Source organism: Peromyscus leucopus, chromosome 7 (genome assembly GCF_004664715.2).
Source record: "Peromyscus leucopus breed LL Stock chromosome 7, UCI_PerLeu_2.1, whole genome shotgun sequence".
Lineage (NCBI taxonomy): Eukaryota > Metazoa > Chordata > Mammalia > Rodentia > Cricetidae > Peromyscus > Peromyscus leucopus.
Genome location: NC_051069.1, coordinates 38,335,540 through 38,407,628, shown reverse-complemented (window position 1 = coordinate 38,407,628; position 72,089 = coordinate 38,335,540).

Sequence of the window (72,089 nt, the reverse complement as noted above, 5' to 3'; positions counted from 1 at the left end):
TTGTTCCCCAGATCACTTGGATACTGTTCTAGGGCATTAAGTTTTCATTAATCAGAGCCCTTGGAAAAATTCCCATGATATATACCATCCCAGGCAACTCCACTTAACTCTCCGCCAGCCGATTACACTATTCTATCTAGCACCATACCTTAGAAGTTTCATTCTCCCCAGACCTACTCCTAGCCTTATCTGCATTTGAATCTTTCCACCGTCTAGAATTAGTAACCCAAACATAGTCTGGAAGCACAACATGCATTAAGTGAGCCATATCAAATCATATTAATCTAAAGACAGCCACCCACGGTTCTTTGTTCCTCTATTTAATTCCATTCTCTCCTGTGAGTCAAATTAGTGTCCCATGGCAATTTCCATGGAGAAGCCATTCACCTCAAGTGATTACTCCGAAATGAACTCAGTACTAGATACTAATCAATGACCTGATAGCTATCCGTACTATGGCAGCACACGTGCAAGATGGTCAATGACCTTGGAGACACCAGCAAAATCATCTCCAATCCTAAGAACTGAGTTCAGTCAATCGAGATCTAAACCTCACAACCTGGCACTGTCTGATGTTCGAATCAGTGAAACAACCATCACCCAAGGAACCAAGGATAAGATCAATTGACAGAAAGTGCCCCATACATTGGTGAAGTGTGTTACCTAGAAATAATGAATCAGAGTCGGTTCAACACAGGGCAGAGCAACGAAAGGAATCCCGAAACTAGCCCAAAATGACGTACTTTCTCCATGTTAGAGAATAGTTACGGACTGAAAGTCCTACTGGGTGTATGTTGCTTGTCCAACCAATCCTCCTCGCCGCATCAGACCATGCTACCCACATTGAGGAGGATAGAAGACAAAATAATCAGAGAGTGTCAAGCAAGGAAAAAGAAGAAAGAACCCCGCCAGCCAAACTCATCAGTCTGTCTTCAGGCTCCAAGAGTGTGAAATGGAAATGGACAGGATCCAGTGAACCTGCTCGGATCTTATTATTTCAAAGTGCTCTGGACACAGATGAACCCTCTCTGCCTGCTGTCTAGCTCCTTCTTTCCTCCTGACTCTTCCTTCTTCTAGGGAACAGGAGTAGGCTTCTCAGTGATGAATTCATCAGAAGGTGGTGTGTGTCCGCCAGCACTCCTCAACCTGCCTCTCCTGTCCCTTCAGGAGGGAAACATTGCATCTCTGAGCCTCGCCCCTCCCTGAATCAACCCAGACACACTCCCTCAATGCCTCCCCAAACAGCTCAGAACACTTGTCAGGAGCAGGGAGGAGAGAACGACAGCAGGGTGGCCATCCCTCTCTGTGCAGGGCTGGCTGCACACATCAGTCTCCAGCAGTCTGTCCCCCATCCTCTCAGCATTGCCATCCACATCCAAGTGACGCAGACGGTATGCCCCGGCCATGTTTGACTGCTTTGCATCCAGCACCTCGAGGAACCCTGGCAGGCGGTGGGACACCTACAATGAATGATGTTTTTGGCTTGTTCCAAACTGTAGCTAAGGGAAGCCACACTAAATACCCCAGACACCATCTGTGCAGGACACAGATAGCCAGAAAGCAGACAGATACCCCTGCAAAGCAGCCATAGTTTTTTTTTTTTTTTTTTTTTTTTAGTGCCAAGGGTTAATGAGGAGGCTTCAGTGACAGGCATCAATGTGCCGGAGTTCTCCTCTTTAAAAAACAAACCCCCTTGCAGTGTTGAAAACACCTCTGTTCTGGTCTCACCTTCTGTCAAATGAACTGACTCCAATCTGGAAAAACAATCATTTTTTCGTGTTTATCATGCACTATTTTGGCTCTTTTGTCTTTTCGGTGTGTGCACTCACTGTCTCTTGTCTAATGCTGCACTGTGTAAGGAAAAGGCAGCTAAGTTTAAAAAAAAAATGTACCAGGGTGCAGAGAGATGGCTCAATGGCTGAGAACTCCTGTGGCTCCAGAGGACTTCAGTTTGGTTTCCAGAACCCACATCAGACAACTCACAACTGCCTGTAACTCTAACTCCAGGGAATCCTATGTCTTCTTCTGAACTCCTCAGGTACCACCACACATGTACACACACACACACACACACACACACACACACACACACACACACACAGTGTTATACACACTTTATGAGAATGACTAATTCTCTCCCGCTTTGTTTCCTATTTTCTCTTTAGGAATTTGGGTTAACAACAGTCACACTTACCTATGTTGTCACCTTGACCTATCTGGGGAGAGGGAACCTTAACTGAGGAGTGGCCTCCATCAGATTGGCCCGTGGCCATGTCGGTGAAGCATTTTCTTGATGGCCGATTGATGCAAAAGTTCCCAACCCCCATGAGTGGCATCATCTCTAGGTAACTGGTCCTGAGTTGTACAAGAAATGTACTTGAACAAGCCAGAGATGGCAAGGCACCAGGCAGCATTCCTCCATGTTCTCTGCTTCAGGTCCTGCCTCTAGGTTCCTGCTTGCTTCAGTTCCTGCCCTCATGTCCCTCAATGACTGACTGTCGTCACATGGAAGTGTAAAGCAAACCCTTCCCTCCCAGGGCTGGTTTCGGTCAGTGGTTTATCACAGCAAGAGAAATCGCACTGTGACAGCAGCCTGGATCAAATGCAGGAAGGACTGAAGTATCCCAGCACAGTGTCCCATGCTGTGATTTTCACTAACGCCAACACACTTTACATGAGTTTCCACCATCCTTTCATGCCTGGCCCAATGTCGGGATATGGTGGACACTCAGTAAATATTTGCTAATTGATATATTTCACGTTTCAAGGCAGAGCAGAACTTGTTCGCTAATGGTGTCATCCTTACAAAATGATTTTATAACCCCATTAGTTTGAGAGAGCTAAAGGGAGCTAAAAATGTTCATGTCAAGAGCTGTAGCATCCAGGCCACTAAAGCATTTGATTTTTCTCCGTCTCTCCATCAAGTGGCAACATGTGAGTGAATGCCTCTCCACTCTCCATTTTGATGTCTGTCTCAATGTGAGGCTCGTTCAGGAAACAAGCCGATGACACCCAAACCGTATCCTATTAACACATCCTCCTTTCTGCGGGTGGCTGCTGTTATTTTACAAAATGCCTTTGGGTGTGTAGCAGAGAAAACACTGCTGAGAAAGGGATCTGGGCTTTGATCAGGATTGTTTTCCTTGGCGCTTCTCTTTCGGTCATCGTGGGAAGTTTTCTCTCACAACAGATTGACAGCTATCTGCCATTCTCATAAAAAATCATCACATGGAAAGACAACTTCTGTCACCCCTGTCCCTGCCTCACGTTGCTCCTGCAATGTGCACTGCTCAGCTTTGATCCCCTTGGCCCAGAGGCTCTGATTGTCTCATATTGGTTGGTTTATTTCCAAGACTCTGAGTGCCCAGACCTAAGAGGCCGGGGCCACTTGGTCACCACCTGCAGGTTCAGAGTTGACCCAGCCTATAAGACTGATCCTGACCCCAAATAGGAAAAGCATCACTGGCCTTGATCCAGCACCAAGCCAGAGTTCCTGTAAGGAATCCCCTCAGGTCACACCCACTGAATCAGTCTACCAATGAGCAGTCTGCTTGAGGTTCACAAACATGCCAGGTAGGTCAAGGTATGGTTCCGTTTTACCTATGGAAAGACTGAAGCTCAGAGAAGGAAGCATCCTGTCCAGATCCTATACTCAGAAGGTGCTGGAGCCTCCCTGTGAAAGGTGGAAGTCACTGTCTCTCAGCCCTTGCCAGCCATTTCTCCCTGGTCCTATCTGCTTGTTCTCAGCAGAACTGCCTGACACTACAGATTTCTTCCAGACTGCATGTCTCTGTTGTTAACTGGAAAGATCTTTTCAAAAGATGATATTAATTAATTAATGTGACATATAATAATTGTATACACTAAATGTAGGTGTAATTTACTACCTAAAGTAGTAAAACCTCCTACTGTGATACCTGTTCATCTTGTGCAATGATCAAATCGGAGTAATTATCATACCCATCACCTCAAACACGCCATCATTTCTTTGTGGTAAAAATATTTGAAATCCCTCTTCTGGCTATTCAGGAATGCAAGCTGCATTCTTGCTGATTGTTGCACCCTACTGCGTCGTAGAATGTGAAAACTTCTTCCTCCTGCCCAATTGCAATTTGCACCTGTCGACAAATCTTAATGTCCTCTTCTCCCCTCTAGCTCCACATCAACACTGAACTTCCTCAACTTAAAATCTAGGTAAGGCTTCTCAGATATTAGAGTATCCAGATGACATGGGAGGGACTTGAGGAAGGAAGAAAAGTGCAGGAGGGGGACAAGGCCACAGGAGGTGACAAGTGCAGCTAGTGGAACACAGTCCTTGGAACTTTAAGAAGCCAGGCAGGTCTTACAGAAGTCCAGATTTCAGTTTCCATCCTGAAAATATGGCCAGGACTAGAGAGGGTGAAGAGACAGCCCAAAGCCAGACACACGTGTGATGTGAGGGACAACCACACATAACAAGGACAAAATACAAAGGCCCAGCTGAAAGAGGGAAGATTTATCATCCAAATTTTCTAGGTGAATCTAGAATTCCACATGTCCTTCCCAGCCAGAGTGCACCTTATAGTTCTGAGGCACGCAGAGCTCCTGGCAGCAAGAGTACTTGGTTGAGACGCTAGTGGCCAGTATTGGTATACAGGCTTCATCCTTTAGACTCAAGACGTGGTCCGGGTCACAATACCACCTCTCTGATAGCCCTGCCAACAGTTCATACCTGAATCTAATTAATAGGAAACATCAGATCATCTCAAATAGAAGGACATTCTATATAATCACTGCACCATACTACTTAAAATGGTCAAGGTCAAGAAAAGCATAAACAGCCAAGCAACCTTTCCAAATTAAAGAAAACTCAGAGACACAAATGCAAATCTTGACCTTGGCCTGGATCCTAGACCAAGGAGTGGGGAAAGTGCTACAAAAGGCGTGACTGGAATGAAAATGTTTACATGTGGACTGCTCACTAGCTAAAGGTACTGTTTCAGTGCTGGTTTTTTGATCCTAACAAATGTGGTATCCTCTTCCCTGAAGACTTTAGGAGTGGCAGGATACAGATGAGATCAATTCTAAACAGTTTTCTTGGAAAATGCCCTCCATGGCTATGTAGAAAAGATGCAATGGGATGCAGACGGTGGAAGAGAAATAACAGGGGAATTTGAGTTTTCATGAAACATTTAACACAGAGCATTCAATGGTTCCTCATGTTATTCTTGCAATTTTTGTTTAGGTTGAGAATTAGTACTATTTCTAAAGATTGTTTTTATAAGGACACATATGAGTGTTTTATTTTTACTAAGAGACATAAAAGATAACAGAATGATTCTTTAACCAGAGATTTATTGAAAGGCTAGTCTCTCAAGCCTTGTCCCAGAACCAGATGAAAGAATCTACATTTGAATCTACATTTTAATACAAACCCCAAATTATTTAGCTATAAGTACATACAGGTTTAAGACTCTGATCTTTGCATTTCAATGCTGGGCACCCATTCCTACCTAGCTATTAGCTATTTGGCATACTGATGGCAAATCAACTAATTCCATGTTGCAAACTCCCATTCAGACCCAAAGTACAATTCATGTGTGGTGTCGTGGGGCAGGGGTGTGAATCATCCTATCTTCTCTGTGAAATATTTCTTGTCCCTGAGCCCATCTGTATTCCAGAACGTGCCCTGTATTCAATGCCTTTCACGGCCATTTTTTAAAAATAGTGTCCCTATTTTCACATTATATTAAAAATCTGTTTCCTTTTCCTATTAGGCCAGAAGGGGTTGCAGTGAGGCAGCAAACAGGGCTTCAGAAACATTTGAGTGAATGAATGAATGAATATTTGAATGAAGGAATTTAGCTCTGCTTCCAACCCCCTTGTCATATTCATAGCTCCAGAGAGATCTGCTGGAGCTTCAGAAGGAACAAGAGATCATTTCAAGTTGAGCAGATACCAGCAGGGACCAAAGTGTTGCCAGCAAGAGAAGCCTCAGCAACACAGACCTGCAGCCTCTAACCCGACTCTGCTCCAATGCACTGCAAGCCTAGCTCGTCTCCAATTTCTTCATAGTCTTAGCAGTTACATACATTTCCAGTGGCTTTATGACCTAGTAAAATAATGTTATAGCAGCAATCCATCGGTAATGTCTACACCACACTAGGTGTGTGTGTGTGTGTGTGTGTGTGTGTGTGTGTGTGTGTGTTACAAAAATGCAATCAATAACAAAAGATAACTTGGCCAATACTGTGGCTAGATCAAGGTTACTAGGTGGAAAAAGAATAAAGGTGAAAGTGGAAGGTATTAGGAGCTCCTTGTTGGAAAGCATTGTCATCCTGGACCAGGTCCTTTCTCTCCATCCTGGCAGGTGGAAGTAGAAATGCAAGACAGGACATCAGAAGCTCAAAGGGCTGAAAGGATGTAGCAGCTTTGGTTCAGGAAGCGTGGCCGGTCCCTCTTGCCTTCAAATGAAGGGCAAGGAATGGATTTATAATGAGCTGATTCTGTCCAAGAAGTGAAGCAAATTTAAAAGAACATACTAGTTAGAATCCAGCCTCCCTGGTGTTTTCAGTAAAAGATAATTTTGGGTATCAAACGGAAGCATCCATGGGCTAGGTAAGGCTGCGTGGACTCAGGGACTTTCAATACAGGGAAGGTCTGCTACTGCTGTAATTGTAAAAGACGGATTTTATTTTAACTCAATGTGGGACTTTTAAAGAATTCCCCCTAGGGACAGGGCTTTGCCAAAAATCGGAGCATAATTTAATGAGGGTGAAAAGTTTAAGAACGAAATATAAGCGGAAAGTCCTAAAAGGACAGAAGGGACTCAGAGTGGGAGTCTGTGCCCAAGCAACTAGTTGAAAAACGCCAATGATGGCAGCCAGCAGATTCATGCTATGAGGGGGTGCTGAGCCTCTCCTGGGACTTGCAGCAAGATTATCTCTAGCCCGGTACACATGCAGGAAACTTCTAGAATGAGCGAAGGAGAGTCCTGTAGAGTTGCTGGAGGGAATGTTTTTATTTGACCACTTCTGTTTGAGTTTATGAAATAAGGCAAAGAACCTTTGTTTCACACAAACAAAGGAGAAAAGACCAAAGCGACTGTTTTGAGAACACATGGACTTCAGAAACGCTCCAGACCAGCTCAAGGGAGGCCACAGCTGACCTTCACCATGATGTCTCTCTTTATAGGGATAGCAAGCCACATTTTCCTGGCCTCCGCTGACTTACCCTCTGACTGCTGGTCATGACTGATTTGCAAACACTAACTGAACGAGTCATTCTTGAACAAATTTGCCACGGTCTGGTCTCACATGGATTTATCCCTTCAACTCCTGTTTGCTCAAAGCCCACCACCATCCCTGATGAAGCCCCTTAGTCCATTCACATTGAGTCTTTGGTTCTGTATCACTTACATTTTTCATCACTGTAACCAAATACCTGACAAGAAGCAAGTAAAAGAAGGAGAAATTCAGCGAAAGGGGATAGAGTCCACCATGAGGCCGGAGGTACTGCAGCAGGATCAGAGTCTGGACTCACCTTCTAAAGGTTCTATAACCTCCCAAAATGTCGCCACCAGTTGAGAACTGATATTCAAGCACAGAACAAGTTTCCACAGCAGCGGCTGCCATGCCATACATCCAGATCGGCTGCCTAATCCTGGCACCCAGCCCTCACCCGACAAAGCAGAGACCCTTGATCTCCAGAGAGTTGGGATTTAAATCCAAAAGTGTCATTTCAGACCCAGGTTCAGCCTCTCCCGTGAAGAAGTTTTGGTACATGTGAGAATCTTGTTTCCAAACAGAGAACACTAAGCAGCTCGGAGGTGCTAAGCAAATCACAGGGGATACAGCTTCTAATGAAGCATCAAGACCTTCAATTTGGACTCCACTGATTAAGAACGTGTGATCATTCCAATGTTGGCAGGTCTGAGAATTACCTTGGTACCACCTAGGAAGAAAAAAAAAAAAACAGTTAGGCAAATGAATAATTTAAATGAATCTAAAGGGAAGAGAAAGGAGGGCTCAGCCTGCTTTTCTGAGCTACTGAAACCCAGAAGTGGCCAGAGAAGAATTGGATGAATGGAAGGATCCACCCTGGGGTCCGACATTATCATAGAAAGAGGAATTAGGAAGAGATCAGAAGAATCGTCTTAACTGGCTTCAGACAGAATGGGAACATTGTTTTGAAATATAGTACATTAGAGTTATTCAAATGATCTTTCTATTCATGTTTCATTCTAACAGATCACTAGAGGTTTGGTTTGCATGGTACCGAGGCCTGCTTGTTGACAACCCCTTCACATCCATTCATTTAAATCCCCATTCTTAAAGTGACGGTGTTTGGAGGCCATCAGATCATGAGAATAGGCACCTTGCAAAGGCAATCAGCACTCAAAGAAGCCAAAGAGAATGTTGTGTCCCGCCACCATGTGTGGGCGTGGCAAGAAGGCAACATCAACAAGCCAGGAAACAAGCCCTCCCAAAACATACTCTGCTTGTGCCCTATCTCGGACTGCCAGACTAAAGCCCCTTGGGAGAACTTCTGTGATTTATAAAGCTATGCAGCCTACAGCATTTTGTTATCGAAACCCAGGTGAACTGTGATGCAGTCATGGCCCAGTTCTGAAAAAGCTGTACACTTGCTAGATCTCTGTGTGCTTTCATCAGCTCACTAGGGTGACACACAAGAACCACCCATGAATGCATGGAATATTGAAGCATGGCAGTTCATGGTCGTGTCTGTTTGATTGCCTTCCTCTACACATACCTCGAGCTGTAGGCCTGCTTTCCCATGTTTAATCCCTCAGACATGAACAGTTAGTTGTGGTGTAGAGCAAAAGCTATTTTTCATACACTATAACCTCTAATGCCACACTCTGGCCCTCAAAACTCAATAAGCTGACCGAAACCAGCCTCACTAACACAAGTAAGTACCCAGTGAACTGTTAACCAAATACTACACTTGCTCCAACCAAATTAGTCTTATATCACCAAACATGTCATAGACAGACCCATGTCACAGACACATTAGTCTCAGTATAAAAAGCCATTTCCTCTCTATCAGTTTTTTTATGCTTTTACTGCAGTATAATCAACAAAAATTGTATATACCATGTATACACAATGTGTATAGCTTAATATTTTGATATATGTATGTAGACTCACATTGTGAGGTGATTACCACCATCAAGCTAATTAACACATCTGGCACCTCATCCTGTTATTTTTATGTGTGATAAGCATACTAAATTTATTCTTAACCTAAATTTCAAGGATACATTTTTATTAGCTACAGTTACGTGCTAGTCACTAGATTCCCCTGGATTCATTCATTTCACAGTTGACAGTTTGTGCCCATCTACCAGCATCGCCCATCATTCTCATCTCCCACCCCTGAGCCTTGGCAAGTACTAGACTACTCTCTGCTCCCATGTGCTTGACATTTTTTGGTAATTGGCATGCAAGTGAGGTCATGTATTCTTTCTGTGTCTGGCTTATTTCACTCAGCATAATATCCTCCAAGTCCATTGCAAATGGTGGGATCTCTTTTCTCTGTAAAAGCTGAACAACATTCCATTGTGCATACACACAATGGTTCCTTTATCGATTCATCCATCAACAGACACTTTTTTTTCCATAGCTTGGCTATTGCAAATTGTATTGCAATGAACATAAGAGTGAAGGCTTCTCTTTAAAGAATTGATATCATTTTCCTGGGCTATAAACCCAGACGAGAGATTGTCAGATCATGAGGTAATTCAATGCTTATTATTTTTTTAAGTAAACCTCATTTTTATTTTCCTTCACAGTCCTTTTTAAATATTTTTTGAGATTATAATATAATTACATGTTTTCCCCCTCCCTTTCTTCACTCCAAATCCATCCATGTACCTCTCTTTGCTCTCTTTCAAAGTCATGGCCTCCTTTTCTTTAACTGATGATATATCTGGGTGGAGGAGGTATTTCTAAATATATAAATACAACTTGCTCAGTCTACATAATGTTACTTGTATGTATGTTTTCAGGACTGACCATTTGGTATTAGATAGCCACTTGGTGTGCTCTTTCCTAGAGAAGACTATTTCTTTGCTCTCAGTATTTTTTAGCTGCCTGTAGTTCGTTGTCTAGAGTTGAGACCTTATAAGCTCTCTCTCTTCCACATTAACATGTCCATTGGTAGCATCCTTGTTTAGATCATGTTTAGGCAGCCATGTTCCTGAGGTAGCCTCTCTAACATTTCTAGTATTCCTGTTTCACTGACCTCTACAGTATTCCTGCCTCCTCATCTGAAATGTCCTTTGAGCTTTAGATGTAGGACATTGTGTTGGAGACATGTCAGTTGGGACTGGGCTCTACAGCCCTGCATTTTGGTGGTTATGGTTTTCTGTAGTGGTCTCAGTCTGTTGCAAAGAGAAGTTTTCTTGATGAAAACTTCAGTTACCTGTAAAATAAGAACAAATATTTAGACTGTCGTTAGGAACTGTGCCCGTTTAGTAAAGTGGTGGTGGGTTCTCCTTTAAGATCCATGACTTCACTAGTCCTAGGTAGTTGACCAGGTTTCCTGTGCCTGCCATGATTTCCCTCTTGTTGGGTCATTTTGTCCCTCACAGTCATTAGTATAACATTAAGTTACATTCCCACAGGCAATGTACAAAGGTTTGCATTTCTCTCCATTCTGCATACATAGCTAGTGTCCCTCTCTTCTCAAAAATAACCACCCTAACAGAAGAGAGTTGGTTGCTCACAGTGACACCAGTTTGCATTTCCCTGATGATGAACATTGAGCACTTCTCATGCATTGGCTAGCTGTTAGTATGTTTCTGTGTGCTTATTTGAGGCTCTTGTCTATTTAAAAATATTTTGGGTATTGAGTTGTATGAATTCACTACATGTTTTGACTGTTAAGCCCTGATCAAATACATAGTTTGAAAACATTTTCTCAATACTCAGGCTTGGTTTTTCATTTTATTGTTTCCACTACTTTAAGTTTTATGCTATTGGTGTTTGTGTTTATTGCTGTTGGTGAATCTTTGCTTTAGCTGTTATATTCACAATACATGACTTCCAAGACCAGTGTCAAGTTTCTTATAAAGTTTTATTGTTTCAGGTCTCTAATTCATTTTCATTTCATTTTTCTGTGTAATGTAAGTACCCAGTTGTATACTTTGCATACAGATATATAGTTTTCCTTAAATCACTTATTAAAGATACTACCCTTTTTCATTCTTGGCTACCTTCAAATTTTAAATGATCATATATCGTTAATTCTGGGCTCCCTTCTGTGTTTCCCACCACTTGTTAGCAGTATGTGTGCCAATACTGCCCTGCTCTAATTGCTACAGCTAAGCTTGTTAACAGAACTTAGCATCAACAGTAGTGTGCCCCCATTGTTCTTCTTGTGATTTCTTTGTGTGAGATATGTTGTAGTTCCATATGAATTTCAGAACTGTGGGGTTCTTAAGAAAAATTACATTGGAATTTTGATAGAGATTACACTGAATCTGCTTATTTTGTAGTAAAGATATTTAAGAAGTAGCCACCACCTGATACACTAGTCTGAAAGTCTTTCCACCTCGTTGTATATTCTTCAGGTATTTCCATCACTGTTTCATCCTCTCAGCGTACAGACCTTGGTTTCTTTCTAGGACTCAGCTAATCTCACGCTGTCATTGGGTAACTTATGTTCTTAATTTTGTTTTAAGACAATTGTTGAAGTAAAGAAACTTTGACTAATATTTGTATGTTGATTTTCTACCCTACAATTAACTGTGATTGTTTATTAGTTTCCAACAGTGTGTGTGTGTGTGTGTGTGTGTTGGTCTATATAGTCTTTAGCATTTTCCACACATAGGATCCTGCCATTCAAAAACAGGCATGAAAATTTTCTTCCTTTCTAATATGAATTCCTTTTACTTCCTTAGTATATCCCTAGTCTTTCCTACATTTCCCAGTATTCTTGCTTGATTACCGTTACAGTACACTTTAGAATAGATAAAAAAAAAAAAATAAACTTTTGATTTTTCCTAACTTGCTATCCTATTATCTATGGCTTTCCAATAAGTGGTTTTTTTCTGTTGATAAAATTTCTTTCCCTGCCTGTATTGTGGACACATTATCACAAAAGGGTGGATTTTGCCAAACCTACGTCTATTGAGATGATCATGTGGTCCTTTTCTTTCATTTTGTAACAATCATCATGATTAAGTTGCAAATGAAACTAATCTTGTATCCCAGGGGTGGATCCCAATTGCTCATCATGTACACATTTTGGGTGTGTGGTCAAATTTGGTTTATTTGTATTGACTAAGGAGTTTTCATCTGTGGACATCACAGATATTGGCCTGAACTTTTCTTTTGTCGATGTAAAGTTGACTTCATCAAATTACTTTGAACACATTCTTGGTTTTTTGTTTGCTTGTTTGTAACTGAATTACATGTTCTCTGGATGGTAGAATTCAGCCATGCAGCTGTCTAGTCCTGCACTTTCCTTTCTCAAGGGGTCTTTAATTTCTGCTCAATTTCTCTGTCTGTTTATTGGTCTGTTTCTATTTGATTTTGATTCATTCGTGGTCAGTTGCATGTTTCTAGGAATGTTATTTTCTTAGTTATCCACTTTATGGGTTTATAATTATCCATAACAATCCCTCATGACCCTTTATATTTCTGAGGCTTCCAATATACTGCCACTTCTTCCATTTCTGATTTTATTAAGCTTATCTGTTTTTCTTAGCATTCATCAGTTTTGTTTATTCTTTTAAAAGCCACTGTCTTTGGTAATCTCAAGCTACAGCATGGTGCCCCCTCCTGCTTGCTGTTTATGATATGAACATCATATCCTTTTTGGGGGTTGCCAGACTGAGTTTCCATGGGAATGCTCAAAGGTTGGCTTCCTTATGAAGCTTGATCTGATTCTCTACAGAAGAATAAATCACTTCTCTCAAGCTGCAGAAAGATGCTTTTGCAGTTCCATTTGGATCCGATTCTTCTGCCTCAAGCTGGCCTTCTGTATACCATGCCTGATTTTTACTAGATAGTAAGCAACTTGCCTACAAAGTTCTCTCTCCTCCTTCTCTCTTCCCTGTTTATACATCTAAGAAAATTTTTCAGCATATTCTACTCCTCAAGTTGGCCTCTGGAAGAAAGACATAATGAGATTCCACTTGAAAAAACTCAGTTGACATGAGGGAAGAGAGTCTCATTGCATAGGAAATTACAACACAATGTGATTGCTTAAGATGGATATTGATTTGAGTTTTATCATCGTTTATAACAAGTTGCTTCATCCCTATAATGGGACTAACTATAGGAGGAAAGAATTCACCACTGTAAACACCTTTCTTCTTTGATTCTTTTCTACTCACCCAACAACTTAGGGTTTTAAATTTTTTTTTAAAAAAAAAGTGTTTCTCTTTTTCAGGTATGATTTCTTTTTCATTTATCTGAAGATACTTTTAATTCTCTTTTGATGTCCTATTCATTCAATCTTTCCCTTGTCTTCTGACTAACAAAGTTCTACTCTTCTAGTTCATCCCCCATTAGCCTTGCTGGACCACTCTTCTCAACACTTTTACAGATAAAACCTGTTACCTTGTAGTTTAACCTGCCTTTCAAATTTCTTTATCTATTTTTAGTGCATGTCTGATCTTTCCAATGCTATGGGAAGAAATATGGCAGATAAAAATCATACCATGTTATGTCTTTATACATGACCATACCTGAATTAGAATTAAGCAAATATTCATAATTCGGTGATTTTTTGAGGGATAGAGAATAATAGTGAAACTATATTTATGCTCCAATAATTTCTTAATGTATTGCATATAATGCACAAATCAGGACACCTAAGTTATTAAAGCTTGCTCCATGGTTCTGAAGAAGGAATGGCAGTTAAAGTAGACAAGCTGGTTTACAATGTTGTTATATCATTGTTTAAATATGCTTTTTGTCAGTATTGCTTAAGTTTCTCCCTCTCGTTCCCAATGCCAGTGAAGTCATCCTGTGCTTGCTCTTCTCTGTGGCCAGATAGTCTAATCACTGGCCAAAAGTCATTTAACAATTTTTTGGGGGAAATTCAAATAACCAACTCAAACAGAGACTTTTAAAATAATAAAAAAATAATCTAACACAATACAAACCAAAGATAAGCTAATTCGGGACTTCCATGATGAGGAACAACAATAAGAAATATTTATAAGTATTTCTTTCCATCAGTAACTACTATGTTTCCATAAGTGCAGAGGACTTTGCACAGTGAAAGCACCACAATTCATAGCACACAGTAGTATCTCAGCTAAGCTGAGACATTGCAGGCAGTGTCCAATGGCATGATAGCAAATGCAGTGCAAAATAATGCAGTATAAAATGCTCAGGCAGTGTACTAAGAACCCATTTTATAACAAAATCACATGTAAACTATGGGCAAGCTCTGCCAGACCCACCTGCAATTTATTACGCATTCGATTTTGAATTAATTTTTGGTCACTGTGCATTCAATGAACTTTTACTGTTGCCATATTTATGACCTCCGTGATATATGGGGTCACAACCCACAGTTTAAGAGGCTACAATCTAGGGTTCACTTTGGCTCCTGACTGCTGGTGAGTTTCCAAGGAGATGGTTGATAAAGCATCTGTCCTTAGACTGTTCACAGTAACCGTGGAAGTCTGGCCTGACTTCATGGCAACTGTGCTGCCCAGAGCCTCCCTCCCATTTTACTCTCTACCTTGAAGGTTTCTCAGGGCTGGGACCTGAGCTTTCATAGGGATGGGGACTCTGTTAGAGACCCTGCTGATGTTTAACAAATGTCACTCAGAGGCCCTTATGTCCCTGAGCAATTGGAAGTGTGCACATGCTGTGATCAGACAGAACCCTCCTGGGCACATTTTTAACTCTTGACCTTATTCTGGGGACAGCTGTTAGTGAGTTCCATCATCAAGCCAGCAAGGGCAGTGATGCTCAAAGTCTGAACACAAAACCTCCTGTCACTTCAGAGAGCACCTTGGCTGGAACTATCACAGGCCAGGTTTTGCCTTCCTTTCCTCAGGTGTCGGCAAGCTCACAGGTTGACTGGAGCTCTGATGTGACTCTGGACCCGTGTGGCTCAGATCACTCCCAACTGACCCCACAGCCTCATCTTCCTGGTGGCCTGATGGAGTCATTTGCAGAAGAGCCCTTTCCCTGTCCTCTCTTGAGTATTATACTCCCGTTTGTTCTCTGGCCATTGCTCCATTTTTCTAAGAAACAGGAAAGTGTAGAAAGAAATATATTCAAAACAAAGAAAAACATATCCACATTTAATATACTTTTGCTTACACCCGCAAAGACTTTCTTCCTGGCATTCATCTTCGGGAGATATTGTTTTGCTCGCTGTAGGAGTTGATGCCACATGTTCCTCCTTAGATCGTCTGTCATCTTCATCTACTCTCTAGCCATCTCCAATCCATTTCAGACTTGTCCCCAGGTTCACAGAACTCCCCATGCACATACTCATCCTAGCATTTGTCTCTAGGCCGAAATGCTTCCAAGCCTCAGCTCTCTGTTTGCCTCACCCCTCCCTCTCCTTTTCACTTTTTTCTTTAGTACCATTTATATACTCAGTATATCCCCGGTCTCAGTTATTATTAAAACCGATAATGAATGTAAAAATCTTTTGTAACCTGAGAGCTGCTTCAAAACAAAGCTATATAATCAATACATTGTTAATTTGCAGACCATTTGACAGGATGACACTTCTTTTTTTTTTTTTTTTTTTTTATAACTTCAGTGCAAATAATACTCACGAAAGTTCAGAGGCCAGCCACATGCCCTGGTCAAGCAGTAGTGTTAGTAGCTGTTGGGTTAGACTGCGTTCTTCACAACAGCAGTATGGTTAAGACTTGACTGGCCTGATTTACAGAGGTCTTACATTGACTTTGTTAATAGCCACAATGAATAATCTCTTTGGATCCACACCTTTTGCAATGTAACTTCATCACTTTTCCCATTAACAGGTGGAATCCACTGTCTATTCTTTGGCCCTGAAGTGGCCTTTGTGACTATAGTGAGACTTCTACATGATGGTTAAACACCAAGTCTTCAGGGGGTCCTCTACTCTTTGGCTTGCTTTACAAGGAGACAGTCCTACCTTTTCTACCCTGAGAATAATTTTGAACCAGCTTCTGGGGCCAAAGAGACCAGCCATAGGCATGCATTACTCAGGTCCATGATCATGTCCAGTGGAGGTGCAAGGTGGGGGAAGAGTTTCAGCTGAAACCCACAGAATGGCCCATTTAACCATGTGTATTAGGTGGATATTCCTACATGCCATACATGTGTATACATACAATATCATCTAGACTATGCATGCACACACAGGAGTTTAAAGGAATCAATTCACTCAATTTAGGGGACTGGCATATATAACATTAACATGATAAGTTAGAAGGTAGAGAACACAGACAAAGTTTCTAATATTATTGTCTTGAAATAGAATCCTACAGAATCAGTGTTTGTTCTTACAGCCTTCAAATGATTTCAAATGATGAAGCCAACTTATATTATGGAGGATGATGTTTTTAAAATCTAATGATTATACATGATAATCACATCTATCCTTTACTGTGACAAGACCTTTGCTGTGACATCTAGACTGGCATTTAACTAAACAACTGGGCATTGTAGCCTAGACAAATTGATGCAAAAAATTAAGCATCACACCATGTACCTGTGAACAATGATGCAAGTTTATTTTTATGCCTCTGAATTTGTTATGCAACATTATTGTGATAAGAGATACACTAAGCCAAAATGTACTCCTAATGACCTGATTTTTATTTTCACTAAAAAGCTAATCCTCGCCAATATGGCAGGGCTTAGGGTTTAGTGTAAAGTCCAACCCCTACCTAAGTAGTATCTCTTGAAACTCTGATATACTAAAAATGAGTCAGATTGCTTGCTAATATTTGCTTATTTTAATTTCTAGCAAAAGGTCCAGACATTCAGAGGAGTGTTTTTGTGTGTTGTCAGGCTAGTTAAAATTGCAAGAACCCAGATCAGAGCTGGCTCAGTTTCCCCCTCCTTTGCTTTTCTGAAGAAGAGGATATAACAGCATTCTCCATGATCTCCTTTCGGTCCACAGCACCTGACACTTCTATTTTACACCTCTTTTTCCATCAGTCACAGTTAGCCTAGTCTTTATTGTAAACTCCTTTATCCTATTCCAAAGACTATTTGAGTTTAAAGTCATATTCTTAAATATGAATTAAAAGGTTGTTCCTTATAAAATATATAAAAACTATGTGAAGGGAATCTTTCTATGAAGGTGTTGTTGTTTGTTTAAATACTCTTTTTGGGGGACCCACCACCCAGATTCCCAATAAATCACACATGGAGGCTTATTCTTACTTATGCACGTCCAGCCTTAGCTTGGCTCATTTCTAGCCAGCTTTCCTTAACTTATCCCACCTACCTTTTGCCTCTGGGCTTTTCCCATTCTCTTACTTCTGTAAGTCTTACTCTTACTCCATGGCTTGCTGTGTAGCTGGGTGGCTGGCCCCCGGAGTCCTCCTCTTTCTCTGGCTACTTCTTGCTTCTCCTTTTCTCCAGATTTCTCCTTCTATTTATCCTCTTTCTGCCTGCCAGCCATGCCTATCCTTTCTCCTGCCTTGCTATTGGCCATTCAGCTCTTTATTAGACCATCAGGTGCTTTAGATAGGCAAAGTAACACAGCTTCACAGAGTTAAGCTTAAACAAATACAACATAAACAAAAGTGATTTGCCTTAAAATAATATTCTACAACATGAAGAGGAGTTGGAAGAAGACCTTCATTGGACCTTCTAAACTCATGCAGTTTTTTTTCTTTTATAAGTCATGAAGGGATAATGCCCTCTAATAAGTAGGATAACATTCCCCCTCCCACCTGTTAGCTATCATTTGAATGCCATTTCCTCTTTGGAGATTGCTGGGTAGAGTTTCTGTGGAAAAACTGAAAGGTGGATTTCCTTGTAAAGCTTAATCTAATTCTCTCCAGAAGACTAAACCACTTCTTCTGAGCAACAGAGAGGTGTTTTTGGAATCCCATTCGGCCCTGATTCTTCTACCTTGAGCTGGATTTGTTTGTATCATGGATCATCAGATCTGTTTGTATCACACATCATATCTCACCACTGGGTGATAAGAAATGTGCACACAAGGATCCTTTCTCTTCTTCTTTTTCTCTTCCCTATTCACATCATTAGGGAAATTTTTCTACTGCACTCTAGTGCTGGAGTTGGCCTCAGAATCAAAGATATAATTGCTTTTTGTGCTTAAAGAGCTCAACAGCCTTGGAGAAAAGTCTTGAGTATACGAAATAATAATGCAGTATGATGGAGCCTTGGCAGTTATTGATTTGAGTTTTATCATCTGTTACAACAAGTGCTTCATGCTTACAGTGGGGCTAACTAGGAAAGAAAAGAGTTTGCTATTACAAAACATATTCTTCATTGTTAATGATTTTTTTTCCATCCTAACTAGAATATACCATTCAGTAAACAAAGGAAATTTTCTCCTTCTTTTGTATTGTGGAGGGAAGTTTTTTTTTTCCTGCAGTTTTTTCTGCTCCTCTGATGGGACTACTTGGAAACTGTACCCTTGGATGAGTGTGCTCTTGAATGCTCAGGGCCACAGAGTTGATGATGTGACCCAAGCCAAGCCAATCAGAATCTTTCTTTGGGGCCTTTGGAAATTAATTTAAGGAAAGATTCTCTTCAAGTCTGGCAGTGAAGATAAGGAGACACGAGCATTAGCAGTGCCCGTGGCCATGGCTCTGGCCTCATGGAGAAAGCCAGTATGAAAAATTGGAAGTGACATTCATAAAGGAACATGATGAAAGGAAGAGCCCAGTCAGCATCTAGTCTTTGGCATGTGATATCCATAGTCTCATAATGGCCAAGTGGCTTTCCCATACTGCCCAAGCTTGTTTAAATTGAATTCCTTGGGAAACAAAAGAGTTTGACTCATATAAGGTCTGACATCTATATTACCCACCAAAGCCCATCCTTGTTTAATTCCCACCTACCAGTCCTCAATTTCAAGGAACCTACTGCACACCTTGGGTATCAAGAAACTTGCTTTTTTCTAGGATTTATTTTATTGTTTTTAATTCTATGTGTGAGTTTGTAGGTGGGTTTGTCTGCATGAGTGCTGCTGCCTGCCATGCCAGAGATGTCAGGTGCCCCTGGTCCTAGAGTTGCAGGCTTTGGTGAGCTACTTGACTTGGGTGCTAGGAATTGAACCGTGATCTTCTGTAGAGCAGTACATGCTCTTGACTACTGAACTGTCTCTCCAGCCCCCTTGTCCTTTTAACTAAAGTGAACGAATAGCAGCAAATGACATTTCACATCTTTTCCCACAGTTTTGAATTATTTCAGGTATTAGAATGATCATGTTGTCAAATTAACATCTAAATATTAATGTTTATACCCATAAACCTGGGCTGCTTTCAGCCTTGGTCAGAGAAACGTATTTTGTAATAGACAGCAGTTAATGGAGAGATGCATAACCAGTCAGGATGCTAAGATTGAGAACTGAGAGGTCAGCCTTAAACGGGACATCTAATATTATCTCCATCACCACCCGGGCTCAGGGAACATCCCTGAAGAAGAGGCAGAAAGTATCTAAGAGCTGAAAGATGGAGGCCTCTCCATGAAATGACAGTCATAAATGCTGTCTTGTGGACAGGGCATGTTTATTGTACTCATGAACTATACAAGATTTAACTTTCTAAAAAAATAAACAAGCATTGATGGGACATGTTAACACACCTTTAATCCTGATACTTGGAAAGCAAAAGGAGGCAGATTTCTGTGAGTTCAAAGCTAGCCTGCTCTACATAGCTAGTTTCGGGCTAGCCAAGTGAGGCCCTATCACAAAAGAAAAAAATTAGTTAATTTTTTAAAGTTCAAAAAGGAATAAAAACATAGGTAGAAGAATCTCATTAGTATGTAAATGTATTTTCATCATTCATAAATGATAAAATTATATGCATACTAAATAATTGTCTTAGAATAAAATTCTTTAAGGCTTGTTATCAGTATTTTATTTACATGTTTATTTTGTATACCTGAATACCCATGGTCATGCAAAAATTTCTTGAGTAAAAGGGGATTGGGAATGGAAAAAAGCTAAGAATCCCTGCTCCAGACAACCAGGAAGGAAAGAAGCATTTTAGATTGGAGAGTATGAAAAGAGTTTGGAAATTAATGATGTTAGAAAGTAGTAACAGCTACCACCCACCCACTGCAGCCATCTTGGCCGTCATGGGCATTAGGGAAAGTTGCTAGGCTAGAATATATAGCCAGGGGCAAATGGAAGCTAAAAATAGATGAAGGAATAGAAAAAGAGGTGTACATGAGAAAGGCTAATGAATGGGAAATGAGTCGTAACTGCATATCCAATACTAAAGACCTTGTGATACTGGAAAGGACACAAAACTGAGCATTAAATAACTCCATCCTGGTGCTCATTTTTATGCTTATTAGTTATCACTTAACCCCACTCTTATGTGTTTGTGTGGTGTTGGGGGATGAACCCAGGGTCTCACGAATGCTTAGGCAAGCCCTTGGCCACTCTGATACACACAGCCCTACTTAATCTCCTTAAGTTTCAGTTTCCCACTAGAAAATGGAACAACAATTTTCACGTGCATGGCTTGCTTGAGTATCAAAGGCGAAAAGATATGTGGATATGCCCACCAACTATAGATATAGATATTGAAATGTTAATGTCTGTAATTGGTATTACCATCACTTTTGATAAAACAGCGATTCCAGCACATATATGTGCATGCTCATTAAAAGCTAGGAGAATGCTCATGTTTTAACTGCAGTCACTGCTGAGGAAGCTGCAGCTGTCTAGATCTCTCAAAAAGAAAATTAGAGAAACATGACTCAAGCAGACCTGCCCTCCTTACAAAGCTGATAAGAAAAAATGAAAAACGGGACTGTGTCCTTAGCAGAATGTCCCTTTTACTGCCTTCAAACTCAATATTCATCCTTGCCGACTCCCAGAGCTATTCTGAGACAAAGCAGAGATCACCCTTTATCTCTTGGGCTTAATATCCCCCATTTGTATGGACTGAAAAATTGAGGTGGGCACTACGTAAAGCCATTTGTACCAAGCCTGCCTCTGCTGCAAACAGCTCAGACTTTTCTACCCAAGAGAATGCCCCTTTAGAAAGCCCAAGTTCAGAAAACACAGGAAAGATGTAAAATATTAAACAAATAAAGACTGAGCAGGGAAAAGAAAAGACTATATTCTGAGACATATTTTCCAAATAAGAGAGATAAATTCTGAGAATGAAACATGTTGGGACAAGACAAATGCTGGAATAAATATGAAAAGAAGATAAATTTCCTCATCTATGAATACAGAAAGTCAAACTCTAAAATGTTAGACCATAGTTGAAGAAAAGGTAAAACTGGGAGGGTGAGATAAACGCCACGGGGCAATAAATCATGGAAATAACACTTGGGAGAATTACTGTGAATAAAACACATCCCACAAAGCATGCTTGCAGGAGAAAGACAAATGCAATGTGACTAACAAATACAGATATCCTGGTAAGGATGGAGACCACTCTTAGGAAGATAAATACTCAGAGCAGCTCTGACTGCCCCGGCCTTCCCCAAGGAATTCCATTTACATGGACTTCCCTCAACTTCCTCCTCATGGTTTGTTCTTCAGTCACTTCTTTCCTATGCAGGAGTGGAGGTCACCTCTCTCACACCTGATACTGGCTCTTCTTTTCCTTGTAAGTGACAGCTGGTACAATCCCCTAAGGGAACCCACTGTTCTCCTTCTGTCACTGAATGGAGTCCCCTTCCAGAAAAGCGGGAGGCCTGTTCTTGTTGCTCAAATTGAAGCCTCATGATATGGAGATGAGCAACCCCATACCTTCACAACTGGGCCATCTGTCCTCAAATGCTTTGTCACTATTTTCCTCACCAGAATGCCATAGAGACAGTCTCAGAGCATGAAGGAGAGGTAACAGCTTGTTATAGTGAAATCCAGGCACGCTTAGAAGCCAGGTACACTGAGTTCTATGGACCTGCTCACTAGCTGTGGGAACCAGGGCCAATGATGTAAGCGCTCATCTCAGAAATGCAAATGATGCTTAATATTCTGACATCTTCAAGAAACACATATGAGAAGCACTAAACAGGATTCAAACATGATAGCTTGCCCAGCAGGAATCATTCAATACAATCTAACCTTCCCTGAGTGTGGGTGTGAGGTTGTGATGTACTGTGAGCTCACAGAGAAAGGTCAGAACAACAGAGGTCAGGATGGGAGAGGGAGGGGAAAGAGGGGGGTGGAGAGAAATGAGCCTGGTAACTAAGGGAACACAAGCATGCCAGCACACAGTGGCAAGTATTCTGCCTAATGTCGGCATCACACAGTACCGATGCAGTGCCATCACAAATTCACCAACGCTTTCTTGCAAGGTGGGGCCTCAACTTTCAATACTGGCTACCGATAGCAGGAGGGTAAGGTTATTGTCTTTGAAAGATGTATTTTGCAGTTTGTAATGCAGTCTTACAGCCATCAACTAATATGATCACCACCACTCTGTCTCGTAAATAGGGCAAGGGTTACTCATCTCATTCCTGTACTTGAAAACCTGAGGACAGAGAGCTTATGACCTTCCCAAGAAGAAAGGTCATGCCACCAAGAGGTGGAAGCTGGTGAAAGGCTGGGGGGATGTGATCCCTGGAAACCAATGTGATCCCTTGGAAAAAGGAACTGTTCCTACTTAATGCTTCATCAAGAGGACCCTTGCAGCTAAAAATACCTGATGCAAATGAATTCTCCTTGAGAGAAGATAATGTACAACCAAACAATCAGTAGGGGAGGAAATTGAGTTAACACAACAGTGGAGAGCTAGGCAATTGCTTCTCCTCCAGCCCTCACCGTGTGGTCTTCAAAGCACACCATATTCACCTGCTTGCTCATAAAAACACAGAGTCCTGAAGTTGACTCCAGACCCACTGAATCAGAATCTACATTTTAACAAAGGCCCTGAGTGATTCATGCACAGATTAACATTAGAGAAACATTTGTCTTAGATAATTTGGGAAGGAAGTCATTTGCCATTGATAAAGCTCTGAATTCACCTTGTCAGAGAAGAACTCAATTTTGCACTGTTGGACCAAGATGATGACTTTGAGGATCTGTCTCCTGAATTAACCACCTCCCGCTCTTTCTCAGCCCATTCACCTAGTTGCCTTCAGTGATTTGTCCATATGCCAGCAGCTTCTTAGAGACCATACCTGAGAGAAATTGCTTTGGAAACAGATTCCAAAGAGTTAAGAGGGGTATGAACCAGTCCTAAGTTAAGTTACCTTAGAGGCTACTTTGCTTACCTCAAATTCTATGGTCTTATATTTTTAAGCTGTCTTCTTGCTTGAGATCCATGTTCAATGTCACTTTCAGAAGACTCCACTCTTGTCCAGGTCTCTGGTATTTCTCCGCTCCATTAATCTATTCCTTAGAAACAGATTTGCATGCGTAGCTGAGTGCTCTCCTGACTACTTCTGCCCTCTGAAGTGAAGGATCACCTAACAGCCTTTATACCTACATGGTCAGTCATTTCCATGGCTATTTCTGAAGTCTAGAGGCAGGTATCTCTCGAAATATTCTTGAGCAAAGCATGCTAAATCCATGAGCTATTTCCATTCACTTAGCAAAACAGAGGCAGATCCACCTGGCTCAGTTTGGGAGCCATGTGGGACCACATTGCATCATGCATGGGGAGGTCTCCAAGTGCCTTATACGACGACACATCATTATTGCACAGTATTATTATCCTATTGCCCCCTCAATTAAAATAAGTGGCTCTTTAAAATGCAGTAACAGCTGCTCCCAGCAGCGTCTCCTTGAAATACATTTGTGTTCTCAGTTTTCCCTTTTCTATGCAGCCTTTTACATCTCTGTTTAAGCTGTGCTTCACACTCACCATCATGAAATCCACAGGACTTTTAAATAGGAAATACCCAATTCAAAATGGACCAAAAAAAAAAAAAACCCTCATTTTTTTAAAGAGCAAGAACCAGGCAAATGCTATACAGTTCCCATGCCCAGACCCCAGAGGCCCTTTGCCCTAAGAGTATTTTGCAGCAATAGCTTTTGGTGCCCTCCTGTGATGCAATCAAACCCATAGGCTTCACACTTGGGTCCTATAAGAAGCCAATGGCACGCAGTGAAAGGCAACACAATATGTCAGCTGCATATGCTTCCCAGTGGGGAAGAGTCCAAAATGCATCTGACTAAACAGGAAGATCATCACACTTATTTTCCATGGTATATTCTATGCCATGAAATAATTAGTGTCTGTGAGATTTGTGATTTATAAGAAAAACACATCTTGTTCTTTGCTTCATTCCTGGCATACATCTTTTAAAAAACTTAGAAATCTCCAAAGGGATAATGTGACTTCTTATATGCTAATGAAATGACTGACAGTGAGGGCTTCTGGACAGCCTCAGAATGGGGGCATGGTACCAACAGAACTAACCATGTCATTAAAACATTGATGTTTTCAGTCCTGTGACCCTGGAAGCAGACAGGGACTAAAAGTTGAGTTGCTCATCAATGGCCAATGATTTCACGAATCATGTCTACATTATGAAGCCTCTGTAAAGTAAACTAAAAAGGTAAAAAGGACATAGTTTGGAGAGCTTCCTGGGTGCCGAACAGGTAGAGGAGCATAGAGGTCATTCTCTTGAGAGTTTGCAAACTGCATACCACTCCCCACTCCATCCCTGTTTTGCCCAATGTATCACTTCCATTTTTTGCCTTTCATTTGTATCTTTTGGAATGTCTTTTATAATAAGCTGCTAAAATAAGTAAAGATCCTTTGTGTTTTTAGAACCATTTCAGCAAATGGCAGAACCTGATCCAGTTGGTATAATCCACAAGGATCGTGGGTTCCTCCAATTTCCAGCCACTCTGTTATTTGAAAAGCCCCAGGCTAATGACTGGCATCTGTAAAGTGAGATGATGTGCTATGTTACTGAGGCCCTAAGTTGTGGACTCTGACTCTAACTTTAAGCAAATAGTACTAGGATTGAATCAGTGTGCAGGACACTTCATAGGTGTCCACTGGAGAACTGCTTGGAGTATGAGAAAAACAAAAGTTTTGACTGATGCTGTTGTAGACAGAGAAACACTAAGTTTGGTATGGTTTTCTATTATGCACTCACTATCAAATACAGAAATAAAAATTGTAAGATAAGTTAACGTTATAACTTATTTTCTAGCAATTCCTTTTCATTTCTTATTCTTAGCTGACAAACTTGGTTTCTATTTCTCTAAACGAGACCAGAGAGCTTTCATAACCTATGTCTATCCACATCTCAGCCCTCATTACTAACTCATTTCTGTCAACCATTGGTAAGCTGGTGTAGTAGTAACCCAAAGCAGCTCTTTACATACTCATAAACTTCAGTAACTGTCCCAACTCACGGACATCTCAGTGGAAATTCTCTCCACTCTTCTTTTGTACTGGAACATTCCATGGACACTGGGCATAGTATAACTTTTTCTATTTAACAGAAAAACTTCATACCCACATTTCTCTCAATTTACTGTTCCCTTTGAATACTTTTTAGACTATAATTCTCTGAAAGAATGGCTTATGTTTCCTGTCTCCAATTCTTTCTTCTATTCCCTCTTGTATCAGGTTTTCACATCTTCTGCCCAGCTCTAATAAAACTGCTCTTGTCAAGATGAATAGTGATTAGTAGTTGGTTGAATCCAACTTACAATGTGAGATCTTAGCAGCATTCTTTAGAGGCAATCACATATTCTCCACTGATTCACTTTCTTCATTGACCTCAAGAACTCGACATTGTTGATGTTCTTCGACCTCAGTGGTGGGTCTTCTTGGTCTTCTTCTCTGGCTCCTCTTCAGACCCTTGAATTCTAAATATTTGAATGTTTGAAGACTCAGAATTTTATCTTTTGTTCTCCCTATTCTCCCTTAGTAACCTAATCTAATGTGATAGTTTCAAAATCTATATAGCTAGACCAGACATTGACACTAAATGCTACATTCTGGATATTTCATAAACACCTTCATTTAATATGTCCAGAGCTAATATCTTTATTATCCTCCTCAAAGTTGTTCTGCTCACAATAAAAATATAAGATATTGTTTTGTTTTTGTTTTTGTTTTACTCTTTTGGGGGCTCACCAGCCAGCTCCCAAATTAATACATGAAGACTTTTCTTACTTATGAATGCCAGGACTTAGCTTGGCTTATTTCTAGCCAGATTTTCTAACTTAAATTATTCCATTTTTCTTTAACTATGTTTGTCCTCTGGGCTTTTTACCTTTCGTTATTCTATGTGTCTTTCTCCCCTTCCTTCTCCAAGGCCAGCTGAGTGGCTGGGTAGCTGGCTTTTGGAGTCCTTATCTCCTCCTTTTCTTGCTCTTCCCTCTTCTTCTCCTATTTATTCTCTGCTTGGCAGCCCCACCTATTTCTCTCTCCTCCCTAGCTATTGGCCATTCAGCTCTTCATTAGACCAATCAGGTGTTTTAGACAGGCAAAGTAACACAACTTTTCAGAGTTAAACAAATACAGCATAAAAGAATGCAACACCTCCTTGCATCATTAAACAAATATTCCACAGCATAAACAAATGGAACACATATTAAACTAATATTGCACAACAATAAGATGACTTTATCTTATCCAGGTTTCTATCCATGACTTTCTGTTTCCTTCTTACCTTACAGAAAATCAAGCAGAATTTTATTTGCCATCCACCTATTGAGATTGGGAACACTTTTCATCAACCACTGCTTCCACCTTGATTCAAGTTACTGTAAGTTCTCACTTCCTTTATCACTTCTACATTTCTGTCCCTGACCACCACACTGCACATCATACCAAGCTGCCCTTTAGCATGCTTTAGATCTTGTCACTAATGGTTTCCAGTGTTACCTAGAAACTGGGTCGTTACCATTTCTAAGACTTCACTGAGGCACTCATGAAACAATGGCACCTAGAGCATATAACTCATGGGACAATTGTGAAAAATAAATAGACTATTGTCTGGAGAGTCTCTGGCACAACTTAGCATCATCATTATCATCATGCACACATTGATGGCAGATTATAACAATAAGATTAATAACATTGTGTGTCCATAAACTATTACATCTAAAAATAAAGCTGATGGTTCTGCTTTACTCTCTGTTGATTTATTTGCAGAGAGCTACACTTTAACATAAAGCAGAGGACATTACTCTCTTGGGCCTGGGCATCCTTCAAAATGTTCATTTTGTGTGTGTGTGTGTGTGTGTGTGTGTGTGTGTGTGTGTGTGTGTGTGTGGTTTTGGTGGTTGGATTCTGACCTCTCACAGATACAAGGCATCTTGAGAGATGCATCAGATTGCTTAGCAGTTCATGAAAGTGTCCTTCAGGGGAGACAAAAAGATGATGGCAACATTAACAGCAAAGACAGCAAAATGGAGAAAGTGGTGAGTACCACCCAAAATTCCAATGGTAAGACCACCCTGGGCTAGTTAGTAAGTGGCATTCTGCCTTCCCGGCTCCTCTCCCACCTGCTCTAACCCACAACAGCTCTTCTTATGGAAAGCTGAAGGCTGGTAGATGTTTTCAGCCAGCTGTAACTGGCTTTTTCAATCTAAAAGGATATTTTATGTCTTCCTTGGCCTCTGCCTCCTCACTTCTGCTCCTTCCCTAGACTTTGCAATTGGGTTCCCATCTCCTGCTGCACTGAACCTGATCTTTAAGGAGACTTGGGTCTCATCTCTGGTCCAGCTGGCAGAGAGGCCCACATGAAAAGGTGAGTGTTTGCATCTTTGTGCTGGCGTCTGGTAATTTTTCTCTCTGTGTGTGTGGTTTCTTTTCTCCCTAAATTGACTATTACCATTTTCTTTTTTTTTTTTCCCTCTCTCATCTGAATGGTGCCACTAATGCAATGAGAGAGAAAGAAAAAGAGCCAAAGCCCATTAAAATATAACAACAAAATAACCCACGGCTCAGAATGCTGAGGTAGCTCAAAGCAGCCTCTTCCTCTTTCTCATTATCTCTCTTTGCCAGCCACCTCTCCACCCCCACATCGGTCTTTTTCTTAGTGTTTTTATTTCCTCTATTTGGCTGTCCAGCTTCTCCCACCCCCAATTCTCATTTTCCTCCTTCTATCATCCTGCCCCTCTATCATCACCCTTGCTCTTCTGAATCATTTCCCTTCACAGCCATCATTCTCTGTCCCCTCCTACCATCCACTGGCCATTCCTTGGTGCTGTGAACCTTTGTAAGGAGCAACCAGGAACTGAGAACACAGGAAGGATGGTGTAAATGACGACCAAAGGAAATGGGAGACAGCCATTTCCCCTCAATGCAACCCAGTAGCCAGAGGCAGCCAAAAATGAAAGGCAAGCAGAAAAATTACAAATCAATTCCCCATGCAGGGAATACCAGGAGAGTGAGGCCCGTGGATTCTGAGACAGGAGGATGTACAGGAAAACACTGGGCTGGGAGAGAAAAAAAAAACACCTGTCACTGAGTGACTTAAATAGCTAATTACACACAGATGCTTAAACTCTTATCTATAAAGTAGACATCAAAATGGCACCTACTTACAACATCTGTGAAGATGAAATGAATGAGGGGTGACTTTGAGCCACCATCATCACTTCTGAACTCTCTTTTGAGGAGTGTTTCCTGACTGACCCAGAATCAACAGATGACCGTGCATGGGGTAGACAGCTAATATATTTAGTTAATTTCTGTCCTCTGCCACATCCTTCATGGCTTGGTCCTGGAAATCTGACTGGGGTGATGTGGGAATGAAGAAATAGCAGACACACATACAGAAAAACTGAGATTCGATGGGTTGAGCTTGCATTGATGCAGGGCACCAACTACAAAACCCCAAAATTCCAAACTTGGTGCATTTCGTATGCACAGCAGCACAAAGAGAAGGGGTTAGTGAGTCTCTGTGGGAGATTTCTGTAGGAGAGCAGTTTTCAGTTACAGTCACTCAGGGGGAGGAAGCTTGGGATGCTAGTTTATGCATATACTGGTCAATCATTGGACCAAATCCCCCTGAGCCTGACCCAAGGAGAGGCATTGCTGTTCCCATGGGTCTAAGGTTTTGGGGTCCTTAACATGACTGTGCCCATGTCAGCAATATACATTCACTCGTGACTTCATCTGCTCCCCACACGTCTCACACACTCTGGAACTACCTATTTCATTCAAACAATAGCCACTTTTTCTACCTCTCAAGATTACTAGGACTAAATAACAAACACTTCTGTCCTATAATAAATCCCCTCCCCTGCAGCCCTTAACAATGATTTTGCTAATAAGTTAGAATAACCTGACAAAATGTCCCTGTTATATTATTGCCTTCAAAGATAGAAGACACTAAATTGTCTTTACAGTTTGAATCCAATTATTTGTGTTATAAATGTACATACTACTAATACTAATAACTAAATACTATTACTCCAAAACATTGATATTCATTATTTCTAGACTGTAAGGTTATGATTGATTTTAATATTCTGGTCTTTTAGGAGTTTTAACATTAAGTAATATATTCATAATTAAAGAAAACATAAAAAGCAATTTTGAACAATGACTAAGAAAAGCTATATGCTTGGTTTTTTTTAAGTTTTACTTTATGGATGGTCCTGTGCTCTCAAGAAGATAAATAAATGTAAGGACAGAAAACCTATAGAGGACCCATGAGCATATGATTTATTTCATCCCTAGGATAGCATGCCTAAATCATAATGCCTTCATTCTCTCAGTTTACTGACAACATTATCACTCCATATAGACAGTTTGATCTGGAATTTCATGTTAGTGTCCATGCTGCAGAAGACAGAAGAAGGAGGTGCCCACATTCATAACTCACGTGATGTCCTAACTCAGTCACCTGACAGCTACAATCTATAGGCAATGAACTTCTGCATGCCCTTGAAGGAGTCATGCTTGGTAACCCCTGAGGGAGGTTCAGTCAATTGTTTCTACCAGTATGCAACTGATAAAGTTAGCATATCAAGGCCCTGATGGGAGTTATGTGAAATATGAATATATGATGATATGTATATATACACATACACACACATATATATATCAGAAGATATATATACCAGAAGATATATGAATATATATCAGTAGATATATAAATATATATCAGAAGATAAATGAATATATATCAGAAGATATATATATCAGGATATATATATATATATATGTGTGTGTGTGTGTGTGTGTGTGTGTGTGTGTGTGTGTGTGTATTCTGGCTGGAACAAGATACCTGGTCATGAACAAGGATGGGAATCCCTGAAATGTTTTCTGTGCACAACACATCCTTTGATGTGCTCACGGCTCTTCTGAAAGACACAAGTTCTACCCAGACACAATCATTCATTACCAAGTTCTCAACTATGGAAAGAATGAACATAGCTCACTTATACTTGCTTGTAGATTTGTATGGACTTGAAGCTGGTAGTCTTAGCAAACAAGCCTTCTTGGCCCCATTCTATGTTGCAGAGGGCTTCTGTCTGCTTCTCTGGGAGTGCAACTGTATTAAAAGAGGTACACCAAGGGGCCTTGCTTCAGCAAAAGTAAACAAAGATATCCTCCTAAAATGAAAGGTTAAGCATGACAAACCTTGCAGACATTCTGAACGGCACCAGAAGCCACTGCAGTATAAAAACATAGTCATAAAGGAGGTCTCTTACAAAGTCAGGACTTGCGATTTAATTCAGCCTCTTTGTGGGAAGCCAACTATTGGCAAAGTTAAGCAAGAGCTCTGGGCATAAGGAGAAATATCTGAGACATTAGGATTTACCCTGTTCCTCAGAGATGGGATCTGTACGCAGAAATGACATTCCTAGACCTGCATTTAAAAAAACAAACAAAAAAAAAAACAACCTCTGTCCCTGAAAGATATTTTTAAGCATTTCAATAAAAAAAAATGTGCATAATTTTAAGGAGCAGTTTTAGCTCATGTTTTGAACTATAATAGCTACAAACAAAAAAACTTTTAGGTAATATTCTTTGGTATTTTTCTAAACAGCTTAGGGAAGGTAGCATTGGTTTGTTATATGGACCTAGGATTCATCCTTAAAATTCCTTGTGTGTAGGATAAGCCTTTTGTTTCATATAAATGCATGCTTGGTGAATTCCATTGAGCACCTTATCGTACCCCCACTTCCTCTCATATTCAATTTAATAAGTTACATAGAATCTCAGCCCTAGTATGCCTTTCCTGATGATAAAAGATATGATGAAGATCTTCCCTGAGGAAATGCATACACACAGAGGGAGTGTACACATATATATAGAAATATACACACAAAAGCAAGTACAAACATACCCAAATGTACATACACAGAGAGACATATATGTGTATGCACACACATACACACAGAAACAGACAGACAAGTCACTCATGTGCTATTTTGATATTTTTGATTCAAAAATTTACCTGGATTTGATCTGCCCTCGATAATTCTTGAGCCATTTATCTTAACCTGAACTCCAAAAACGGAATTTATTTTAAGCTTATAAAATTTCAAAGTTTGCCCAAATAATATTCCTTAGACAGGTGTCAACCTTAAGAACAAATCTTTCTTTTTGATATTGGGTCACTGAGTGCTTGGTGCCTTCCCAAAGTGCCACTTATCTTTACCAACTTATTTTCTCTTCGGCTGTAAATGCACAGATTTGTGTTGTTGTTGTTGTTGTTGTTTTACTTGCCTTGCAGCAGAGCTGGCAACGGAAGTTACCTATTCCTCTTCTTTAGTCACAGGATGAAAACGTCACAGAGAATGTCAAAACCCAGAGATCACCCAAAGTGCAAAGCCTTTTGTAACTAGATTTCACAACATAAACCACTTTGAGAAGCTTCCAGAATGGCAGGCACAATAGTAAATCGACGATGCCATCTGCCAAATGGCCTGGAGAGGCTGAGAACCGTCGGACTCATTAATTATTGATGACAATCAGAGTCAATTTGACTTCATTATAGGCCAAGAAGAGGAAATCATTGAGGATCTTGGTCTTAATGGACCTAAGTGCGATGGGAAAGCTGTGGGGGAGGGGTAGTCCAGCTTCCCATCTCCTGTCTTCAATCTCTTTGAGAGCCATGTTGTGACCAGAACAAGATGAGGTGTCTAAATAATTTAGGTAACCGTCAATTGGTGGGAGGCCTTGAATTTCAAACATGTAATATGTGTCTACATGGGTCAGGGTTCACCAGATAACTATACTAGCATTTCTTATAGGAATGCAGATTGTTTAACCAAAAACTTGGTTTCTTCAAGGATCTTTAGCCCTGATTTCCTTTTCTCCCTTCTAGGGATGAAGTATAACTTTGGAGGTGGGGAAGGAGGGAGCTGCTGAGGTTCTCGGTCACTTCTTCAGCTGTCTTGCCCTTTATCGTCTCCTTAAATACAACCACTGCTCATCAGTGACCCACTGCTTACATGCAGCCTCTGCTCGTCAGTGACCCACTGCTTACATGCAGCCTCTGCTAGTCAGTGACCATGCTTACTGCACTCTCATGCAGCCTCTGCTTCAGTGACCACTGCTTACATGCAGCCTCTATCAGTGACCATGCTTACATGCAGCTCTCTATCAGTGACCCACTGCTTACATGCAGCCTCTACTCATCAGTGACCCACTGCTTACATGCAGCCTCTACTCATCAGTGACCCACTGCTTACATGCAGCCTCTACTCATCAGTGACCCACTGCTTACATGCAGCCTCTACTCATCAGTGACCCATGGCTTACATGCAGCCTCTGCTAGTCAGTGACCCACTGCTTACATGCAGCCTCTACTCATCAGTGACCCACTGCTTACATGCAGCCTCTACTCATCAGTGACCCATGGCTTACATGCAGCCTCTACTCATCAGTGACCCACTGCTTACATGCAGCCTCTACTCATCAGTGACCCACTGCTTACATGCAGCCTCTACTCATCAGTGACCCACTGCTTACATGCAGCCTCTATTTATCAGTGACCCACTGCTTACATGCAGCCTCTACACATCAGTGACCCAAGGCTTACATGCAGCCTCTGCTAGTCAGTGACCCACTGCTTACATGCAGCCTCTATTTATCAGTGACCCACTGCTTACATGCAGCCACTGCTCATCAGTGACCCACTCCTTACATGCAGCCTCCATTTATCAGTGACCCACTCCTTACATGCAGCCTCCATTTATCAGTGACCCACTCCTTACATGCAGCCTCCATTTATCAGTGACCCACTCCTTACATGCAGCCTCAACTCATCAGTGTAAAGACTTTAGGAAAGAAATGGAGCTGAGCATCTTATCTGATTGGAACTGCAGGGGGCTTTCCATAGACAGGATGCAATTATTCAACTTGGACTGCAGCCAGAGCCGGCACTCCTGTGATCGCTCGGTGGCTTCCTTTGTATTTCTCTAGCACCTTCTCCAGCCTGGCACATTGCAGTTCCCTCTGAGTAAGAAGAGGGCCTGCCTCCCCAGCAGCTTTTCTTTTAAACAACTCACTTCAACTGAAGAGCACTGAGCCTATGACAGTCTAAATGGTGTATGATACACATGGGCCATTGCAAGCAAAATAGAATACATGAGCTACACCATCAAGAAATCCGGTTGATGTAAAAAGAAATGTAGAGCAAAGATATAAAAGATGGCAATGAGACGCAAAGCAAATGAAAAAGCGGGGCCTTTTCTACAAAAGCTTTTCTAAAAAAGCTACAGTATTCATTTCAGAGAGAGAAAGGAAAGTATGCACTCTGTTCATGGATATAAGGGATATAAAGTGAATCTTTAATTCTCTTATTTTACTTTTGAACATAGGCATATATTGAGGAATTGACGGCAAGAGAATCAGGATAGTTTGATCAACTACACTCAGTGTATGGAATCAGTCTTTGCGTGGTAAATTTGAATCTTCAAAAACATGCCACAGGGCTGGGGAAATGGCTCAGTCAATAAAAGACTGCTAAGTACAAGAATCTGAATTTAGTCTTAGAATTCACTTAAAAAGCCAGGTGCAGGTATATACAGTCTGTAAACTCAGCACTGGGAGGCAGAGACAAGAGGATACTAAGATCTTGTAGGCCAGCCATCCTAGCTGAAAAAGCAAACATGGGATTCAGTGAGGACCTTGTTTCAAAGAATAAGGTCGAAAATGACAGACAAAGATATTGTTGTCTGCCTCTGACTGTTGACCTCTGGCTCCTACACATGCATGCACACCCGTATAGTCATGAATGTGCATGTACACACACAAGAATCCTCCTCCTCTCGGATCTCTGTTTAACATGGCTTGATCAATGCCATACCCCACACTTCACTCAAATGCGGACGTTTTGAGCTTCTAAGCACTATGCATCCCTATGAGCGTGGTGACACTTCACTCTTACAGCCTGACATATTCTCATGATCTTTCCTCATTAGAAGCTCTAAGCAATTAAATCACAAAATTCTCTTCTGTTCAATTTTGAAGTATCCTGTGCAACCCACTTATATTTATTCTTTGAAATCATTATTTCAAAATTTTAATGGACATGGAATTAATTGGACATTATTGTTAAATTTAATAAGCAAACCAAATGGCAATAATGAGAAATCCTCATTAGAGCCCACTATGCGGCCAGTGTGGTCCTTCTCCAAATCTTGCTAGAAAGAGCTTGCTGCCTTCCAGAGTATTAAGAAGACCACTGGTTTTTACTCTAGTCAAGTGCTCTCATTCCTTACTATTCAAGGTATTTGCACATGGATGACTGTGTTTGATTCTCCTAGAGACATCAAGTCAGAGAAGGCACAAGCTACTATCCTGCCATGCATGACAAAGACACCCAAGTTTCACACACTTATTATGACTTCTCCAAGGTCACACTGTCAGTTAAGGTCACAGCCCGTGGTAATGCTGACTACTGGGTTTAGTGCTTTCTCCACTACCAAGTCTTCCAACACTCCTCAGTGCTAGGCACAAGAACTAAGAAATTACCAGCATGGTGGTACACACCTGTAATCCCAGTATGCGGAGGCTGAGGCAACCTGGCCTACATAGTAAGAATGCATCAACAACAACAACAAAAGGAGAGTAAATTGAACAGATTTCCCTTGCAGGTGAACAGCTGGCAGAAGAAATGAAACTTCTGGTTCAATGACGAAGTGGTACAGACAATCATGGGGTATTCATGGCCAGAGAAACAACTTTTCACTCTACACTTTCCTCAAGAGAGCTCCTGACATGCAGTAAGTTAAGTGACAGGAGAGAAACCTTGACTATAAGGAATCTAGGTCTTTTAGAATGGGCATTACACATAGCTGCCTTTGACCTTTCTCTGAAGTGAAATGTCATCATTATCATGGTGATGGTAAGAAACATACTTTGTTTTCAGAGAGATGTGTTTCTACCTAATGTTTTTTTGACAGATATCAGGAAAAAGAAGAAGTAATCCAGATCTGCAAAATGTATAGAGCCACAGGAGACTGGAAGAGAATTATCTGTAGGTACTAAATGGAACATGCACTGTGATCTGCTTGAGTTGACATAGCCCATGTGACAGACACTAGTAAGTGGCAGAGTAAGGACTTGATCCCATATCTGCTCTGTCAGTTCTATACTGTGGAATTCTATGCTGCCTTGCCAAGACTGGGGCAGTATCTGGAGATACTGAGTGTTTCTACAAGCAGTAAGTCATGCCTTCTGCTTGGACACCTCTGAGCTCTGGTGTACACAAGTAGTAATAACAAATAGAAAATTCTCATGGAAATATGTTATGCCCACAAGTGGCAGGAAAACGCAATCTCAAGAGAGTAGGTCTTGCCCTGAGATGGACCTTGGATCTGCTGAGCTATTACTACTTGTCATCAGTATCGCCAAGGTTGGAGCTAGAGAAGAGCGGAAGAAGAAGCAGATGCTACAGTGGGGAGCAGGGAGCACACAGGGTGAACAACTATCATTGGAGCCTCTGGCTAAGGGAAGTCAAGGCAGATATTTAGGAGAAGGGACTTCTCTAACAGGAGGTTTATTTTTATCTTGTTCTCTAGTGCCTTTGTGCAAATAGATTTTTTTCCTATCCGGGATTCCATGGTTTACAAACAATACAAAGTAAAGGTTTGCAGAAAAGGAATCCAATGATCCACCCCTCTAGAAAGCCAGGGGGGTCTCAGGAAAGCCCAGATGGGGTCTGAGATGCTGCGCTGTCAACAGTCACCTGCCAGGGTTCTGCCCGTTGCCCTTTTTGTCACCAGCATCCAGTAGGGTCTAGCCTTTGAGAGAAAGAAGCCAAAGGACCCAGAGCAGGAGTAGGTGCATCTGGGGGAATTTCTCCCCCAACATCTATGGTTAGCTGGGCTATCTCCCTCTACCCAGGACCAGGGTCACAGTTTTTGGTAGCCAATCCCCACTAGTCACTACTGTATCAAGCTTTGAATCTGGACCTCAAAGGAATCCCCAAGGGTAAGATAGCCACCAAAAGAGCTTAGAGTAAAGGGCCAGCACTGAGGTTCTTGATCACACATCCCAGCTGCTATGCTTGTGACCTTGGGTAATTAATGACCTTTTGTGTACCTCAACTTTGTGAGGTATAAAATGGGACTACTAACAGTGGCTGCATTAAGAAAGGTGTGGAGGATTAATTGAGAAATTGCCTAACACAGTGCCCAGCATGGGGAGAGTCAACAAGCTCTGTCACTGATATTGTTGCTACTGTTATTTTTCAACATCAACAGTGTAGAAAAAGAAGGAAGGCTTGCTCTCAAAGGCCCATTAACTTTTAAAACTAAAAGACCTTGCCGGAGACCCAGTAAATGTCAGTGAACATATGGCCCTCCTAAACTAGAAAAATGTCTAGGATGTCTCGCCGTCCTCGCACACTCAGAGCATAGGCTTCGAGCCTTGCAATTGGCATGTCAAATATTAATAGCCCATGTTTGAATATGTGCACTCAGTTCTAGAAAAGATGTCATCTCCATATCAAGGGATTAATATCATTGCTTGAATGTTTCCTCTAAGCTGAGATTTCTTTCGTATTATAGGATTTTCTATTATTAATCGTTTTCTTTAATATCTTAATAATGTGATAGGAAAATCAAATTAGCCTGGTAGGAATTTCCCATCAAACTATATTAACTTGGTCTAGTAAAGACTTCAGTTTTCTTCCTAATGAGAGTGCTAACAGCCATCTCGGTCTGCACACTGCACAGGACACACAAGCTCCCACCCCACCCCCTTTTGGGTGAATGTAGCAGAGTTGTCATGACTCTTTCCTCTTGTTGCCAGTTATAGCCAATCTATGTCCAGTGCTGGTCAATCCTTCCTCTAAGTCAGTTTCTCTATGGTCTTTCCTCTAAACCATCAAGTACCTACCAACCCCTACAAATCATGATTCCAGCAAAGGACTCTGCCAGATCTGCTAACACTCCATTTCTCCCCCACAGGCACGGAGATGCCATACTGATGGTTCAAAGCAACACCTTCGATAATGTCACTTCAAAAACCTTCACCATGCATGCAAGGGACTGAATGTGTCCCCCAAAGTTCCAGTGATGGAAACCTAATCTCCAAAGTCATATGGTTAACAGTATTTGTAGACCAGGCCTTGGGGAGGTGATCAGTCACCTATGAGGTCACAGGAGGGCCACCAGGACAATGCTTTCCTTCTAGGATAGGAAGAGTAACAAGAGCTAACACACTTGATCTGTCTCACACATTACAGAAAAAGCAAGACAGCTCTGGCCAAAGGCTCTCATACATCTTAGCCTCCAAAACCATAAGCCAAGTGCATTTCCACCCATTAAAACTTACCCAGTATTCAATATTATAGTAACAGAAAATGAGCTATGGAAATCCATTCCCTGCTAAAGCTGGTAGTAAGGAGACAAGTTCTTGGCATTTAAAGGGCTTTTAGTGCTCGTCCGGAATTACTTCCCCAAACTTAGCTTGAACTGTTCCCCTCCTGACTTCCTCTGTTCAGAGTGGATTTCTCAGTTGTGCTGAAAATTTCCCTTTGCGTAGGTGTCTGGTATTCCCAAATTTTCCTCTCTCTTCTCTACTCCCTATCAACAACAGAAGACTAAACTGTAGGTAGGGCTCTTAAGGACACTTTGGCAGATAATTATTAAATCATATTCATTTAGACAGACCGAATAGTTTGCACCACTCTAGCCCCTTCTTGGTATCATGGCTGGTAGAGTAGCAGGCGCTAAGAGTCGCTGCAAGAAACTCATCCTCAGTGGTGCTTCTGGGTATGGATTGGAAGGGCCCTGGCAAACTTTGAAAAAGAGAGAATGAGCTGAGGGGCACCTGCCGTACAATGGCATGAAGATTACACCTATTAACAATGACGGTGACATAGCACAGGTGGAGATCAAGCTGCTTTGGGACCAAGGTGACAACAGTGATTCTCAAACTGGGACATCAAATGGCACTGCTTTTGACAGCCAGAGACTGCACAGGGAAGAAGATCCCTGAACTCCCCCAATTTGGGGCTCAGTATGCAGCTGCAAAATCTAAAGGCTCCATGGCACCTTTGAAGGAGGCCTTCATCCCTATAGCTCTGGGAAGATATGGCTGAGCACAGCCACAGTGGCTATCCAACATCAAAGTTCACTAGATGACTTCTGCAAGGTAGGGCATGGGTGGCCATGAAGTGGGACCCTGTGATATGAGATGGGGATGTTGGACAGATGGCTCCAGAGTCTGAGAATGAATGTGCAGCTCCTGCCAGTTTTTAATTTTCAGAGCAAGCTGCTGTCCTTCATCCCATCCTCCTCAGGGGTTCAAATATTCCTGAGTCAAATATTCCAGACCTTACCCAAGGGGGTATTCCATAATCTAATACAGAACCACTCTCTCCTATCACTGCCACGTGAGTTGCTTCAAGGACCCCACGAATAATTAGATTCTAGACAGAGAAATACAAGCCATGATTCAGAAGTGCTCATATGTTCATAGACAGAGCTGAGGGTATCACCTGCTTGTAGTATACCCTATAGAAATAGTACATATGAGTGTGGATTCTAGGCAGTCGTGATCATTGGTACCCCCAGGGAAACATCTAGCCTTCTGAGGGAGTCCCCACCCTTAACCTCCTCCCTGTAGAGCTAGTGTGCACTGGTTGCTCACTCATCTCGCCCACTTAGCCGAGAGGTGATTTTTGACTCCTGTTTGTCATTTGCCCTAACGTGTTGTATCATCCTTTGATGGTTTCACTCAGACCCCCTTACTAAGCCATAACATTGAACGTTCCCTAATTGTCCTGTCTAAATGCACCGCACCCTGAGGGATACTTCCTCTCCTACCTTTTCCCCGTGCCATTCTGTATAACAGGAAAACCCAACTGGTTTTTTTTTTTTTTTTTTTTTTTTTTTTCTCTGTTCACACTCAATTCCCAGTACTTCACCTCAGGTCATCAAAACATGTCTGGAGCTTTTCTCACACTGACCAGTTCTCTGGTCCTGTAATTCAATTCTGTATTCATACCACCAACCTGCAAATAGTGCAAGACCCCATAGATAGAGGCTTTAAGCTCACAGACCACACACATGCTAGATGTCAATCAAAAGCAGCAAGCTTCACCTATACCTCTGAACAGCCAGCTGTAAATGAGATGTTCCACAGCCTCCCCCTGTGTTCGATGACTTCGGAGGACAGCTCACAGAATTCAGGAAAATGTTTAAACTTGCTGACTTATTATAAACGATGTTATGAAGATAGGGGACAGTACAGAAGAAGATAGGAGGGGCTTCCAGGCCGTCTCCTGGTGTACCACCCCCAGAAACCCCAGCAATCCCGCTGTCCAATCACATCTCTAAATTGGGTTCATTTAAATGCTTGCAGCCGCTCATAACCTCATGCACAATTAATTACACCACTGTTCCCTGGTCCCTCTCTCCTTCCTGCAGCTGAGGGTAAGAGTAGAACTTACAGCCCTTTAGTTACTGATTGGCTTCTCTGGAAGTCAGTTACCACCTGAATCCATTCAGGAGCCACCAAGAATCACCAGCTAAAACAAAAGGTGCCCTAGAAGGCAGGAAATGCCAGGGGACACAGGAGTTCTATGTCAGAATGCATAATCAGACAGCAAATGTTATGAGAAAGAGAGGCCCTTAGTGCTCAATCAACAAGTATGTCAGGAGGTGACTGTCAGGCACAGAGGATGTGCGTGCGTGTGTGTGTGTGTGTGCGTGTGTGTGTGCGTGGTGCGTGCGTGCGTGTGTATGTGTGTACATGTGTGCGTGTATGCCAGTGCACATACATGTGCATGCCAGGAATCAAACCCCTGAGCCTGGCAAATACTATACCACAGTATTTGGCTCAAATATAATTTTCTCTACAGTATATAAAAAGACTATGCAGCTATTTCTTCTTACTCTTCAATCTTCTCTGCTTAGATTTCCTTCTATATCACTTTACTTTAAAGCTTTAAAGTCCAACTTTAAAAAAAAAATCCCTGTGCTCAGCACTAAATTGTATATTCATATCACACCCCTCCCCCCAAAGGCTCAGGGATCTTCTCAGAAGGAGGGGCACAAAGATTATAAGAGCCAGAGGTGGTCTCCAATATCAAGGAAACAATATTCTCCAGACACAGGGCAGAGAGACACATGATTTCATAGCAGTTGTGCGGAATACACAAGACCTGTGTGAGGTTTAGCCAGACAAAATCACAGCCTGGAGGAGAGAAGGTAGACACGGAATCCCACCACAAGCTGAGGAGCACTGTCCTTTGATAACTACTGTGAGAAGGAGAATCAGTTTCCTTAAATGAGGTGACACCTGAAAGGCTGACCATATCAGCGACAGGGCGGGCTCAACCCAAAGACAAGCTGGGCAGCACAAACTGGACGTGATGGGGGAAGAAGAAGAAAAGAAAGTGAAGAGTCATCTCCAAATTAAGCAGGAAGGGATGGGAGGGCAGAGAGGGTGGTAAGGGGATGGGACATTGTGAATATGCTCCAAATGCATTGTACAAAACTCCCAACAACATCAATGAACACCCTGTTTTGGTAGGTGATGTTGACCTCCTACATACATCTCTTCCATTTTTTAAATCATTTCCTTACGTGTCTTGTTGCTATATTTAAACAATGTATTTTCTTTCCCAAGCTGTAATCTTTATGAGGAAATGTTTATGTTTGATGGTTATTTTAATCTTTGATGGACCTTGTTAAAGTATCTGATAAATAAGAATAACAACTTCCTTTGTCTCTATTAATGATATTGTTCTATGATTGCTGCATAAATTTAATTAGTCTATGTGATGATAAACTCTGGAAATGACCGCTATTGTAATAGCTAGTTACAGGGAAGGAATGGGGCCCAAACTACTTGCTCAAGGTCACACAGCTCGTGAATGAAGAGCAGGAGCAGAGCTCGGCATTCTGGCCCCAGAGTATAAACTCTCCATGAGAGTCATAAGCAGAGCTTGTTAAACGAGCAGAGAGAAAAGCGAAGGAAATCGTGACAGACACTGGTGCCACAGGGTGGACAAACATTGCTCACAGAAGCTCATGAAATAAGCCAGTCATCAAAGGACAAGCTCTGTGTGACTCGATTTATGTGAGGTCCAAGGCAGACAGTGAGAGAACAGTTACAGCCAAAGGCTAATAGAGGAGACTGGAGCCCATGCTCATTGGTTCAGAGTTCCAGTTCAGGAAGATGACATTTCGGACTGACAGCTGTCCTAATGTGTGGGTATAGAAATATGTACTTTGAAGGGAGTTTGATGCTATGTTTCTTATATAGTAAAATAATAGAAGCTTCGTCTCTAGGGTTTATAAACTCCCTGGCCTTAATCAGAGAAGTTTCTTTGTGTACCAGATGATGATAAGCACAAAGACTCAGAATTGGCCAAACTATGAAGATTATCTGTGGTCAGGGAGGACATGTCTTCTGAACATGGCAGAACCATTGTACTCATGAACTAATAGCAGCACTGGTTGCCTGTGTAAGATTTACCCAGTAGCCAGCCAATCAACACTCTGGCAGGGAAGGAAAAGGGCCATACAGCTGCCACCCCCGGCTGAGGAGCTATTGACAGTGAGTGGCTGGTAGAGGCCCCAAAGCCAGTTTTCTTTAGGGGAAGTGTCCCCTGATAGGTTGACCGCATTCCGTTAGCTGTCTGCACAACCATATATATGCATATGAGCAACACTAATTAGACCTAGTGGGTTATTGGAAGAAAAAAAGAAAAGACGTGAAGTAGGGGAAGGAGACTTCAGGTTCTTTTTTTTTTTTTTTTTTTTTTCATCAAATACTAGAAAACTTGTGTTTAAGACCAGGAATTCAAATCTTTTCATCTCCCCCACCTTGTAAGACTTTTATATACATATTTTAATCTCACACACACACACACCTAATAAAGCCTCTGTTTACAAAAAAAAAAAAGGCCCTGATACATTCTGAATTAAAACACCAGACCTTTTCCCACTTCATTTCCTTTGTGACATTTTTTAACTAGCCAATGGAGAAACACTGTGAGGTCAGACCTGAGTTAGAATAAAATCCAAGATGCTTCCTCTTTCTGTGTGCTTGCACGCCTTTGTTTCAGGGAACAGTGGTCCTCTTCATCAGGAGCGAGTTTTACCTTGTCCAGACACATCCTTGGAATGGCAATCTATTGCTTTTTTAACACAAACATGTTTCTAACAGGGATGGATCCCAAAAGACATCCTGGGGACTGGAGAGATGGCTCTGCATTTAAGAGCACTGGTGCCAGGCGGCGGTGGTGCACGCCTTTAATCACAGCACTCAAGAGGCAGAGGCAGGCAGATCTCTGTGAGTTCGAGGCCAGCCTGGTCTCCAAAGCGAGTTCCAGGAAAGGCACAAAGCTACACAGAGACACCCTGTCTTAAAAAAAACCAAAAATAAAAATAAAAAAATAAAAAGCACTGGCTACTCTTGCGAGGGCCCAGGTTCAGTTTTAGCACACACTTGGCAGCTTACATTCATATGTAACCCCAGTTCTCGGGTTTCTGATGCCTTATACTCAGGCATCAGGCATGAACATGGTATATACACAGACAGACAGACAAAAGCTCATACACATAAAAGGAAGCTAAACCATTAAAATGGTTTTTAAAACATTACGAAGATGGATGGTGGTAGTGGCTACACAATGTCTGTGTGAACCTCTGATCAACATGCTTAAAAATGAGTGACACCCATGCAAGGCACTGGGTCAGCCCCCAGCAACACAAAATACTGAACAAAAAGAAGTTCAAAGTTAAAATTATGTCGTCTTTAGATTACCATGGCAGACATATCGATGAGAGAAGCAGATTTTCAGGTCAATAAAAGCACAGAGAATGGTTAGGTGAGGTGAGACCATCTCTGCATTGACTTCATCATCCAGATCAGTGACCCGGCTGTGACCATGGCATGGATTGCAATGTGCAGGCAATGATCATCCTTACTTGAGGGAATGGGATGTTAGGCCTCACCTGGGCCTGATACATTCCCCGAGAACTTAAATTGCCTACCAATAGACTGTGAAGCAAATGGCCAACTGCCTCAAAGAGTGAAAGAATCAATGCAATCATTGGATTTTTCTGGGGACAGTGCTATGCCCAGGACCATGAGACTGACGAGGGCTCTGTGACTTCCTGTGAGTAAGTTCTGTTGAGGAAAGAGCATGGTAGAAGCAACTCCTCACAGCTCTCCATTTACTTCCAACATCAGCCTTCTCTTCCAGGTGTTCCAGGTGAGTCTATAACCTTGCCCCAAATTTTAAGAAATACTAAATAGATGAATAAAATATGATATTTTCATAATGTGGAATACCACACAGTAGCAAAGAGTGGAGTATGGATACATTCTATGACATAAATAAACCTTTGAAAACTTGTGAGGTAAAAGATACTAAATACCAAAACGCCACACACTGCATTATTCTATTTGTATTAAATGTTTCAGATAGATGAATAAATCTATAGAGGCAGAAAATGGATCAGCAGCTGCTTGGGGCAGAGGTGAGCAAGGGAATTGACTATAAATGGGCGCAAGAGCCTTTATCAAAAGAGGGTGTTATTAAAGTGGAATGTTGCTGAGAGGTGCCAAGCAGATAAACGTATAAAAAGCTGTTGAATTGTAAAGGTAAGTGAATTTTATGATATATAAAAAATTTCCTCAATAGAAACAAAGAAAAAGAAAACATCACTCTGCCCCTTACTCCATCCTCCAACCCCCCACCAAGAAAAGTTTAGACACTAAAAGCACTTGAAGGCAACTCCAAGTATTGCCTGTTTGTGGGTATGGTTTAAATAAGTAAGTTTTTTACCAGCCAGGAACCTGGTTTCTCTGCTTCCAGTAATGTCTCCTTAGCTCATCAACTTCCAGCCTTTTCCTCTCTGACTTGGCATCTTTGTGTCTGTCACAGAAACACAGAGTAAATAAGTTGTACCTGCATGTCCTCAGGCCCCAGAAGGAGCAAGGGCCTCAAGAAGCAGTTAGAAGCAATTACGTGGAGACATCTCTTCTTCTAGCAAATGGCAGGTTTCTAATCTTACGTGACATGATATGTTTCCAACAAGTTTAGCAAGAGCTCTGTTTCCGTCACCTTTGTACCTTAAATGACACAGTTTTGAATAGAAGCACTCACTGTTACCATGACACAAACACCCTGCCCAAGATAGAACTCCATAACTAGGTAACATTCTTGGTTGTTTGTTGTTCAGACAGGGTCACATCATGTAAACAAAGTTGACCTTGAACTCCAAAGGTAGGTCAAGATGACCTCAAACTCTGAGACTGCAGATGTGCATCGTCACACCCAGCCTTAGCAGTCTTAATTTTGGCTTCCCCCATATGAGAAATGAATCAATGATGTGGAAACACAAGGAGTCAGGCAACCCCACATGCGAGGGGGCATTCTTAAGTCTGAGCATCACTAGATAGAAGCACAAAGAGCATGTTTAGTACAAGGAACAACAGGCCAAGAAGACTAGAAATGACATCAGGCTTCCAAGAAAGAAAAGGTAGACAGAAAAGGCAACCCAGCCCAAAGTAATCACTGGATATTAAAGATCCTGGGACCGTCTCATTTTAACTCAGGAGGAAGAGTACTTACTTACTAATAATTCACTCATGTTTCTTGTTCAGTCACACCACAATATGCACTGGATAGTGTGTGTCAGGCAATATATTATTATATCATACACAGTTGAGCATAATGGTAAGACAAAGGGCAAACAGCATGCCCCGTTTTCTCTCTGGACTGTTCTGTTTACTGGCTGTGCATCATGGAGTAGAATCCCCTCCAAGCCTCTTTCCACACCTATAAAATGGAAAGGAAATATGATCTTCCTGTAGCATAGGATAATAAATGTGAAAATCTTAGCTTGGTGCTTGGTTAATCAGCACACAATCAAACTTACCTTTTATCAATGAAACTTATACATTATTTCCTGGAAGAGTTTGTGAAGATTTACGTTATTATTTTCTTAAATGCTGAGAGAAATTATCAGTGAAGCAATTTGGGCCTGGAGTTTTCTCCAGGAGGTAATGATTTAACTTCTGTAGTCAATAGATATACAAGGCAGGCATGATTTCATACCCCATCTTATACCAGGGTGGGAAATTGCATCTTCCAAAGCATTTATGCCAACTAACTTGTTGAATATACTGACATTGAGCTGTTCATAATATAGCATAGTATCTTGTATATGAATATAACATATGACTATCACGGTTCCATTATTATTCCTGGTGCTACAAACATCTCCCAGAAGCCTCCCAATTTTGTTAGCTTTCTTTATCAAACCAACATGGGGTTCTGTTCATCTTTCTTTAGTCAACTTTCTGTTCTTGGTAAGTTCTGCTCTTATCTATTTCTTCCTTCTGCTTATTTTGGGTTCTCTTGATTTTGTCTAGCTTCTTAAGGTGGCCATAGACTACTAATGTCAAAAATCCCTGTATTTAGCAATTATATTAATCTATTCACAAACTCTTGCTTTGGCTACCACATACATGGCATAGATATCAATTATAAACTCTAATACAGCATTATATTTTGGCTTAGATAGTAACTGTATAGAAAAATATCAAACATTAGTTTATTTATTTACTATCAAAGGCATTTTCATGTTGTAAATTTCTTTCTGATCACTGCTTTAACAGAAAACAAGTTTAACATATTGTATTTTCATTACGCTGAGTTATGTTTTTTAACAGTTTTCAGTGATTTCATCCCTGACCATGGATTATTTAGAAATACATTGCTTAATTTTCAAATTGTCAGGTTTTCCAGACAGCTTATTACTTATTTATAATTTAATTCCACTGTAATCAGAGAACATGATCTGTATAATTTCAATCCTTTTAAATTACTGAGGCTTGATTTATAGCCCAACATATGGTCTATCTTGGGGAACATGTCATCTGAGCTTGGAAAGAATGTTCTCCACAGTTGTTGGGCATAAAGTCTGTGAATATTAATTACATCAAGGTGGGTGATTGTATTGTTCAGATATTCTGACTCTTTGGCAATTTTATTTTTCTAAGTAATTCTATAGTAATGGAGAGGAGAGGGGTAAAATTACAATGAAAATTATGCATTTTTTTTCTTCTTGTAATTCTACTCATACTATATTTGTCTTTTAAAGCTCCAGTTTCTGCTAATGGCTTTTAAACTTGTTGTGAATTGTACTGTGTGTGAATGGGCCCTTTTATTATTGTAGAATGTGTTGTTTCATCTCTTGGAACACTCTCATACTGAAACTCTCTGTATCTGGCATTAGTGGGGCCAGGGCAACCTTCCTGTGACTTCCCTTCCTATGTTACACCTTTACCATCTATTTCCTTTCATGCTATCCCCATCTTTTATAGTCTATTTATATTTAATGCAGGGCCAATAAGCTGGATTCAAGTCCATTATTTTAGTGTCATTCTTCCAGTTCATACTTCTGTCTCTGTTATTTTCTTTTCCTTAAGGGAACCAAATCTAGGGCATGGCACATGCTACATATGTATTCTCACACTAAGCTACATCCTCAGACCGTTGTCTTCTTGCTATTACAGTGACACTGCTCATTTTTGGTCATTTAGGGATTACAATTTACCTTTCATTTTTCATGGTATGCTTAGAGTTAGCACCAGACCACATCAAATAAAATGTAAGAATTTAGCAATTATATTAATCTATTCACAAACCCTTGCTTTGGATGCCACATACATAGCATAGATATCAATTATAAACTCTAATACAACATTATATTTTGGCTTAGATAGTAACTGTATAGACAAATATCAAACATTAGTTTATTTATTTTAGTGTGTGCGTTTGTGTATGTGTATGTGTTGTATATATGTTTGTGTGAGTGTGTGTGTGTGTGTGGATGTGTGGATGTGCAAAGGCTAGAAGTCAATATTTACTCTTTTCCTCTCTTGTTCTTCACCTTTTTCTTTGAGGTAGAGTCTCTCACTTCAATCCATTGGGCTAGACTGGATCATCAAGGTACTTCCTGATCTGCCTGCCTCCACTCACCATTCTGGAGGTCTAAACTCAGGTTCTCAGGCTTGTACACGTGTACACAGGCAAGCACTTCCTCCACTCAGCCATCTCCCCAGCCCCTGACATCAAACTTTTCTATATGTTCATGTATTTACGATTTCTTATGTTGCTTGTTCTTTCTTAAAAACCCAAATTTCCCTGAAGTAATTCTCTTACAGCCTGAAAGAATTTCATATTTCTTGCCGTGCAGACCAGGTGGTCATTTGTCTCCTTGTTTTGTCTTTATTTTAGAAGCTGCTTTTAGCACAATTCCAGCTGGTGGGTTTTGCCTCAGCACTTTAAGATGCCAGTCCTCGGCCTTCTGGGACCCACTGTTCCCAGTGACAACTTTGCATTTACCTTGTCACTGTCCCCAACTCTGCTGTCATTTTCCTATATCCGTTTTTAAGGCTCAACCTGTGTTTTTCAATACTTGGACTTGCCCTATGTAATTTTCTTGGTCACTGTTCTCCACAGGGTTTTCAGAGCTTTCAGAATCTATGAATTTGTTTTACCAAATGTGAAAGTTATTTTATTCTTTGTTTATTTAAATCACTTTCCACTAAGTCTTGCAAGATATGGGCTGTAGCTGAAGTTTTCCTGTGTCCTGCCTGGTCCACAGTCAGGACAAATCTCTCTCACCCACCAGTCCTGCACCCACTTGGACCCGAGTAAACACACAGAGGCTTATATTATTTACAAACTGTATGGCCATCAGCTCAGGCTAACTATTGACTAGCTCTTACACTTAAATTAACCCATAATTCTTATTTATGTTTAGCCATGTGGCTTGGTACTTTTACTCAGTTCTGCCTTCACATCTTGCTTCCTCTGTGTCCAACTGGTGACTCGTGACTCAGCCCTCCTCTTTCCAGAACTCTCCTCATCTGCTGACCCTGCCTATACTTCCTGCCTGGCTACTGGCCAATCAGCATTTTATTTATCAAACAATCAGAGCAACACATTTACAGCATACAGAGCGACATTACCGATCAGCGGACTTAGAAACCTGACTGGGGCAACATGGAAGTGAAGAAAGGACAGATATACAGGGATCAGGTGGGCCATGCACTCTGATGGGGATGCACCAACAATGGCAATCCACAACCTCAGCAGGTTCACTTTATACAGCAGAATAAGGAGACAGGGTCATGGTATACAGTTAAACCAGGAGGCAGATTTAAGCAGTGGGAGGTCTCTGGAGGGGAGCAGTCACAGGCTGCAGTCTTCCTGGAGGAAGAAGGTGTGGTTGATAGTTTCTGTATAAGTTGTCAATGTTTGTGCTCAGACCAGAGGAAGCCTTTGCCAGTTCCCTGGGCCAGAACTTGGGCTTTGCCAATTCCCACATGTCTGAGGAATTCGGGTCTTTGACATGGGTATGTTCATGTCAATAACACATATCCCCTCAGTACTTCATCATCCCACAACTTTCTTTCCACATTCACCATCTCCTCCCTTTCTGAGACTCTCATTAAATGTGTGTTAGACATTTGCTATCAGCTCACATGTGTCTGAACCTTTTGTCTTTTGGAAAAAAAATTTTCTCTGGTATTCAACATGGAGCGCTTTTATTGTTGTATTTTCAAACAGAATGCTTCTTTCATTTTTCATTTATTATCACTAATATGTTATTAAGCTCACAGGAAATAGTTTGTTTTAAAATTCTGTGGAATTAATGCTAGACATTCCATTTGATTCCTTCCTCATTTCTATTTATCTGTTGAAATCCCTTCCTTGTCCATTGTTACAAGCTTATTTTATTATTTCATAAGCCACAGTAGCTGCTTTCAAGTCCTTACCTGCACAATCCAGCCTCAATCTCTGGTTCTACTTATTGTTTCCTGTCTTAAATACAGGTTGCAACACTTTTCCTAGGTGTTTTTTTTATTTTGTTTTTTGTTTTTTTATTTTCATTTTGTTGTTGTTGTTGTTGTTGTTGTTGTTGTTATTAACTACTAAGTTAACATTGTCTTTAAATACTACACAGGAGACTAGAACCTCCAGACACATTGCTGGAGTTTCTACAATGGATTTAATTTTATTTTAGTGAGCATTAACTTAGCTGGACACACTGTAAACTCAATGTACTTTTGGTAGGAAGCATCCAGCATCCCTGCTCACTTCGTTAGAATGCTGTGTGTGTGTGAATCTCTGCTGTTCTACCCTGTCTGTTTGTTATGGTGTGTTTTATTTTGATTGTGAATGATGAGTATCAAATCCAGGGTTTTGTGTGTGCTAGGCAAGTACTCTACTACTGAGCAACACACACCCCTGTGCATGTGTACTTCAGAGGTCAGTCAGCCATATGAGCAGGGCAAAGTCTGTGGCTGCATTGATGGTGGGGCTCTGCTCTGACTCTCTCCTTCCAGGCTTCCTTTCATCTTTCCATTCCTGCTGAAGTGCCCTGAGCTCTGGCCTCTTCAGGATGGGATGATAATACCCAAGTCAGTCCAACTTTTCCTGGAATGCACTGAGGTCTTCACATATTACAAATAAGTTAAAACAAAGAAAGCACAAAACCATATCTGCTGTGCTGAGTTGAGGAACAGCGCAGGAAAGAAGTCAAGAGCTTGAATTCAGCTTTGTCTCCTTTGCTCACACCAGAAGCTCACTCAGTGTGCTGGTTTGGTTTCTGTTGCTGTGTTAAACACTAAGACCAAAAGTAACTTATGAGGAAAGGGCTTATTTTATTTTACAAGTGATTGCCATTCATTGCTAAGAGAAGTCGAGGCAGAAACTATGGAAGAAGGGTGATTGCTGACTTGTTACCAGGCTCTTGCTCCCGTGATCTTTCTTATACACTCTAGGCCCATGTGCCCGGGGATGGCACTGCCCACAATGGAGTAGGCCCTCCTTCATCAGCTAATAATCAGAAAATCTCTACAGATATGTCCACAGCCCAGTCTGATGCAGCCAATCTCCCAGGTGAGATTCCCTCAGATAAGCCTGGACTATGTCACATGGAGAGCTGAAGCTAACAAGGAGCCCCTTTGCTCAAGTTTCCTACATTTTCCAGTGTGTCTCCTGCTCACCGAGCATCAAGCCACATTGCTTTCTGTTGTGAAATCCTGGTCAGGCTGAGACACTTGGGCACTGTGGCTCTGTTACTAGAGACACTGTGGGGTAAGACCAACAACAAAATAGTTCACTTGTGGTGATTAGACTCCCTCACTGGCCTTCCAGAATTTCCCAGGATTTGCAGGACATCCTTTCAGGAGATTCTCTAGTTTCTCTCTCATTCCTATAATAAGCAGCATGATCAACTGTAATTTGGGGAGGGAAGGGTTTAATTGGATTACACGTCCCAATCACAGTCCATTGTTCAGGGAAGTCAGGGCAGGAACTCAAGCAAGAGCAGAGGCAGGAAGCCATAGAAGAATGTTGCTAACTGGCTTGCTCTTCATGGCTCAGTCTGCTTGCTTTTCTATACAACCACCTGCCTCAGGGTGGTACTGCCCACAGTGGGGCTGGGCCTTTCCACATCATTCATTAATCAAGAAAATGCTCCACAGACTTGCCTACAGCCCAATCTGATAGAGGCATCTTCTCAATTGAGTTTCCCTCCTCCCAGGCGACTCTAGCTTATGTCAAGTTGACAAAAACTAACCAGAGCAGGAGGCATTCCTACTCTTTTTTTTTTAAATCAAGTTTGTTGATCAGTTTAAGACACTAGGTTTTGTCCAAACTGCCCATTTAAAGGAACAGAACAAATGCTGAACCCAAAAGAAGGAACTATTCTTTCTGAGGGGTTAAACACAAGAAAAAATACACCCTAGGCCAGGGAATACATCCTCATCAAACCCTTGCTTGCTTCCAAGTGGGAACTGGAAAACCAAGGAAATATATTTGCTGTGACCACAGGGCACTCCCTTTCATCCTCACCTGTTGAGACCAGTGCACAGCAAATCCTGATCAGTTCTTAAAAATGTTGATGCATGACATTGCAGACACAATGCATGTTAATCTACAGCTGCTCATATCCAAAGGCTTCTGAGGATAAATAACAAAATTCAAAATTATAATAAATGGAGACTCTGGGCCTCTGCAAAGTTCCCAGAAGGAAGCAAATTGAATCAGCACAAAACCCCAAAGCCACAGTGATAGAAAGGGAGGTGAAGATGCCTTGTATCACAGAGTCCTGCAGAGCTCCAGGAAGCCAATGAGAGGCCAGCTGGGGTCTCCTCTGGGGGGAAGCCCTGAGCGCTGACAAAAGTGATGGAGCCTGACTTAAAGCTGTCCACATTCTCCATATACAATTGCAAGGAATGGAAAGAAACAAGCCTCGAAAGAGAGAGGGTTTTCAGTGCTCTGAGAGTCACCACGGCTTTCTCTCCTTGCAATACCAAGGGCTGGGCTGAGGAAAACAAAGGCAGACTTCCAAGAAAAGTCTTGTAAACTAAATCGGAACTAGAAATCAGAACAGGCAGTGTTGGAGGTGGGGGCAGGGGTAAAACAAAACAGAATGCCTGCCCGACTCCAGATCCACTGCTCTGCCCTCTCACCTCTCCTGACAATGTAGTTGAATGCCGTTGCTAGCCTGGCCTGGAATGAGATGAGTGATGGTGTGTTCAATCTATGTTGAGTGGTGCTTGAAAGAAGAATGGCTGCACCGTGGCCTCTCTTTCTCAATTAACACACACCCCTCAAAACTTCCTTGACCCTAAGATGGGATCAGTTCAATGCTGGGATAATGACTTGTCTCCTGGTCTCCCGTTCCCTTACTGGATGGTATGTTCTGTGAAGACGAGGGCTGCACCTGAGCCCTCCTGGTAGCCGCTGTAACCCTCAGGACAGAGCTTGGCAGAGTCTATACACAAGACTAGTGTTGTGTCTTGAACCCTTCATCTTTAAATAAAGACAATTAAAGCATTTCATTCATACCACCTTGCTGCAGTGATTTACTAAGTAAGGTAAACATGTAAAGCATTAAATCAATGCTAGGCTCTAGTCAATGTCCCATAAGTTTATTTTACACTGTTTGATATTAATACTATTAAATTGGATCACCATAGCTCATCCTTCATGAAATAAAAAAAAGATTGAAAATTTTCAGCACACCTGGAAAGACCCTCTGTCTAAATATCTCTATCACTGAAATCAAAATTCCACGTAAAAGATCAAAGATCTTTTGTTAAGAAATTCTTTCCCTTCACTTACTGTTCCTTTCAAGTATAAAACCTCTTGACCATACCGCTTTTGCCTGGATAGAATGGAAAAAAAAAACAAGACTCTTGCAGGGGAAGATATAGGAGACTCACAGTTAAGAAAGCATAGGGACAAAATGACAGGGACAAACTTCTCTGGGTTGTGTTTTATAAACATAAATGAGCATCTGAATTATTTGTGTATGTATACAATAACATCTCCCTATGCAGCCCAGGTAGCCTGCACCCATTGAGTGCTGGGATTATTGGCATGTGCCTTGGTGAGACTAAATGATTTCTAATGTGCTTTTGTTTCTACTGAGCCATGAGCCCATGTCACCTAAATTTTGAATTTAGATTTTCATCTAATACCGGACTTGCTAGTTGTTGGGCTACAGTGCAGACTGTCGTGATTTTCTTTGCTTCTAGCGTTCAGATTAGCCAAGTTTCCATTCTCTTATGTGTTGCGTAGATTAAATAAAGATGTCAAGGTACTCTCAGGCAACATGGTGGTCAGAAATTCTCACAATGTAGAGAGGGAAGACTCCCTCAGCTTCTGGGTGGGTAAACAAAGTGAGTCCCAGACCAGGAAGTTAAGACATCACTACTAGAGTCAGCAGCTCTACAGCCTCCTCCTTCCTCCCAACTGTCCTAATACCCTGCACCAGTGTTAGATGCTGGCGAGTTCTTCACCAAACAGTTTCTTTATCCCTGCCCTGGTTTGCAGTGGGAATGGTTCATGCATATAGGAAACAGGCAGAACGATGTACTACAATATTCTTTCAATCACTTTGTATAGACATAATTTACTGTACCCATTTTACAGGGAGAAAAATTACTCTACCCACAGGTTTCTACACAAGACAGTCCTGAGCACCCTTCCTTTGAACTGCACACTTGTGACTGGGCTCTTTGCACTTCCATGAGTGAGCTTCCACTCCCCAAAAGCACACAACATCCTGAGAATGAAGCAATGCCTTTCCAAGGAATAGAGGTTGTAGAACCCACATAAGATGCTCAGCTTCGACTTTCAACAACTCCAGAGAAAACCCAACCCAGGTTATAAATAGTGTACAATGAGCAATTTAACAGTAAGATCTAGAAATCCTCAAAATAGCAAAGATTGTTGACGCAAACCATTAGAGATGCAAATGAGACCTCACGGAGCACCATGCCTGGCTTTGGGATAGCTCCCAGACTCCTATATGGCTCATCCTTACCTGGCTGGGACCAGCCTCTGCTCTGGCTGGCTCTTCTTTTTATCCCTGCTGTTAAGATGAAGATGCCCAAGGGCTATGTTCAATCACTCAGCCTCTTCACCTCCAAGCTTAAGAAAGGGAAGTAGGAGCAGAAAGAAGGTTAAAATGCCAACCTTTCCTCCCGTCTATTTGAGCACAAATGGCAAGAAGGGTGAAAAGTGAGATGTTTTGGCTGATTTCCAAGCCCAGAGAAAGAAAGATCTGCAGCCTGCCAGGGAGAGTAAAGAAAAGGGTCCCTTACATCCAGAGGTGAGTCAAGAAGCAGGCCTGTTGGTGGGGAAAATGAACAAAGTATTTATTTGCTGAGAAGCTGTCTAGACCTCTAGGATTCTCAGATGGGAGAAAGGGGCTCTACGACCCCCACAATGGCTGCTCTGAGGAATCCCAATAATTCTGAACTCTGCCCCTGCCTGTGGATGGCCAATGGCAGATGGCTGCTTGCTGCTGGTGTGTGGAGGGAGCCCTGTGTCTCATCGTGGAGGCTGAGAAGCCACCAAGGAAATAAATGTGAGCTTTAGAGAACCAGGTGTCCTGTTACAGGCCTAGAAGGATGGAGAACCTAAGTCGTAAGAGCCAAGGTGGGACAATGCAGAAGGTCCATTAGTCACTCTGGGATGAAGGAGGGACACCGCTACTGATTACTTCTCAGAAAGCTGTCCCTGGTTTGTCTAGGAAGACATGCATATGTCCAAAAGGATGAGCCCCTGCCACTGGGTGGGCCAGATGAAGGCAACAACTGGCAGCAAGGCTGCTGTGGGAAAGGGAAGTCCCACACAGTGGCTTCTGGGCAAGAATTTGAACTCCAGCATCGTTTAATTTTAATTTTGTAATTGATTTGACATACCAACCACAGTTTCCCCTCCCTCCTCTCCTCCTACTCCCTCTCCCTACCTCCTTTCTACTCCCCCCTCCCCCAACTACTCCTCAGAAAGGGTAAAGCCTCCTATGGGAGGCAACAAAGCATGGCATATCAAGTTGAGGCCAACAACAAATCCCTCCCCGCTGCATCAAGGCTGAGCAAGGCCTCCTCCCACCATAGGGAATAGGTTCCAAAAAGCCAGCTCATGTGCCAAAGACAGATCCTGGTCCCACTGCCAGGGCCACCCACAAACAGACCAAGCTTAACAACTGTCACTCATATGCAGAGGGCCTAGGTTGGTCCCATGCAGGCTCTCTGGCTGTCATTCTAGAGTCCTGAGCTCCCAGGAGCTGAGGTTTGCTGTCTCTGTGGGTTTCCCTGTCATGATCTTGACCTCCCCTTGCTTATATAATCCATCCTCCATCTCTTCAACTACACTCATGGAGCTCTGCCCAGTGCTTGGCTGTGGTTCTCTGCATCTGCTTCCATCAGTTAATGGATGAAAGTTCTATGATGACAATTAGGGTAATCATCAATTTGATTACAGGAGAAGGCCAGTTCAGGTACCATCTCCACTATTGCTCAGAGTCTTAGCTGGGGTCCTCCTTTATGGATTCCTGGGAATTTCCCTGGTACCAGGTTTCTCCCTAACCCCATAATGGCTCCTTCTATCAAGAGATCTCTTTTGTTGTTCTTCCTCTCCATTCCTCCCCCAACTCGACTATCCCAATCCCTCATGTTCCTATCCCCCATCCCTTCCTCTATACTCTTTCATCCCCAGTTTACTCAGGAGATCTCATCTATTTCCTCTTCCCAGGGTGATCCATGCATCCCTCTTAGGGTTCTCCTTGTTACCTGGTTTCTCTATGGCAGTGCATTGTAGCCTGGTTATCCTTTGCTTTACATCTAATATCCACTTATGAGTGAATAGATACCATGTTTATCTTTCTGGGTCTGGGTTATCTCATTCAGGATAATTTTTTTCTAGTTCCATCCATTTGCCTACAAATTTTATGATGTCAATGTTTTTTGTTAACCACAAAGTAGTACTCCATTGTGTAAATGTCTTTATCCATTTTTGGTTAAGGGACAACTAGGTTGCTTCCAGGTTCTGGCTATTACGAATAATGCTGCTATGAACATAGTTGAGCAAGTGCCCCTGTGATATGATTGAGCATCCTTTGGGTATATGCTCAAGAGTGATATCTGCAGGTGTTGAGGTAGACTGAGTCCCAATTTTCTGAGAACAGCCACACAGATTTCCAAAATGGCTGTACAAGTTTGCATTCCCAACAACAGTGGAGGAGTGTTCCCCTTGCTCCACATCCTCTCCATCAGTGTTTTTTTATCTTAGCCATTCTGACAGGTGTAAGATGGTAGCTCAGAGTCATTTTGATTTGCATTTCCCTGATGACTAAGGATGTTGAGCAATTCCTTAATTGTCTTTTGGCCATTTGAGATTCTTCTGTTGAGAATTATCTGTTTAGCTCTGTACCCCATTTTTAAATTGGATTATTTGGTATTTTGATGTCTAGTATCTTGAGTTCTTTGTATATTTTGGAGATCAGCCCTTTGTCAAATGTGGGGCTGGTGAAGATCTTTTCCCATTCTGTAGGCTGTTGTTTTGTCTTATTGACCATGGCCTTTGCCTTACAGAGGCTTCTCAGTTTCAGAAGGTCCCATTTATTAATTGTTGATCTTAGTGTCTGTGCTACTGGTGTTATATTCAGGAAGTGGTCTCCTGTGCCAATGCTTTCAAGGCTACTACCTACTTTCTCTCCTATCAGGTTTGGTATGACTGGATTTATGTTGAGTCCTTTAATTTACTTGGACTTGGAACTTCAGGATCTTAGATGACTGGAGCCAACAAATGCCACTAAGAGTGTCTTCATCAACTGGGCCTCTAGCTAATAAAGGGTTATTGGGCACGGAAATGGAAAGCCTCAGGAGTGTAGAATGATTTTCCTAGGGGAAAGCCTCTGCAGGGATTTGTTTGGGGGCCTATAAAGTCTGATGCTAATCTGCAGGCTAATAACAGCAATATGAAACAAACCACACCTTGTGAAATCTAAGATTTGATAAATGTCTCGTGACTGAAAATTAGAGGTAATAGGGAAGCATATAGATATAAATATTCACTAAAGAATAGAGCACAGGGTTGTTAAGGATCCAGTTCTTACTGTGAAACTGCCTCCAAGAATACATTCAGCTGTCCTTAGAAGAGCAGCATGTTCTCAAATGATTCATCATTTCCTGTGGCAATGGGTCTTACCTGCTCAACATCCCAGTAACATGAGCCTCTTACCCTCTGGGTTTCACTCTTATTCCTTTTACTTTAACTGGTGGGGAAAATCTGTAGCCAAGGAGCTGGGGGCACAGATACTTTGACATTAGGGACCCTTCTATTTGTACATAACCCCTTTCTCCATGGCATTCAACACCCCCTGCCACCCTGCACATCTTTTATTTCCTCGAGCTCTCCAAACTGTTCAGTTCTGCATTAAGAATTGATTCATTTTCTGCCTAAAAATTCAGACAGCCTCATTCCATCCTCTGCATTGGCTTTGAGGTGGCATTGTTCCATTGTAGACCCAGCCCAGAGTATATGTGTCTGACCTGAGTGAACTTTTCCAGCTGGGTCCTTCTGACCTTTCCAGCATCCATCACATTCCGCTGGGTTGTAAGAAAGGTAATAACTTCGTTTGCTCCTCTTTTCTCACAATCCATCACCCGATCCTCAATTCAAGTCCATTACCTTTGAAAGGCTCATGAAGAATTGTTTTTCTTTTGTCAAATCTGAGTTGAAGCAAATACTCTTTCTGGAGCCCAGGCCTGAGACTTAGCTGGCTTCATCCCCAGCATCACCTGCTAGAGACTTATATTGACAACTGCGTTCTTGACAATTGGTTGAGGATCCGGGGGCTTTGTTGCAGTTACTTAAGCGATCTTTACCTTGATACCCCTTACTGCTCAAAAGTGAAGTGTATTTGGACGAAATATTTCACAGATGGATCTTCCTAGAGGGCCTGAGGGCATGTATCCACCAGACTAAGAACTGCACTTTTTTTTTTTTTTTTTTTTTTTTTTTTTTGGTTTTTCGAGACAGGGTTTCTCTGTGTAGCTTTGCGTCTTTCCTGGAACTCGCTTTGTAGACCAGGCTGGCCTTGAACTCACAAAGATCCGCCTGCCTCTGCCTCCCAAGTGCTGGGATTAAAGGTGTGTGTTACCACCGCCCGGCTGAACTGCCCTCTTAATACTGCCTCCAAAAGAAAAGCTGGGCATTTGCTCGAGTTTCAAGCCTCACTGCTTTCCATCTGTAACAGCCTCCATTATTTGAGTTTAAACAAAAATAAAAACACATATATTTGCGAATGCTTTTTTGCCTAAACTAATGAAAAGCTGAAGGAATAAGTACACATGTGATTGGATGGGCTGAAGAGATGGCTCAGTGGTTAAGAGTACTTCCTGCGTCTGCAGAGGACTTCTACAGAGTTTGGCTCCCTGCAGCCATATGGAGGGCTCACAGCTGACTGTCCCTTCAGTTCCATGGCATCCAAGGCTGTCCTCTGACCTCCTTGGGCACTGCAGGCATTTGGTGCCTAGACATGCATGCAGGTAAGCACTAACACACATAAAATAAAAATAAATATTTTTTTTAAAAATGTAAGTGATTAGATGATTTTTCTTTTAAGTAGCAAAGTAGGATAGTACTATTCATAGGCTGAATAGTTCAAATTTTCATCTTTAACAACTCCAGTTTAGAGAAAGGGCTAGTGTTAATAAGTGTCTAGGGGAGTAACAAGTTTCAGTGTGGGGAGAAACGTAGAATTCAATCCATCTTTTTTCCCATTTATCATGATTCCACTCCCTTTCCCACAAGCTCCAAATCTGTGTCCACATTAAAAGAAGAGAAGGAGGAGGATCCCAAGCTTCGGGCACAGAAGCTAGAAAGATTGTAGGACCCAGACTTTGCCAAATGGAAGTGTCTAAGAACTTCAGAACTCATCAGGCAGTCATCTGATAACAGCCCACAGCCTTCTTATTTAACAACAAACAAAATGCTTGCTTCTTTGTTTCCCAATGTAGATGCCAGTTTATGAAGGATAATGCATCTTTTTTTCAGTTTTATGACAAGTACCTATTTAATTTTTATAAGAAACTGCTAACTGCTAACAAACTAATATTTAACTTGTTTAACTTAGTCTTTTTTTCTCTAGTTTCCTAAGATAGCAAGTTTCATACTTGATCACAGATCTTTCTTCATTTCTTTGATAATGCATTTTTTAAACAATAAAATTTGCCAGATACTCTATTCTCAAAGACTAGTCGATAAATACACATTTCCCTGAAATGCATATAAAACAGCAGAGAAATGGTATTCTATCTAGCTGCCTCAATAGGTAAAATAGGCTTGTGCTATGCCTAAAGGTCAATGGTCTGGGGTCATTAAAATATCTGAAACCTTGACCTTAAAGCTATGTTCTTTTTTCAGGACAAAAGACTGTTTAAACCAAAGGCCCCACAGCTAGGTGGCTGCAGACAGTGGACATTCAAATGGCTTGAGCCAGCGTGCTCCAGGGTAGAGGGGTGGAGTTGAACAGAGGAAGGCTATGGGCCATTTGACAGGACAGGAAGGAAAGTTAAAGTGATCAAGGTCATCTGCTCTGGTGATTGCTGAGGGCAATTATTTCTACTGCCCACCAACTGCAGACAGGCCACTGTGCACATTAGGCCTTCGATCCAGTCCAGACATACTCCTGCAGTACCTTCACCAGGGCTGACAGCTTGACAGACAGATGGCTTGCATATTGACAGCCCAGACACCCAGCCCTGCCGCCTGGCTGGTCATCCGTCAGCACTTTTAGAAAGTGCACCAAATATCTCTCAGAGGAAACAAAGGCAAGAAGAGAGGGGGAACGTTTTCCCTGAAAAATTGTCAGACAATTTGCTCAGGTCATAGCTCTGCCTTGGTTTGATTGATTTCCTCCAATGTCATTTAGGTTTAGGTTTTAATGTTGGTGTGACCTTGACCCTAGGATGGACAACTTACAGACCAGTGTGGACTGCTGGTCATAAAATCAGTCACCTGTGGCTGATTCGGGCCTTGATCCCTCCCAGTCTTTTCCTTGCTGACCCAAGTGTGCCCAAGAAACCTGAACTTCACCGGGAACTTCTGTCCCACCTTACCGAGCAGTGTTTTCCCAGGCTGAGTGTCTTAACTACATCCTTGAGCAAGGGGTGCTAAAATCCCAAGAAGCGATGAGTCTGTGGCTTGTTCAGTTATGACATGTGGCAAACAGACTCCAAACACAGGCTTGCCACTCAAATATTTGTAAAATGAATGAGCGAGCGAATAAGCAGCTGAACGAAGAGATACCTCTGTGACACTCACTGATTGCTGTAGGAATCTTGAATTCTCCATCTCACACTAACCAGGGCTGGATGGAAGAGCCCTCCTTTGGGTCAGAACTTGGCTGGTATTTTCACTAGACTCTTACAGCTGCTTTGCTGTTGGTTTGTTGGTTTGTTTCACTCGGTAATGAGCTCTTGAGAGCAGAACCTGTGCTTCTTCCTCCTTTGGGTCACTCATGGGACATATGTTCCTTGAATACTCAATGTTCAACAGCTTTAGACAATGAGGAGATAAACAACGAGGTTTAGTCTGTCCCCTCCACTGTGGATGTTGGCAGAGGTGTAGGAAAGAGAGAAAGTTCACCTAGACTGAAGACATATGAGTGAGTGTAAGTGTCTGGGAAGTGATCTTGCTGGTATCTCATGTCTGTTGACTCTCTACTGTCCTTACAAATCATTAATGAATGCTCTGCAAGCGTTAATATCAACTGTTTCAAGACTCTGCCAGAACTGTGTTCATTACCAAATAAAGAGACTCACTTAGGCTCAGAATGGTTAGACAATTGGGAAGGCCTAAGAATCACACAGCATCTATGATTCTAGAACTAATCTCTCTCTCCCCAAACACCCCCCCACACACACACACATACACACACACACCCTATCACATCATGAATTGACTGACTTTGTTCTTAGTATTTCCATTTCATCAATAGTCTTACATGTGTAATTATTTTTATTAAATAAACCAGATGTGCTAAACTGCAATGAAAGGAGTTACAGAGTCCGTTCTCCCACTATCCTTACAAAATCACCCTCAGTCAATCTTCTCCATCCCTGGGCTAAATTTTCAAGAAAGTTTTAGAGTAGCCTTGATTCATTTATTAAAATAGTCAGTCCACTGTAATCATTGTAACCTTGACTTCATCCTACTTTAAGATGTTCCCTAGGCCAAAGTGTGAACCCCCTAGGTTCACACTTAGAAGGCAGGAGGAAGGGAAGGGATGGGATCATCCTTCTTACTCTCCTCCCCTGCACCCTGTGCCTCTCCAGGAGGAGAAGGGAAACGTGGTTTTTCATGGAAATACAGTTGCCACACCACAGACAACCTCCAGGTAACGTGTGCAAAACTACTGGATGGACTCTTCACTGGTTTAGTTTGTCAAGTTCTGGTTTTGAAAGTTCCTGCTGAGCTTGCTAACTGCATCTCTCTTGGTAGCAGCAACAGCTACGCTGTCATGGCCTCCCAGGTCTGCAGAAATCCAAGCAATTCTCCCTTAAGCATTTCTAGGCTGCCTCCCCATAGAGCCCACATTTGGGCTCCAAGAACAGTTCTTTGTGTTGGGAGGAGGGAGGTCACTCCCAAGAGCCTCCTTGCACTTTTCTCCTCCTCATGCAGAAATGAAACACTAAACTTTGTTTTCCCCAAGCACTAGACATCTGGAGAACTCATGATAGGCTCTCTCAGGAGTCCCAAGGAAGCTTTTCTGGTCGACTTAGCAAGCAGAAAGAAATGTTCAGTGCTCAGAAGGCCCTCCTAGCCTCTCCTCCCAGGACTGCTCCTCTGGATGGAAGGGATCCTCACCAGTATCAAACTCCTCTTACCAGGTTCTGCATAGGTGCCCAGTGTTCCCTTCAGAAGCAGCACCACTTGGTTCTAGCTGTCAGCTTCATAGCCCTCAGGAAATATTAAGCTGGAAGGAGTCCTACTCTTTGGACCTGAGCATGAATGCTCTACCTGCAACCTGAGTGTAAGCGCTAGCAATGGCCCGCACTCCTGCACATATGTGTCCAGAGAAGCTGTGGCAGGCACTCCCCTTTCAAATTCTTACTTGCTCTGGAGAAAGGGCCACTGGTTGCAAAGGTTCTCCCTGAATGCTGACTCCAGGTGAAGACTCTCCTCTGAGGCTGTCAGGCAAAGTGGGTAGCCTGCTGATGCTCATCTGTCTAGTTCATGCTTCTACCTACTAATCGGATAGGTGGGAGGGATTACTCATTTCTGGTTCTAGAATCTGAGAAGCAGAGAGAAGTGAGAAAAGGAGAAAACCGTGAACAAAGCCCTTGGGAAGAGAACTGACAGAGGCAGAGTATTTTAATAGGACCACAATACATAGTTTTTTATCCAATACTCACCTATCAAGCACTGCCAACCCCATCACACCTGTAGCACACCTAGGTATCTACTGTCAACTCTGTCTTGCAGATGATAACACTGAGGTACAGAAAGTCTCTCTAATTCGTTCAAACTCACTAGGCAAAAGTAACAGTGGGTCTTCCCAAAGCCTATGAACTTCACTCACCAGCCTGTCATAATAAAAGAAGTGGGAGTTCAGAGGTGGGCTACATCAGTCTCTTGTGCTGTAGTGAGAATGAGAATCATCCTCCCAAGGCCTAGCAAGCTATGGCCTATTTTCAAATGGGCCATGAGTTCAGAATAGTTCTTACATTTTCAGTAGTTATTTGTATATAAATCAGTGCACGGAAATAGGTTTGGAGTATGGACTACTAAGCCTAAATAACACACTATGTTCTACCCAAGGCTGGGCAATACTTCTTACTGAGGCATCTTGAGCAACTGTATCAAAAAAAAAAAAAAAAAAAAAAAAAAAAAAAAAAAAAAAAGAATCATAGTGACCATTTTTAAGGGGTCAACAGAAGACAAAGGCTTGTAGGTCATATGCAGACTCAAGGCTCATAGCTCAATCTCCAGCATCAAAGGGTAAATATTTATGGGAAAAAAAAAGACAGTAAAAGATGTCATGATATATGCGTAATGATATGTGAAGATAGCACGATGAAATCTATCACTTTGTATCCTAATCTAAAATTCTAATTAAAAAATAATAATTTTAAGAGGCAGTGTAAAGACTACCAAAGGTTTCCCTGAATTGACCTCTCCAAATTCTCTAAATAGAACACTTCTGCATTTTTACATTTTATTTGGCTTAATCACTGATATTTTGGTTTAAAAAAAATGTGGGGGGGGCATGAAAATTTGTGCCATAGTACAACAGTTAGTGTTAATTTCAGACAGGGAGAATTGAGTAGCCCCTAAGAGATCAGCTCCTGGGAGTGCCTGTGGGGCTGTCTTGATTAGGTCAGCTGAGGTGGGAAGATTGCCCACTGTGGGTGGCGTCTATGCCTAGGGATCTTGGGTTGTGTAAGCAAGAGAACAATGAACGGAGTGCAAACATAGGTCTCGCTCTGCTTATTTTTTTTATCTTTAACTGAAGAAGCAGAGGGACCAGATCTCTAAAACTCCTGCCACTGTGGCTCCCAACCCTGGTGGACTGTAACCTAGAACTATGGGCTAGAATAAACATTTTCTCCCCTAAGTTGAGAGTATTTTATAACAGCAACAAGAAAAGAGAGTCAGGCATAAAAGTTCTAAGACACCATGGTGCACCCATAATTAGGGAACTGACTTACAAAGCAGAGAGAAAGAGAGGATGGTAGTAGGGTGTCCAGGACAAACTACAAGAGGAGAAATTCAAGATGAGAGAGGAAGTGGTAGCAGGTTTAGTAAATCCTTGCTTAAAACTCTGAGAGTGAGCACCCTAGGCAGCGGTGGTGGCACATCGCCTTTAATCCCAGCACTCGGGAGGCAGAGCCAGGCGGATCTCTGTGAGTTTGAGGCCAGCATGGTCTACAAAATGAGTCCCAGGACAGGCATCAAAACAACACAGAGAAACCCTGTCTCAAAAAACCAAATGGGGGGTGGGGGGCTCTAAGGGTGGGGATAGGAGAAATGACAGAAACAGAGGTGGGATGGGTGGAGGGAGCGACGCTTCACCCAGGAAAAACTCATGGTCTCTCATAAATATCAAATATGGAAATCTAAAGGGTAATGGGTAATGCAAAAAAAAAAATGCACATGGTGGGTGCTTGAAGATAAAGGAATCTAGTAGGATAAAAGAGTGGATTGTCATTAGAATAACATCAGAAAGAAGACTCCATTTGGGAAGGAAGATGCTGAGCCACATTTCATCCACTCAGTTCCTCCTTATAAACCCCTAGAAAAGAACGAGAAAACTGGAGCACCAGAGGACAGCAAAGAGCAAGGCTAAAGGACAAAACCCTTTACATGCAAATCAAGCAGCAAGGCAGAGTCATCTGGTCACTACAGTCCCAAGATGGCGCCCTTAAATTCATCTTTTGAGAGAGAAAACCCAGGGCTTGGGCTGTAGTTTTCTTTCATCTCTTTCTCTTTTTCTATTTCAAAAGCTATTTTATCAACAGATAGTAACAACGATGACAAGGAGATCAGATGTTTAATTTGCATAGCTGAAATCGGGTTCCATGTGTTTTTATCTTTTCCCTCTTGCCCCTAGACAATAAACCTTAGAACTTTGTCTTTCTTTCCAAGACAATTGCAAGCAACAATAAGTCCCTGGTACTGTATTCAACTTCCAGAGAAACATAGAAAACCTGCAGCCATGAGACTTTAATTCTCTCCATTCCTTTCAGATCCCTGTCCATGTCAGCGGGGTGCTATTACAACAAGGGCCTTTATTACATCTTACCCAACTGTTGGCAAGTCCTGAATCTTAAAGAGCACTGTTTTGTAATATAAAGATTAGAGGGCTCCACAGAATACTGAGAGGGAAAGGGAAGAAATGATGTCATCAAGAAAAGTTTTTAAAACCCTCTCTGGGTGTGCTTATTTGAAGAGCCTGTATTATGCATTTGGAATTTACTTTAATTATTAACAGTGAAAGGAAACGTACCTTTTAAGCATAGAAACTTCAAAGGGTAAATAGTCACCAGGGCTCGGCATCTTCTGCTTGAAGCGCTGTCATAATAGCTGGGGCAGCCTTGTCTGGAAGGTTGGTTATTGTTTTTCTGTCTTGGTTTCATTCAATAATAATTTTTTTTAAATACTGTTTAAGTTAAAAAATAAAGTCAGTAAAGCTATTATCTGCATGAAGCAAACTAATGCACTAACTCTGACTTAGTCAAAGTTCACACTGTTGATCCTCAGAGAGCGTTCAGTTCTTGAAAACCCAGAACAATTGAAGATCTGGTCTCTAAGCGAAGACAAAAAGAAGAGCCCTGTGTGTATGACAGCTTTCTACAAGAATACCTTAGTCATGTGAAGTGTGCCAATACCAGGGAAAAGGGGATGGCTTACTGAGACGCCCCAAATAGAAGAAGCCACTCACAATCCAGTTAAGTACAGCCTGTGACTTTAGATATCCTGTAAACGGCCTGTGGCTTCCCAAAGCAGAATCCACTGTCAGTGTGATTTAAACCTAAGCTGAGAAATACACCAGCCCTCCTCCCTCAGGAACCAGACAGTAACCCACTAGCTGTTTACCAATTTTACATCTTCACAGCTACTGCATGATGAGCTAGAGACAGACCTTCTAGTGTGTAACAATGGCTCAGAGGTCACAGAAGCATCCTCAGCTGACACTGACCTCTCTGAAGAGGTCTGCATCCATTTTCAAGCTATGGGTAATTATTTTCCCATCTAGTTTCCATTGGGTCCATTTCCTTGCACCTCCTTAACATCCATAACATCCATCTTCACCTGCCCTGTCCTTCACCTTGTTCCCTGCAGCTGGAGTTTCACTCCACAATAGTCCTATGACCTTGTTTCTATCAATTAGATTCTGTCCGTGTCTCCCAGTGTCACCTCCACAGGAGAATGTAAACAGGTATGCTCATGTATTCCAGCAGCTTACCAAGAGCCCTGTCACAAGGAAGTCACCCAGGAAGTTCCATTGGGAGGCGTACACATTCATGAACAAACAGGACACTTTTGACATATTTGGTGGTGTCCTTAATTTGATTATTAACTGGCGATTTCAAAGGTAGCAAGAGAACAGAGACAAAAACCATGAGCTATGGAGAACAGTGGGCATTTATTCACTAATTAATTCAGTCAACAGATATTTATTGAGGTTGTAAATTCAAAATATTCACACGTCCGGCTTTGTTCTTCAATGAGTTTGATCCTCCACAGAATTTTCTAATCAAGTAGTTAACTAATGAATTCATCCTTCGCCCACTGACAATTTAAGCTAAGCAAACCCTGTAACCTCTCTTCCATTTAATTTTTGCCTTAATGTTTAGATAAACTCAGCAAAGAATTCTGAGCCAGGTTCCCCATCCAGTGTCACACACAGCGACTTTGCAGCCTTCTTCTTAACAATGCCATTAATGGCTGTCATCATTACGATTGTTAGTGCCAGTTAATATTATGGAGCAAGCATAGAGATGCTCGTAATGATCCCACACCCTCAAGGATTTTATATTATCAAGGACATGTGATCTCTTCTTGTCTAGAAGCTTAAAGAGGCTGCTAAGCCTTGGAGTTGACCAAACCTGGATAAATGTGTTCTGTATAATCGGTTACTTTTGATTTGTGGAAAATATACTCTCTTCTCCTCTAATAACAAGCAAGAAAATAGCTATTTTCTTTTTTGCCCATAGGGACCTCTGCATACAAATAATTCAAACAAAACTAAACTTTCAAACTTCACGCTTTCCCAAGGGAACCATCTTTTATTAGAAATAGTCACTTCAAAGGTTTGAATAAATGTGAGGGTTTCAAAAAAAAAAAAAAACACTGGAAGCAATTTACATTTTTGTGTGTACATTCTCTAAATGATTCTGATCAGATTCAGGAGAACCATCCTGCCAGAAATGTTATGAAAGTGTGAAACTTCATAGCACAGTGATATCAACCAATTAGTGACAGAAGTTGGCTGGGTGTTCAAACCCCCAAATAAGCCAGATCACATGAATGCCTGACCCAAGCCAGGTTCTGTGTACTTGGAGCCTGTCGTCAGTGATGTCAAAGTCTTTTGAAGCCACACTTGGCTGACTAATGGCATTTACAACAATAACCTGACATCTTTTTTATCACTGTACCAAAGTTTGCAAAATACTTCCTCACCCTATGCATTTTATATCTATCTTCTCTGGATGATTGTATAAACTTGATCTTGTTATTCTTCTCCTTGTGAGATTAGAAAACTAAAGATCAGGCTAAACAAAATTGCACAGCTAAAATATGGGGAGTGGTGGATGGAATTCTGGAGCCAGATTTTATTTTAATATATTGGAATTTATCCTAAACTGTTTTGGCCTGAATTTTTCATGTATCAAACTGTGTAAGGAAGAGGGAGGGAAAAGGACCAAAATTATGCAGAATGACAGCATGTGCATAACAACCATTCTAGATTAATAATGTCCTCTATATATTCCCAGATGTTCCACTTAAATATGTCAATTAAAGACTTATATCAAACTGCTAACTAGCCCTGTCTGAGTAACCATCAAAACTATATAATATAAATAAACCAGCAAAGGCCTGAGACTCACAGATATTCAGGGCCAATCATCACGGGCATACATTGGCACAGCGATGCTCATTAGTTATGTCTAACACTCCTTCTGATTAATGAACACTTGCAATTAGAAAGTAAATAATGGCTTCTGTAAGCCTTGACACTAAGCTGGACAGCTTCTGATATTTGGGCTCCCCAAATCCACTCTGATAAGCTAATTATTTATTCATTTTTATAGATTGTAAAGGAATTGCAGATGTTGCAAGGGTAGGTAGCACAGGATGTAGCTGTAGGGGCACAAACTAGGAGAGCAAAGCTGCTATATTTAGAGGCAGGGGAGGGGCGGTCGGCATTTCGTAGTTGAAGCAATTATAACCTATTGTGTGGCCATTGTACGAGAGTTTTCTTTTTTAATCTGCTTATCTTCCATTTAGGATTTATTTGCTTTTGACAAGGCCTCTCTCACACATAGTCTTGCATAATACACAATAGAATGTCAATGAAGCAGGATAGCTCCCGGTCCTAGAAATCCTTTGGAAATCATCAATTCCCCACAGGGACTAGAGTCATTGATTCCCTCCTGGGAACTGCCTTTAGAAAGAATGATCTCAGAGGAATTTAGAAGCATTAGTTCTGTCAGTAAGCCCAGAGCAGAAAAGTAGAAACAAATTCTCCTCTCAATTCAACTCAATTCTGTGAGTATTTATTGAGCCTAATACAGTCTTCAGGGTAGAACAGTAGGAAGTAGTCCCTGTTATCAAGGAGCTTGCCTTCTTAGACTGGGGAAAGGGAGGCTGAGCCTTGTAAGGTCCTCTACTTGGAGGTACTCTGCCTGGTGTCCACAACATGAGGTATCCACCTGAAAACACTTGCCTGCAGTACTCTACCTTGGGTACTCTCCCCTCAGTACTCTAAGATAGTCTACCTGAAGGTATTCCCTGAAATGCTCTTCCTGAAGGTGCTCTCTTTGAAGCACTCTAACATTCTCTACTTAAGGTATACTACCTGCTCTAGTTTGATCTGTTGCAGTGATAAACACCATGACCAAAGGCAACTCAGGGAAGAAGGGTATATTTGGCTCACGTTTGGTCCAGCACTGAAGCAGGAATCTTGGAGGAACGCTGTTTAATGGCTTGCTTCCTGGCTTATGTTCAGCTACCTTTATTATAGAACCACCTATCTACTAATGACACCACCCACAGTAGATTGGGCCCTCCTCCATCAATTAGCAATCAAGACAAGGCCCCACGGACATTTCCCAGAAGCCAATCTGATGGAAGCAATTCTTCAGTTAAGATTCCCTCCTCCAAGGTAACTCTAAGTTTTTTGCAATTAACAGTTGAAACTAACCAGGACACTGCCTAAAGGTACTTCATGTGCATATACTCCATCAGAAGTACTCTCTCTGGGGTATGTTCCCTGGAGCTTTCCTACCAGAATGTACTATATGAGCCTATTCCCTGAGTGAACACACAATACCAGCTCCCAAAGTCCTGCTGAGGTGAGTGATGCAATCCTCCCAAATTCTGTGATACACTGAGATCACAAGCAAGGGTGGTGCTCATCACAAGGCACTGATGTGTTGCTGCTTTACTGACTTACTATGAAGTCCAAATGGAGCAAAGATTCTGCCATGTTTACAAGAACTCAAGTGGGCTAGTGATGTGGTGATTATCTTGTGCTTCTAGCTTAACTTTCAAGCTAGCAAATAACTGCTTGCAGAGTAGTCATAGGTAGGTGTGTGTACCAAAGATGACCAGGCATGTCCCTAAGGGTTAGAGCTGTATCTCAACATGGACCACTGATATTTTCCAGTGGGCCTCTGCCCTGCTAATAAGTTTGTTAGTGCCCTCTTATTTATCATGCAAATGTGTTTAATTTTGCAAAGATGGTAACAGACCACAGGAGTCCTTTGATACTATTCTATTTCCTAAAACACCAATAAAGATTCTATTGCTCTCTCTTTCTCTCTCTGTGTCTGTATGTGTGTATATGTCTGTCTGTCTGTCTGTCCCCCTCTCTCTCAGTATTTCTGTCTCTCTGTCTCCCCCCACTCCTTGGCACGCACACATGCTCATGTGCCTTCCCTGGAAAGTAAAGAGAATCTGGATTTGTTTTTCCCTTTGAAGTTGTTTTAATGGATTTTTGTTGTGCCTACACATAAATCAAATTTCTTAATAAAGTTAATGAAGAATGAGGTTCAAAGGGGGCCTGTCATTTTGGGACAGTGACTTGGAAAAGAGACTTATGTACTTGTTATAATGATGATTTTTGAACAGAACTAAAACTTGGAACTTATTTTCAACCAAATAGATGATGTGTGTGTTCAGGTCAGAAAATACCAACTGCACTTATATGCTTCTCTGGATTGATAGGCTTTCTTGAGTTGGAAAAATACCAGCTAATATATGTAAACTGCACACACACACCACACACACACACACACACACACACACACACACACACACACACAAAACCACAGATTATATCAGCCAGATATTGCTTTGCCTATAAATATTGTGGGACCTAACTCAAGAGGAGACTACATATCTGATCTGAGGTTCTCAGTATTTAAAAACATTAAACCATTCGTGTAAGAAAATGGATTTACCAAACTGTTGGATAAAGTATGTTTGAGTTCAGCATTTCCAGACTCTCCTGAGTTCTAGAAAACTAAACCACCATTCTTCTTCCCGTCACCTCTGGCTCTGGTGGACAGGGTGAAGGATTTCACATGCCAATGAGGGTGGAGAAGTCTACAGAGTTCATCCCACACATTCCAGCTCTAGCCATACCTACTGGCCACAGTCACCAGCAGACCTAGTGGAGTGTGCAGCAATGGCATGGCACACTCTCTAAAAACAGTTCCTTTGGGATATCATTGGTGAGCTGAGGTACACATGACTGGAGAATTATAGGAATCTACGCACCCATAGGATGACCCCAAAGGAGATTCAGACTCAAGTTAATCTCGGTCTCTTGGCCACATAGACCTCTCACCCCTTAGGGTAAATTACAGCTCTCAAGTTCTCAAATCATAAGCCACCAGCTTAGCATCCACGTGACCAGAGAGGTGGAGCATTTGTATTTTAACAAAATCCCCAGGTAGAGTGAATGCACAGTGACAAGGAAGAGCTGTTTGGGAGATCCTTCCTGTGTTTCCTGACCATCCACAGCTATTAATTGATGACTAATGATCACTTTGATTTCAGCTGTGAGTCATCCAACCCCGATTTACTCAGATATTCCAAGCCTGTGTTCCTGTTCCTTGAATAGATGTGGAAGAACCTCAGATGAGCACAATAAGCATAATTTCAATATCTAAGATTATATCCCCCTTGTTATGAATTTTATGACCCCTAGTGCAAAGTAGGTCAAGAAACTCAAATATAATCAATGTATTTTAAATTGGGAATCTGTTCCCAGTTACCCCATAATGATTTGCAAATGCAAGCTTCTCACTCTTGCGTTTAATTCCTTTCAGTAAGTGTAGGTAGAGAGGGGCCTACTTCATTCCAAAATATCCCTGAGTCATAGCCCCTAGACTGCAGTTCTGAAAGCATTACCGCATTGATCAGGGCTATGATTTTGAGCTTAAAGGGTGTCTATTATTGGAGGACCTTGCTGCTAGGCAACATTAAGAGTGCTAGAGGGACTTTAAACAGATATTAAGAGGCCCTAAGATATGAAATAGCTCTTCCCCTGACTGTCATGACTCCGATGCACAGATTCAAACAAGGAATGGCAGAGAAGCAAACACCCAGAACGAAGAAGACAGATACATAGAAGACTCCATGTTCTAGATAGATTTCTCCTAGCTGCTGACTTCTGGATGCTGAGGATTTGGGCAGAATGCAAAGGATTTTACCCCTATCTCTGATAATGTTTTTCTCTTCAGTTCTGGTGAAGTCAGGAAGATTCTGAATGTGGCATTTCAGCAGTGTGTTTCTTTGTCAGAACTTTATGTACACACGTTCCCCAGGGAACAAGATTTGTCACCATCATTTTCCAATTCATAACCAAATGGAGACATTTCGGAGGTTGAGGTTTTGTTTTGCTATTGAGAGTGGGAAGGCATGTTCCAGAAGGTCCATTTTTAGGAAAATGACTAATTATTTTCTTAGAGTTATTGCTAATAGAATAGGTTGACATAACTTACAGTGAAAAAGCAAAGAATCAGCAAGATGATTTATAATTCAGCCCAAATTCTCATCTGAATACCTGCCTTCAAACTCCAACCCACCACATCAGTGGCTCTCAAAGCCTGGACACAGACCTAGAGCAGCAGCACTCGGTTCCCAGTCCTCATGCTCAGCTAGTCCTTCACAATCTGTTGGCGGTTCCTCCAGATGATTTGAGTGCGCAGTAAATGTGAGAGCTTCACTCTCCCTGGATATCAGCTCCTGATCTTGATACTCATCAGAATTGTGTGGGGAACACTAAACAAATACCAGGGCAGGGCCCTACAGAGACCACTTAAGTCTTAGTCCATAGGAATGGGGCCCAAGTGGCTCTGTAATTTTCAGACCTCCCGAGACAGTTTTCATATGCATAGTGGTTGAGAACACCCATGTTGGACAAGTTTAGTTTGACAGATCCAGCTCTCATTTACTTCTACGAAAACTTCCATCCACAAATCAGTAAGCCATGCAAACAAGGGCATGCTGTCACAT